Source organism: Acipenser ruthenus, chromosome 14 (genome assembly GCF_902713425.1).
Source record: "Acipenser ruthenus chromosome 14, fAciRut3.2 maternal haplotype, whole genome shotgun sequence".
Lineage (NCBI taxonomy): Eukaryota > Metazoa > Chordata > Actinopteri > Acipenseriformes > Acipenseridae > Acipenser > Acipenser ruthenus.
This window is the reverse complement of record NC_081202.1, coordinates 18,909,538-18,967,955: the sequence shown is the minus strand read 5'-3', so window position 1 is coordinate 18,967,955 and position 58,418 is coordinate 18,909,538. Positions and strand designations below refer to the sequence as shown.

The following is a 58,418-nucleotide window of genomic DNA, read 5'->3' as shown; positions in this document are numbered from 1 at the left end:
TGTCTGATAGTACTATCACAGTATTGATTCCTAGACCGATTATTCCTAGGTCTGATTTTCAGAAGGGGCATTTTAATAGAGAAAATAGAGGTCGCAATGCATTTTGACTTCGATTTTTATCATCAAATTATGATTTGTTTATTTAGCAGATTTACAGAGACTAGGGTGTGTGAACTATGCATCAGATGCAGAGTCACACAAATACGTCTCACTCGAAAGACGGAGCACAAGGAGGTTAAGTGACTTGCTCAGGGTCACACAATGAGTCAGTGGCTGAGGTGGGATTTGAACGGGGACCTCCTGGTTACAAGCCCTTATCTTTAACCACTGGACCACACAGCCTCCTATACGTTTCGATTTTAAACAGGCGCAGGTTAATTTCTTCTATTCGCAAAACCCTTAGCGACTCCTGTTTATGACCCATTTAATTGAAACGACGATTTTTTTTTCAGGTTAATTAACAAGCCAATTAATTTCAATAGCCCGAACCCTTAGCAAACACTGAGCCAGCGCACGTGTAGTCGCAACAATGGAAAAAAAGGAAAAAAGATATTCATAGCGCACTCAAGTTGAGCTTTTGCTTGGTGAAGTTTTGCAGCATAAAACTGTTCGTTTCAGCAAAAGGGCCGGGGCCATTGCTAAATTTAAAATATGGAAAGAAAAAAAGTAAATGCAACCTCTTCCTTCAAAAGTTCAGTTAAGGCAAAATGCATGCACTTATTACAAAATAGAACCAATTACACAAATCACTTAACAAGCTATAATGCGAATGTATTTTAGTTTGTTACTGCGCAACTGATAAGCCTTTGGAAAATATCTCTTGCCACCTACCTTGGGAAGAAAAATGTTTTACGACCTATTTTTCACTTTGTATGCAATGTGTATTTCTTTCCATCTGTAATTGTATGTTTTGTGTGATTCTTGTTTATACGTTGATGCCCTGATGAAGGAGTAAATGCACCGAAATGTCTGTTTTTGGCTTTTTAAAAATATTTAAAATACAGTTATAACAATTGAACTTTAATCCATATGGAGTTGCCGATGCTTCTGTACATGTGATACATACATTTGACTTATGTTCTTTGTTTTTAAGTGTTAAAAATAAAATAAAAAAAAATAATAAAAAATAACAACTTGGATATCATGTGTTTGTTTGTCCATGCTGCCCCAAATAGTCAATATTTCAATTCTGACTGCATAAATGAGCATAATGGGTTTGGGGAGCAATAAACTAATATTAATACTGAAAGAAAAAGTAGATTTTTTTTTTTTTTTTTACTTCTTGTCTGTATATTTCACTTTTTTGAAAATGTTTAATTAAACAAGCAGGGTGTGTGGTCCAGTGACTGTGTGGTCCAGTGGTTAAAGCAAAGGTTTTGTAACCAGGAGGTTCCCCGGTTCAAATCCCACCTCAGCCACTAACTCAGGGTGTGACCTTGAGCAAGTCACTTAACCACCTTCTGCTCCGTCTTTCGGGTGAGACGTAATTGTAAGTGACTCTGCAGCTTATGCATAGCTCACACACTCTAGTCTCTGTAAGTCGACGGTGTCACAAAAACCTTTAACCTATATACGTTAATACAGTAAGACAGTGTTTGGCGGTAGCAGTTGTATGAATTACAAAATTACCAAAAAATATACACTGCAATCCCATTGTAATGATGCGATATAACGATTCTGGGTATAACTAACAACCTCTTTTTGATACCTCATTTTTTAAACCGATTATTAAAGAACCTATAAGAATTAATTTTGGATTGTCTCGAGAGACACAGCAGTGCTATTCCAGCCTTCAAATATGGCTGGACTCTAGTTATTGCAAAATACCTGCAAAATGTATACCTTGCAACTCTATTCCCATATGCAATCTGAACAAGAATATGCTTTCTGGGCTCCAGGCGTTCGCCCCTGTTTTAGCTTTGCCATCTATGACATCGTAATTCTATCCTTTTTGCTATCCTTGCCGTTAAGAGGGAAGATCAAACGGACACTTGCTTTATAATAATAAAGCATTTTTTTTATTATAACAAATGATTTACCAGTACAGTTTCAGTGTTCAGTTGTGTTGATTCTAGAGACAGTGGCTTTGTTATCCCAAGGGTATAGTTGCTTATTAACTTATATTATTATGCAGTAATCAATGTGTGTAGAAAAAAGTGTAGTCCCTGTAGTGTCAATAGCTAATGACTAATCCCAGTCCAGTGTCTAGTAGTACAGTAATACATATGTTTTCAACTGTAGTAGATTAAAATAATGTTTTACTTTTTCACACTAACCTTTACGATTTTTAGAGTTTGTTCTGAGTTCTGTCACTCCAATACCGAATTTAAATCATTTTCTCTATCAGAATCCAAATGGTGATACTACTAGGAAGACCTTGGTCCCACCAGAGTTGCTGCATCATGTTTTATTTTTTTATTTTTATAATTGGGATGTATTTAAAAGGTGCTATCAGTTAGGATTCTACGGGCTCAGATAATGACAGATGGATTCATGTTATAGATGTTCTATATTGTAGCAACATAACTCAGAACCACTCAGCAACTGACTGATGGATTCAGAAGAATGAAAATCAATGAATGAAAAGCCAGTTACCTCTTAGGGTGACAGGCAAGAAGGGGTAATGTGATGAGGCTAACTGTCTGATTTTACCCCCAAAGCTGTGGTAGCACAAAATCTAATGCAGTGCTCCCTGACAGTAATCATGGAATGATCAACTATACCAACTGAATCACCTTGAAGAAACAAATCAATGCCATCCTTGGTGCCCATGGTGGTCCTTAACCCGACTGACAGTCATATAGATTTTGTATACACATATATAATTAGTTTTTCATGCAGGTGTTGGACATGAATCAAAGGTTACGGTGAGTATTGACTATTCTTTTTATTATTTACTAATAGTTTGAGCAACCACGTCCTGATCAATAGTTATTGTGAGACTAGGACTACTTATGAATGATGCAGTTAACTCTTAACATCATGTTGGGTTTTACCAAAGGTATGAAAGATTGACTTTATATTGCCAGTTTTATCTCACTCATACCTCTTACTAAATAGCTTGGGATCACTGAATAGATAATCATCAAAATATTTGAATGAGTAGGTCATCTCACAACTGCAGCCATTCCCATTTGTGAGATGGTCTTCTCATTAATATCTTTAGTAGCATTTTCAATAGGAGACAATTAGTATTTAGAAGATGTTATTTAGTCAATATCTTGGCATCCCTGAATAGGTAGTCCTATTCAGGAGGTTGTCCCCTCTTCAAAAATATGTATAAGATTTTATGAAGCAAGATATGGCAAAAGTGCAGTGACACCCTGAATGTTATCAATTTACTATGCAGAATAACTGGCTTGATGATGTGTCACAGTATGTTTAAGCAGGCTGTCAACTCAGTTAATGATAGCTTTTGACTGTTGTTCAGTTCATTTCTGCAATAGTTTTAAAGTTAAAGGACCAAAAGGCAAAGTTGTTTTCTCATTGTACAATTTAATATGATACACAGTAGTTACACACTTGGGAATTCTTTTTTTTATCACTCAATCAGAGTCAGAGGACCTCAGATTGTGTGCAGGGACATAGCGGGTCAGCAGGTTATAACATAACATTACTTAACAATGCAGTTTATTTTCAAGGAAATGCATTATTTTATTGTCAGTGACCTATGGATGACTACAACTGGTTAACCCTTCATCCTTGTTCAGCCAGATATAATAATTATAAAGCTTCACAGAAGCTTATCTCCAAAGTTGCATGCTCCTCACTCTTGGACTGCCTTTGACTTTTAGAAAGACATAAGACAGAGCAATGAGTTCTACTTTTGATATATAAAAAATGGTACAATAATAGAAAATGTTGTATAGGAGCACCCAGCAAACTCTCAATTATTATTTAACAGGTTTGCATGAACTTGACTACAAAGAAGTAGTGGCCATGTTAATTATTAAAGGGTATATAAGGACCTTTTATTTTATTGTGTTACACGTTCCAATGTGTTGCTACGACCGCTTAAGTAAGGTGTGTATATTGTTTTAATTTTTTTTTTTTTTTTTTACATTTTGACCACTTTTTTTTTTCTTATGTTTTTTTACCCCAGTTTTTCTCCCCAATTTGGAATGCCCAATTATTATTGATTATTGTTTGTCATCGCTGCAACCCCCTGCCGACTCGGGAAACAGAGTCTGGAACACTCGTCCTCCGAAACATGTTCCTGCCAATCCTGGCTCCACTGCAGAACCGCAGGCGGCCTATCGGCCACAGGGGTTGCTGGTGCACTGTGAAGCTAAGCCCTCCCTACCCAGGTAGCACTCGGCCAATTGTGTGCCGCCCCCTAGGAAACCCCGGCCACGGTCGACAGTGACATAGCCTGGATTCGAACCTGAGCTCTCCAGTCTATAGGGCGCATCCTGCACTCCACGTGGAGTGCCTTTACTGGATGTGCCACTTTTTTAAACTTTTAAATTGCATTCCACTGCCTCCAAGATGGCTTCACATGGACCTGTATGGACCACTCAAACTGCATTTTCCATCATCCTCCTGCTCACTGGTAAATCCACCTCAGTTACTTATGTGATCAGGAGGATGATAATAATCTTTATTTTTATATAGCGCCTTCATAGTGGACCACCATCAGAAAGTGCTTTACAAGATACGAGACTAGGGTGCGTGAACTATGTATCAGCTGCAGAGTCACTTACAACAATGTCTCACCCGAAAGACGGAGCACAAGGAGGTTAAGTGACTTGCTCAGGGTCACACAATGAGTCAGTGGCTGAGCTGGGATTTGAACCGGGGACCTCCTGGTTACAAGGACGTTTCTTTAACCACTGGACCACACAGCCTCCTATAAAAGGAGAAATGATTGGGAATGTAGTTTGAGTAGTCCATGCAGGTTCATCTGAAGCCATCTTGGAGGCAGTGGAATGCAATTTAAAAGTTTAAAAAAGTGGTCAAAATTTTTTTAAAAATAAAATAAAACAATACACACACCTTACTTAAGCAGTTGTAGCAACACATGGGAACATCTAACACAATAACATAGAAAGGTCCTTATATACCCTTTAATCATACCGTTTAACAGTATGTCTTATTCAAATAAAGCATTATATACACTTTTATATGCAGGACCTTCTATTCTATTCTATTAAAATACCTGAACAACCACAACAAAAAAAGGCTACTGTTTTAAAATACAGTTTGAGCCAATCTATCCATGCTGCATACACTCCAATCAGTGCAGCAAAACATCTGGGATCAGGAATTTGTTTGGAGAATCTAATACAAATATTAATGTGAAGCAATCAATAAACCTCTAGAAATATTTTCAGAATTTATGTTTCTCTCCTGTTTCTTAAAATATTCATATATGTACACATATATATATATATATATATATATATATATATATATATATATATGTGTGTGTGTGTGTGTGTGTGTGTGTGTGTGTATGCGTGTGTGTATGTCTGTGTGTGTGTGTGTGTGTGTACACAGCAAATTGGTCTGCACAACAGTGAACCCTCAACTGTAATGGTGTTCCATGACCATGTGAAGTTTGGAATCCTAAATCTACACAATAGATGTTAGTACAAAGTCTTTCAAAATCCTTTTACCAGAATACATAAATACTTTTAATAATTTAGCTACATTTTGATTGACATACAGTATAAAGTATTAAATAATCACATAGTAGTGCTTTGCCAATGTATGTATAATCAAGCCAGGATATTTGATGTTAAAGCAATATGATAACCTGGAATGTTTCCAGTCAAGAGAAATTGAGTTAAAAAAATGGTAAAAGCTTATCTTTTTGTTAATTCGTTGTTATCTTAAGAATTTAGATAAAGTCACCTGTAAGACTTGGCTGTGGTTATATTGTATAAACAATGTGACTTGAACAGCTGAAACCTTCTAGAGTAGACTTCCTGTACATTTTTCAATTCAATTAGTTGTCTTACTAGTTAGTACTGTGGAAAGCTAATTCAAATGTCAAATAGTTCCTCTGTGGTCTCTGAAACTGATAATTCTTCACTATCCTCCATTCTCACTCCCAGCTGAATGAACCTGCTTGCAGAGGGACAGTGAAACACGTTCTGCGAAAATGGCTTCATGAACAGGGTTTGTAGCAGTAGAAACTTTTTTTTTTTTACACAAAAGATCAGTGAAAGGTGGATCTGTCACAATATATTGTCTTGCAACACTTATAAATTATATTTTTGTAAATCTTGAGAAATTTCAACAGGAATAGAAAAAGTGCATTTTTATTTTAAATAAAAAATATAGTTTAAAAACATAATTATGTTCTCAGGCTGTCAGATGTGGCTGGCCCAGTTAGACTGGAGGTGCAGTGCTGATTACAGAGTCATCTACTTCAACAGGCCTGTCACTCACAATTCCGCTCTATGTGTACGTGCTTATCACACTGGCTGGGATTTTGACAAATTGCAACAGATTGCCAAGTTTTAGATTTCAAATGTCTTCTGTGACATCATTTAATTGACAGTAGTTGAGGCCTGTTTTAAACCAGAACCAGTCTTAACCACTTTCAATTGCCTTGAATGTCCATTATGTGTTTCATTATTGCAGAGAACAATCACATCACCACTATAAATTCATAGCCAAAGTTATTGTGGGGGATATTTAATTTCCATTATAACAGATACACCTGGTTTAATAGTAGAAAGTCGAGGATATCCAGTGAATAATGTATTCACTAATGAAAGATGTGATCTAGTGGATAGATTTAGTAGTGCATAAACGTTTTCTGGTTTAATTGGATATGGTTTGTTCCTGCCATCTGCTGTACATTTTATGGATACAACAAAACTTAAAATGGGTATATTCATTACAGTGTTTCTTTATTACAGTGTTTCTTTATTAGAAATTTGAATACAGATCCTAGAACACTGAAACCAACAGTGCCTTAAGACAAAAATATCATTTTTCTAAATTATTATGAATATGTTATTCCAACAGTATTATAAATTATAAATGCTGTGGCATTTTTAGTAGAAAATATCTTTCCGAAATCTCTACCCTAAACTCTCCTGTTTGGAGCTTTCTAGGATTGGAAAATAATAATCAGATGTGAATCATGAGAATATTAATTAGCTTGAGACAAAACTGTAATAACAATTACAAAAAAACTATAGTCTGTAAATAACAAAACATTAAACAGATTTTCTAAAGTTTTCCCAAGGTGAAATCTTAAAGAAATACCCAGTTGCAGTAAATATGACCTTATACCAAAAAAAAAATCGTTTGTTTGCTTTCCCCAAGGAGAAGGCTGCAAGGAAACAAGCATGATTCCTCCCACATCGACATTTGTTTCCACAACACCGCGACACACCTGTCAGTTGGCTGCTTCAACTGCTGCTGTAGTGCAGTAGGTGGGTGGCTGCAGTATTTCAGTGGTAACTGCAGGCAATTCTGCTTCGGAGCATGGTGTCGTCACATCTCAGAAACTAAGCAGGGTTGGGCATAGTTTATAAATGGATGGGGGGGTGGGGGGGGGCCTCCATGGAAAATCAAGTGTTACAGACGGTGATGTTGATGGGTAGATGGGGGCAGGGCATAGTGCTAGAGGGTGTGCCGGGTGTGCTGTCCTGAAAGATATAGGAAGTGAAATTTAACAGAGATCGGTCTCTGACTCTGTTTATTTTGAAGAGCAGGAGACTCTGAGGAGTGTTCATCCATAGATAAATCCAAACAATTCTGTCAAAGCTCAAAGCTAAGCCCCGCCCCAATTCACCTTCCACCTGAATTTAAGTAAAGCACCCATGGCTCCCTGAATAACTTAATAATTATATTATATTAATATACTAATAATATATTCTGTTTTTTTGTATAGACATTCTAAAACCACCTGCACAAAGCAAATACATTAAAACAAGCAACCAAAAAGTAGGGTACTTGTAGCGATTGGCTAACCTATGAATTTATTTTATTTTTGTATTCATGTTTTTGAATTGATTTTATGAATTGCTATTTAGAATGTGGAATTGCCACAAAAAATAATTACTAAGCCCTTTCTGCAGATCACATTTCTAAATTGCCCTATGAGATGCTTAGTGTCGGTAGTACTGTAAACGACCTGCATACAAATGTTTAACAAACGTGACACTGAAATTAACAGGTTAAAAAAAAAAAAAAAAAACAGACGGTAAACAGTTTCAATCTGATAGTTAATTTGCCTCTGCCCTCCTCCTCCCAAGCAGCAAGTGAGACGCTCGCTGGTTAGGTTAGTGACAGCACTTGATCGTTGTCACAATACAGCGCAGGTTTGGAAAGCTGTTTTTACTTCCTCCTCAGAAGTGCAAAATGAATTCTAACTTGTTGATCCTAACGTGTTGCTTAAGGATCATTACATGCCTTGCTATAGATTCCACAGGCTCCGTAGCAGACAGAAGTAGAACATTTGTCAGGAAAGAGGTAAAACAACAATTTAACCCCAGAGTGAAAAGAGATGTCGGCTCTACTAGTTCGTCAGCAGAGTTTTCCCCTTGCGTCTCACCCGTTTCAATACAAGACTTCAATAAACTGAAACAGAACACCAATCAGGTAAGCATCTTGTATCCATTGTTTTAAAAATATATTCTTAAGTTTCACATATGCAGAAAAACTGCTAGAGGAGCCATTTTTGCTTTGTTTTTTTTTTTTTATACAAAATCCCAACGGCATTAATTAGGAGGGTAATAATAGAAAAATGTCAGCTTTAGTACTGAAGTATTTCTGTTTTGTTTTTGCTAAAGATAAATATACATAAATAAGTTCCATTCTAAATTACATCCTCAAAATAATGACCTGTTTTTTAAACGTACTACTGTATTATAAATACTTGCCTGTGGTAAAAATGTCAGCTCCACAGGTGTTTTCTAATAATAAAGTTATGATTATGACAACAAAACCATTTGAAAATACAGTAGTAGGAGCTCCCCTAGTTCTGTTGTTTACAGCGTGTGCTCATACTGTTTACATACGGTATAGTGACTGAGTAACAAAAAGAAACTGTTAAAGTAGTGTGCACAGAAACTATTGTAAACGGTAAGCTATGGGGGAAAAGAGAACAAGGCAAACCCTAAAATAATTACGGTAAATGTATTTGGTGTTAAACAAACAGAGCGAGCTGGATTTACCTTTCATAATCTGCATTTCTTCTTTAATTTTCAGCATGCTTTTATTGATGATGATGGGTCCAGTGTTGTGCTGTCCTGGGTTGGTGATGGAACAGGAGTAAGTTCACTTTGTAATATTCCTAAGGGTAAATGCAGCCTACCATAAGCCCTATAGATGTTTTGACTGTTTTTTATTCTTTGATCAGGGATACGCAGGTATTTCAGATACATCAATTAGAAGTGACTACAGCTAATAGAAATCCAATCGCTTCCTGCACTGTAAGGAATAGATTAGGTACCTGGAAGACAGTTTTTAAATTATTTAGTTATATTAGAAAAGCCTAGAAGTATTTTCATCACAGTGAAATGGGGACCATTTATAAGGTTGCACACACTGATTAAAAAAGAATGCTGAGTTCCAGCTGTTTATATATTTTAATAATATTATTTTTCTTATCACCACACTCAAGTGAAATCATTTTTCTTTCATTGGAATCAGCACATTTTTATCATACTTGACTTTTTTTTATTTTTTTTACATATTTTATTGTAGAGAAATGACAGCCCCTTTTGTTGGCTTTTTAAGATGCAGGCTTGAAGATCAGCTTCAGTAAATGTGAGATGAACGGTGGTTGCTGCTCATCCTCAATTTTTTCTTTTTTTGTTTGTCAGCTTTCTTTGGTTTGACACTTCTTGTTGGAAGCTGGCAGCAGTTCTGTTTTTTTTATACCTCTTTATATTTTCACAGAGGCAGCAAGGGTGTTAGTTTACAAAATAAAACCTCATAAGATAGTACGTAAAGAAATAAATCTTAGGCTTAGTGTTTCAGAGAGGCAAAAAAATTCAATAAAATAAGGAGTGAAACGTATTAATTTGTAGTTTGTATATTTTTTATTTTTACTTAAGGAAAGAGGAACAGGTTTTGTTATCTGAGTAGGGGCCTGTGGAGAAGCATTGTGGCCAAACCGTTCTGTTCTTGTGTAAATTTCCTGTTTACTAAAACCCCACCGCCCTCCCCATAAAAAAATTGTAGAACTTGTTAATGGTATCAGTTATAGGCATACTTAGTTTCTCCTTCTAAGAGGCATTACTGATTATAGGGCAGTTTTGTTTTGGATGAACAAATTCTAGATAAAACAAGAAGCTGCATAACCACTCAGGCGATCCTGTTATACCCCACTTCAACAGAAAACATTTGAAAACAAACATGCAGTATATGGTATTGACAGCATATTAAAAAAAAAAAAAAAAGTGTAACTACGCATTAAACTTACACTGTCTGCTTGTTTTCAGATCATTCTGGTCTTGACTATCTTCAATGTACCAGTTACTTGGTTTTTTGACCAGGGTTCTTCACGACTATATAGAAGGTGAGAAAGTCAGCATTGTTTTTTTTTTTTTTTTTTGTTATTATACAAAATCAGGTGACTGAAATATGTAAAGCCAAACATTATTACTATAGTAGTCATCGTTTTTTGGTAGCGTACAAAAATACTACATATTTCTTTAAAGTGCATACCCAGGGTTAGGCAACCTTGGCTCGTCTAGTGCATTCCATTGAAGGACAAGCCATGCCCCATGCTGTATGGTTATAAAAGGATCCACAGATTCAGACCACTGATGAGTCTTTAGTGGGATTGGGGTGTGTGTGTTTTTTTTTTTTTTTTTAAGCTCAACACCACTCTCTTTGTTATGGGTATTTAACAGCTCTTAGGGATGATACAAAATGTCATTGCCGACAAGTACCAGTAGTTCATTGTCAATTTTCCACTGCAGTGAGGACTCTGGGAAAACCTTTGAAGATATCTCCAATGTCATCAAGAACACCTACATACGGAAAGAATTTGGAATCAATGTGGGGCCAAGTAATTCACAAAGGGTAATGAAGTCCTTATTGTTGTTGTTGTTGTTTTCTTCTTCTTCTTCTTCTTCTTCTTCTTCTTCTTCTTCTTCTTCTTCTTCCTCTAATACCTATGCACATCATTGGATGTCACACTTACATTTCTACATACAGTGTATCTAGAGAAGTGCATATTCAGTACTGATGAAACTTGGTCTGCACTTACTTTAGCCCAGATAGAATTGGATTAGTCACTACTGTGCTACGTGCACCTCCGATTGATCGAATACATACATGTAAGTATGCAGTGACAACAACAGAGGCAGCATACGGTAGACAACAGCAGTTGGTGCAGGATAGGTAATTGAGAAAAATAAAAGCTCTTCCGATACTGTGTTGGCCGTGGGGCCCAGCTCTCTCATAGCCTGATGACAGACACAGTTATGCTGAGGATACATGAGAAATCACCAGTGACACTGGTTAGCCAATCACAAAGGTACAACTCATTTTTATATTTAACTGAAATGCTTTTGGCAGAACTGTAGAGAATTGATCGCACACACACACACACACACACACACGCACGCACGCACGCACGCACGCACGCACACACACATACATGTCACAATTCTCTTTACAACCACAAAAAAACACTTCAACTCTTCTAGGGGGCTGTCTGAGTGTTTGTGGTGTGGACGTGGTGGTGGTGCGGGAGTGGTTGGAGGGCGTTATTTTTATTTTTTATTTTAGATCACATTTTCTGGGAATTTATCAGTGTTCATTTCAAATAAAGTCATGGATTCTCTTGTTATACATCTGTATTTTCACATGCTTGAGTGGACTACATTTTGGGTGAAAATCTGTAAATACTGACTAAAGCTTTTGTAATACCCAGATTTGTTTCGGTAAAAATCTGTAAAAACTGAGACTAAACGGCCTTGTACATATTGTACTGAGCCAAACAATGGGCAGTATTTAGCAACAAAAGGAACATTTTCTGAAAGGTATAAAATGAGTTGCAGCTAAAATACTTTTATTCTTTTTAAACAATATGCCAACAAGTTTTGTGTGATTTTAAGTCAAATGAACAATGTTCTAAGCTTTCACATCTTTAACAATATGGCAACCCTTAATCACTATGAATTCACCCTGACCAGTGCATGACCACAGAGTCCAGCTGAAATCTTTGAATCACCTGTTTTCATTGTATTGTTGGTGTTCACACACCCTTGGTGCTGTTCTGTAATCCTGCAGGTAATTCTCACCGCTGATGTAGCATTGACTCGTGAGCAAGGAGGCCGAATATTTACATCGCTTGATTCTGGGAAATCATTTAATTTTGTAGATCTTGCTTTCCATCCTGGCCAGCCAATTGTCTACCACTCTTCAAACCCAGACTACCTGCTTGTCTCCAGCATAGACGTGAGTGGGAAAACACAGTGAAACATTAGATTTTGCATTTAAGAGCAAGTTGATACGGGTAGGAATTATCAGTTATCTTAACTAATATATACTTCTCGTTGTATAGATTCACTTTGTGTATATATTTTTTCAGTCATCACATCCTGGTGTCTTGTCAAAACATAGTTTAAAACACCCAGTGGCCTCAGTATTTTGTACTTGCATCAATAGAGGCAGAGCGTTGCAGGGGGTAATGGGACAACCCTTTCATGCATGAAAAATGGTCACATAGTAAATATGTTTTTAATTAAATTTTTGTTTCAAATGTTTTTCCTTTATATGGGGAAAAAATGACATCCTCATATGAGGTCATCATGCATTTGCGTCTTTCATGCATCCCCATATAAAGACTAGAAGAGAGATTTTGTAACCGTCACCAGGCATGAAAGGGTTAATACGATGTACAAGATTGTAGTAGTTAAGTTAACTCTGATATTTCATACCCATGTCAGTTTGCTCTCTGACGTATATATCGGTAAAGATTAATCTTGGACAGATTAGTGTGTAGGAATTGGAGTATTGTACAGTTATATATATACCATACTTAATGGCTCATCACAATTTTGTGTTTTGTAGAATGTGCACCTTTCTTTACCTTAACTACAGAATGTCAGAAATCTGAGGAAGGTGACAATGTTGGCACATTTAGTAAATATTGCTACCTCAGTTACAGTAATTTCTACTTCACTTTGAACTGGGTGGTCCATTTATCCTGCCACAGCACTGTAGTTTCACTCCCTGTGCAGCTGACATCAGCCCGATGTGCAGCAAAGGGAGTTTAGTGTTTCAGGGGGTTTCCAAATACCTGTTGCACATGGATTGTATCTACAGTGTCTTAACAGATGGACTTCACCAGAGTGAAAATAAAGAAGTTGAGAAACTAAACGATCTGCAGAAGAAAGATAAGGGACTTGCAAGAGGGTTTTTATACTGTTGCTGCTGAGAAGTAAGAACATGTTTTTAAAAAATATGTTGTCCATTTGAGTGCAGCCAGGTGTTTCTAACTCATTTCATGGCTCAAACATTAACTTCGTGGCAAATTACTTTATAATGTACTACTTCTCCAAGACAAAATATGTATTCCAACTATCTAAATACTGTGTTTACATTTTAGAACATTTTGTGGCTATCTGTGGATTTTGGGAAACACTGGACTAAAATACATGAAAATGTGCAGGCTTTTTCTTGGTAAGAAAATATGTAAACAATATTGTTATTCTTCAGCTTAATACAGTAGTACCCTTTTCAATAAGCCACTGCAAAGGCGCTGTTTTTATTGAACTAACAAACCTGTGAAACAGAAAATCCAGCTAGAATATATTATTTTAATTGCAGAAATTATATTGGCTCATGGATGCATGTGTAGTTGAAGCCATAGTATTCAGACACCACCACAGGCTCTGAATGACTAAAGGTCACAGGAATCACCACAGACATTTAGGTGTTGTCCTATAACATTACCTTGTAACCGAAAGAGTCCTGTTTTAATGAACTAATGCATAAGATGATGCAGTGTTTGCTCACGTTCAGATCATTACAGTAAGATCAACAGAGTTTCTTTCTGTTTTTTCAATGTTGAGACCTGTTTTTTTACTGCTTCATACTGTAATATTATAAAGTACACCTGGCTTTATTCTTGTTTCTCACAATTTATTTTTCCTTGTACCTGCTTGTATTATAAGTGTTGTATTATCTGAGTCAAAGCTTGGTGTTAAGATCTTATAATTTTGTTTTTGCAGGGGGCCTGGCATCACAATTTTTTTCAGCACACATCCCAATGATACACGTAAGTGGTACATTTTCCACATGCTTCTTTCTTAAAGGGACATACCTTAATAAAGGATCCATGACACGGTTCATATGCATTTACTCTTTCCTCTGCAGTGGATGCTGATCAAAGGGGAGAGTTGCTCTTGAAAAGAACAGAAGACTTGGGCAGAACATTTAGTACTGTCTCCAACAACCTGTTCTCATTTGGATATATTGGGCGCTTTCTCTTTGCGTCGATTGTGAAAAAACAGGTAGGCAACACTAAGTAAAGCAGCAAAAGTATTAGATTATAAAACACAAAACAGAAAATGTTATACACTTTACAAATTCAGTAATATTGTCAGCTGAATAAGGAATTTATTAAACAAATTATATATGTGTTAAAAAGTCTGACGTATAAAAATACGCTGTTTTAATAATATTTTTTTTACATATGGTTTATCCTTTCAACATTGTATTTTCAGCTGTTATAGGTGTTTACATGTTTTACAAGTTAGTCTATTTAATACAGTGATACCAGCATCTTTGTTTCACACTAAATATGTTGTCCACACTAAATATGATGTCCACACCAAGAAGAGGCTCCCTGCAACAGTGCATGTAACTCACTATAAAGGTATCATTCAGTGTTCCTGTCAAAGAAGCTGTAAACAACAAGAACTATGATCCCTTCATCACCCAATCATTGAGTATTGTTATTGACTGATGAAGAGTTCCTTTAAAGCTTCATCTGGTACAGACAGGAACATTGTTGCGTACCATTAATGGACAAGCCTTTTCAGGCACAATGCCTGCAGGAGCTAGTGAGTAAAAATTATACAGACAGAATATATTTGGAGAAGTGAACCAAGGTGTCCAGAGGAGCAACTTATAGAACATGCAAACCCTGTTTTAATATGTGTATGATGCCATGTATTTAAAGTTATTATTTTTATTTTTATTTTTTTTTAAGGGTGAACCCAGAGCTTTATATGTTTCTTCAGACCAGGGAGACACCTTCAATCAAGCACAGTTACCCTTGGCTACAAAAGAACAGGTATTATTTTGTACACTCCCCAAAGTGGTTTCTTAGTGAAATCTTAAGTTCCTGCTTACATTTTAAAAAAGCAAACTTTTGTCTTTCTGTTTCTCCTTCTGTGCATCAACAAAAGCCAAGCTTAACAGCCAAGTGTTGTCGGTTTTACACACTGACCAAAACCATCACGTGTCAATGGAACTGTGAATAGTACTTAACAAGTAGGAGGGTCTTTTTGAACAGCAAAGAACTTGATTTTGTTCAGTGGCAATTCTTTGAAATCCCAATCCAGGCAGCAAATTAGTATCTCATTTGCACCGCTGTACCATGTAATTCTGTTTAAAATATAAAACACAGCAGCAGTTTTCTTTCTCAGGATGTTGTTTACTTTACATTAGTTTGCAATTGTTGGGTGTTAGCACATTTAAAAAATGATCCACTTTGGGATAAAGATTTGTCTTGAAATACCTAAATAATATTTCTATTTTCAGTATTTTATTTGTTCAAGCAAACCTTTCCTTTTCATAGCCCCATGAGTGAGTAATTATGGATGCAAAACAGTTGGTTAATTTGCATAAGCCCGACTACTAGGCAGGTTAACATAAGGTTACAGGTGTTTAATACTGCTGTACAAAAAAAGAAACAAACAATGTTGCTTTTATGGACTGATATTAAATTGGAATCCATGACTATTAGCTGCTTCCAGACATGTCTCGTTACTCTTAGTCGTTCAACAGTGCACACTTTCTGTTGGCCCTGTGACTTGTTTTCCACTGAACCAGTTTGTTTACCAAAACAGTTGTGCAAATTGGAATGCCTTGCATTGTGTTTATTTCCCACATGCAGTGGTGCCCAAATGTATCAACTCAATCACCAGCTGTTTAACCCTTTCAGGACCAAGCATTTTTCAGTGAGCCCCGTTTTTGGCTGTAGTTGACTCTCTTCCTATAAAAATTCACTAAAAATCTATTTTTTACAGTAGTTGTGTACAGTACAAAATTGTGTCTTTTTTTTCAGAACACTCTGGGGAACATTTTAAGTACTTCAGAAACCATATATCATTTTTGCTTTGTTTTTCAACACAATATTTTTGATTGAATTTTTTTAAAGTAATTTTTATTATGTATTCTGCTTAGAGATACATGTATATAAACATGTTATTCTATGACCCAACGGATCTTACAATACTTTCTGAAAGTTTTGTTGAAAAATATTGATGTTTGGGCAGATTACAAGACATTGTTTCACCTGAGTGAATGCAATGACATAATACACTTTTATTCTCAGGGTCTTTATCAGCAATAATGGACACTACTCTCGATTTATTTTCTCAAAATAAATATTTATAAATAAAATAAGTTACTCATTTCATTATTTTCATTAATATGGAAAAAAAAGAAAATGTACCTGATACATTTAGTTAATGAAATAGTATCTGCTTATATCCACTCATTTATTTATATTTATAAATGTTGTAAAACATATATATTAAAACATATGAGACTGAATAATTATAAGTCAAATACATCACATTTACAGTGTTTCCCTTTTTTTCTGTGATGTTTTGTTTCTGCTTTTGTCTCTTCCTGGCTGTAAACAGTCTCCGCCCTTTAGACACTAAATGCCCCTCTCAGTGACGTCACTACCAGGAAGTGAACGTCAGTCATGGTGTATAATAACTGGTGAGCAATTTTTTCAATGGGCTCATCCAGGTGATATTTCTCGTAATATACGACTGGTTGATACGGGAAACACGCGCTCATTAACTCCAGCAACAGAGCGCGACCCCAGCATGAGCTGTCAAACTGAAAGGAATTCCACCAGTACCTCACATAGTTGCTGTCTTCCCTCGCTTGCTTCTCAGCCAGGGGAAAAAATTGTTCACCAGAGATTATAAAACATAGTGTGTGATAAATGAGAATGTAATACCCACCCTCGGGGTGGGATATATACAGGGTGTTTTATTTCAAAGTTGACCCAATAATAAATTAGAAAAATGAAATTAGAAACTTAAGAAATTAAGAAAAATACACCTTTATATAAATATGTAAACACATCTACAGTAGGTGTTGAATGTTCACCATTGGCATTTAAACACTGCTGACATTGTTCAATCAAGTTCAAGTACACAGCTCGCAGTTGCTGCTGAGGTTTTGGACAGAACCAGTCTCCCTCCATTTCTGCACTAACTTATGAATGGCTAACTTTGATGGTGGCTCCCCATATTCCTCAATGGGATATTTTTATTTAAATAATTCTCTGCACATTTTGTATGATTTTGTTTCAGTATATGTTTCAACCAAAAAAAAAAAAAACACGTCGCATGATATTTAACACCATACTTATTCACATAGCAGTACAAAAACCGGTAAAACATGTACTCCCTCTTTTACAGCTCACACTAAACTGATATGATTCACCTTATTACAGCTCCCATATGGCAGTCAAGGTCAGAACTATCACATGACTATTGTTAGATTCCCCTCTTCATATATATCTGGAAAAGGAAGAGGAAATCTAATATTCTAATTTCATTATTCAAATTTATTATTGGGTAAACTTTTAAATAAAACACCCTGCATATATATATATATATATATATATATATATATATATATATATATATATATATATAATATACAGACGTGCTCAAATTTGTTGGTACCCCTCCACAAAAAACGAAGATTGCACAATTTTCTCTGAAATAACTTGAAACTGACAAAAGTAATTGGCATCCACCATTGTTTATTCCATATTTAATAGAAATCAGACTTTGCTTTTGATTTTTTATTCAACATAATATTGTAAATAATAAAACAAATGAAAATGGCATGGACAAAAATAATGGGATCACTAACCTAATATTTTGTTGCACAACCTTTAGAGGCAACCACTGCAATCAAACGTTTTCTGTAGCTCTCAATGAGACTTCTGCACCTGTTAACAGGTAGTTTGGCCCACTCTTCCTAAGCAAACTGCTCCAGCTGTCTCAGGTTTGATGGGTGCCTTCTCCAGACTGCAAGTTTCAGCTCTTTCCATAGATGTTCGATAGGATTCAGATCAGGACTCATAGAAGGCCACTTCAGAATAGTCCAATGTTTTGTTCTTATCCATTCTTGGGTGCTTTTAGCTGTGTGTTTTGGGTTATTATCCTGTTGGAGGACCCATGACCTGCAACTGAGACAGAGCTTTCTGACACTGGGCAGTACGTTTCGCTCCAGAATGCCTTGATAGTCTTGAGATTTCATTGTGCCCTGCACAGATTCAAGGCACCCTGTGCCAGGCGCAGCAAAGCAGCCCCAAAACATAACCGAGCCTCCTCCATGTTTCACTGTAGGTATGGTGTTCTTTTCTTTGAAAGCTTCATTTTTTTGTCTGTGAACATAGAGCTGATGTGACTTGCCAAAAAGCTCCAGTTTTGACTCATCTGTCCAAAGGACATTCTCCCAGAAGGATTGTGGCTTGTCAATATGCATTTTAGCAAATTCCAGTCTGGCTTTTTTATGTTTTTCTGTCAAAAGTGGAGTCCTCCTGGGTCTTCTTCCATGGAGCCCACTTTCGCTCAAAAAGCGACGGATGGTGCGATCAGAAACTGACGTACCTTCACCTTGGAGTTCAGCTTGTATCTCTTTGGCAGTTATCCTTGGTTCTTTTTCTACCATTTGCACTATCCTTCTGTTCAATCTGGGGTCGATTTTCCTCTTGCGGCCGCGCCCAGGGAGGTTGGCTACAGTTCCATGGACCTTAAACTTCTTAATAATATTTGTAACTGTTGTCACAGGAACATCTAGCTGCTTGGAGATGGTCTTGTAGCCTTTACCTTTACCATGCTTGTCTATTATTTTCTTTATGATCTCCTCAGATAACTCTTTCCTTTGCTTTCTCTGGTCCATGTTCAGTGTGGTGCACACAATGATACCAAACAGCACAGTGACTACTTTTCTCCATTTAAATAGGCTGAATGACTGATTACAAGTTTGGAGACATGTGTGATACTAATTAAAGAAACTAATTAGTTTGAAATATCACTATAATCCAATTATTTATTATCTTTTCTAAGGGGTACCAACAAATGTGTCCAGGCCATTTTAGAATATCTTTGTAGAATAAGCAATAATTCATCTCTTTTCACAGCTTCTTTGCTTTATTCTATGACATACCAAAGGCATGCAAGTATACATGATAAAATAGCTTTTAATTTCATCACTTTTCAGGAGGAGTGAAGCATTATTTCAATGAGCTGTAAGGGTACCAACAAATTTGAGCACGTCTGTATATGTACAAGCACACACGTCTTCCGTGATGAAGGAATTGTGCATTAGGTAGTGCTATATTTCTTCAGCATGGTTACCTTTAGCTTTCATTTCAGTAAGCCCAGGTAGAAAACCTGATAGACCTACTGTAGTTATATGTATCTGTAGTCATCTTTATATGTCTCTGGGGGTAGGTGGGGGGATTTTTTTATAAATCTGCTTGGCTTTTATATTTCAACTTAAACTAATGTTCTTTTTTTGCCCTGTTAAAGCTTTGTGAATAGGGCCCAGTATCTGTACAACATTTTCATACCCATTAGCATGGTTATGGGTTAGTTCCTGTGTTAACATCACATTTGCTAAACTACGTTTTAATTCTGTTGCATGTCAAGAGGAACAGATCATTTCAGTTTAAACAACCAGTTTACTGAATGCACAAATCTAAGCGACTTTTAGAAAAAGTTGCCATTTAAAAATATTAGTATATTTTAGAACATAGCATTAATAATGCATTGGAAAATATGGTTTGGAAAACAAGGTACAATATTCTGTATAACTGTTAAATTACCACAGTAAACTTATATATAAATTGCTATCATCAACAGTAAAACGTGTCTGAAATAATAACAACATAAATGGATGGTTTTCCTTTTTTTCTAGTTTTATTCAGTGCTTGAAGCAGATGATGATATGATTTTTATGCATGTGGATGAACCAGGAGGTAGGTTTTGCTTGCACTGATTTAAGTTTAAGGATTAATTGGTGCTATTGCTTCAGAGAATTGTTATTTTGAATACCAAGATGTAGATATAAGAGGTGCGTTACTGTGAAGAGAAAGTAGATTTTGAGACAGATTGTTCTATGGATTGTTTAAAAAAGTAAATATACTATAGCATCCCATAACGCATGAAGCTTTTTGTTTTTTTCTAAAAAATATTCCCTTATTAATTTGCAAACAAAAAGCTATTCTTCTCATAAACTGTCTTTATTTGTTTTTTAATTGTAGACACAGACTTTGGCATGGTTTACACATCTGATGACCGTGGTGTCCTTTACTCAAAATCACTGGAGCGTCACTTGTTTGCAGCCAGCGGAAAAAGTGACTTTACCAACGTAACCTCACTTCGTGGAGTTTATCTTACCAACGTCCTTGATGAAGGTATGGAACTCTGAGCTTTTCACAACATTCGGAATGTAATTCATATGATTTATTGATTTAAATATGCAATGTCAATTGTTTCCGTTCATATGCTGTGTGTCACATAATAATATTTTCAGATGATTTGTAAAATGTGTAAAATTTTTATGATCACATTTGACCAAAAAGATCAATTGTTGAGTATCTTTCTTTTTTACCTCTTGTTTTCAGTTAATAGTATGTGGTTTAACAACTACCATTTTCTATCTAGGTCTTGTGTGTAGTTTTGAAAGAAGCACATGTCACAGAGTTAAAACAAACCTTTTTGTGCATGCTTTGCCTTCAGGTAGTTTTATACTGTACATGTTTGCTTCTTTCAAAACTGTCCGTACTGTATTAAATCTACATAGCAAAAAAAGATTTGTACAACAATTATTGTATCAGCTATAAGCACTTGGTGATGTAAGATTTTCTGTTTGTTGTCACTTTAGAAACTCCATGGTCTGCATGCCTGTGCATTAATGTATAAACTGCTGACAAGCAGCAGCTCTCACCTGCAGGGCAGCACTCCCTGTTTTTCCAGTTGTTCTGCATAGTGTAAAATAAACCCAGCTAACTAGTTTCTCTGTGCTTTAGGCCAGATTGTAACTGGCACACACAATGCAACACAGACTGTCTCCAGTAGTTTGTTGATTTAAAATAAATCATTGAATGAAAAAAATTACTTCCTCTCTGCGATAGACTCTATGTATGACTTTAGAGGGATCATTTGACAGGCCACTCAACAAAAAAGAAAGTTACAGTAACTTGCAATAATCTATTTTTAAATATCTTAGCGTTTTCAACACAGTAATGACCTACAACAGAAAAAAACTACAACATAGCTACCTTTTGTGAACAACAATAAATCATTTTTGTATTTATATTTGTATGTGTACTGAATTAAGTACTACTTTTAGGTTCTACTTGTTTAGTATAGTATAAAGTTTGTGTTGTCAAATCACAAGCTAAGTGACTTGACTTTAAAAAAAAAAAGCATGAAATGCTAGATAAAACAAACATGTATTTGTCCTGTTGTTCCAGATGGCAGCATTCGGTCTGTTATAACCTACGACAGGGGAGCAGAGTGGAATCCCTTAAACAAGCCAGCTGATGTTAAATGTGCATCAGATAGCAAGAGGGTTAGTAGTATATTGGGATACTATGCAGTAACCATCAGTTCATATAATTAAAGTCCTCTGTGGCTACATCTAATCTTGTTCAAAGTGGTTTCTCACACTATCCTTGTGGTTGTTGACCTGCGAGCAAAGCCATCACTTTTGATGACCGAATTGTTTATTTTTCTGCCTTACACACTTACACCTTATAAATGAAATCCACTTAGTAGAAGCGAATGGTGTGCTAACAAGGGAAGAACCTGGATGGGCTGCATGACCTCTTCTGGTTCCCAAACTTTTCTTATGTGTTTATGTTCTAATACTGAAGAGGGAAAAAAAAAATCTTTAATAAGATAAAAACAATTACTTACAACTGCAACTGATAAATATGAATATTATTCATTTTTCACTTCAGTGCAGCCTTCACATACATGGGGAGTACAGCATATCTAATCAGTTGGCACCTATGCTTCCGCTTTCTGATCCAAGCGCTGTTGGTTTGATAATTGCACATGGTGAGTTATAGCGACAGTTAATAATTAATTTAAACAAGTTTAGAAGGACTTCATGTATGTCTTTGAAGCTCTTACATTTGTAAGGTTTTTGCTTGTGTAGGTAGTGTTGGAGACGCCATCACAGCAGTAAAACCCGATGTTTACATCTCTGATGATGGAGGGTATAGCTGGATGAAGACTCTGGAGGGCCCTCACCATTACACCCTTCTAGATTCTGGAGGACTCATTGTAGCAGTGGAATATTACACAGACATACCTATCAAAACAGTCAAGTAAGATGTTTTAGATTTGTTTTATTGCCTTTGAAATTCTCTAAATATACCTTACCTGGGTTTGCAACTTGGATAATATGTAACTTTTGCTTACAATGCTAGAAACAACTGTTGGGGTCTATTTAAATTATATGAACAGTGGTGGATATTAATAATGTTTAAACCTGTTCTTTGGTGGAACTCATTCCTTTGTATTTGTATTGCATTTAGTGATGTTAATAACTAGTACACACACTCCTGTCAGAATAAAATTAACCAGGAAAAAAGGTTTCAAGCTACAGTATCTGGGTATTTGACACAGCTACCACTTTTCCTTTTCCGTACTTATACATTGGCCGCACTAACCGACTATCTTTCAGAAAAGTCTTTTCTTAAAAATGTTTGCATTTGTATTGGGGTAAAACTCCATTAGTAGTAGACTTCAGTCACTGGATGCAGTTTTTTTTCTTCTTCTCATTGGTATATATTCAGGTTTTCAACTGACGAAGGGCAGTGTTGGCAGTTGTATAATTTCACAGATAAGCCAATTATCTTTGCTGGTCTGGCATCAGAACCAGGGACCAAGACAATGAACATCAGCATCTGGGGTTACATGCCAGAGGCTGGTTACAGAGCCACATGGGTTTCAGTCACTATCGACTTTGAGCAGCTCCTGACAAGAGACTGTAAGTGTGAGCTCAATAACAAAGCAAAACCTTTGGGGTAAAACTTCTAAATATATACTTACAAAGAATACAGCAATTCAATTATTACTGTTTTATTACTAGACTCCCAAGTTGTAAACAAGCCTGTTCTGTACAGACTCCATTTTGCAAGTTTAGCTCTCACATGACCATTGCTGCACTCATTAAGACAATGGGATGGCTGGTGAGGGCTGCTGTTTTATATGGCAATCTAATGTTGGTATACTATGAGATGGTAAAAGGAAGGCCCCATTTGTATGATTATTCCTAGATGTTATTTCATGCATTTTTACTATTTTGCTTTGCCCAGGTGAAGATGATGACTATGTAAATTGGTTAGCCCACTCCACAGATGAAGGGGATTTAGTGAATGATGGGTGTGTTCTTGGGTACAAAGAAACTTTCAGGAGGCTCAAGAAAAAATCTGTCTGCATAAATGGAAGGGATTACATTGTAGAGAAAGAGCAGAACCCCTGTCTGTGCACCAAACTAGATTACATGTGGTAAGTTCTAAACAAAGATATGCTAATAATGCATAATAACCATGTTTCTCTCATACTTACTGTCATTGGCCTACTGCTTTAAAGAAACAATTTATCAGCTCATAAACTAAACATGGATCTCTGTTTTTTAGGGCTGACAGATTTATAGTTTGCTATGGAGACATGGAATAAGCAACCAGGGTATCCATCTATTATAACAAGGCTTGTTTGTGAAAAGTAAATAGAATCACAGTAGTCCCAAATTTCTGTAATTGTGAAACCACTGTACTTATTCTGCTCGTGTGTAAGGATACTGTATCATAGTTACTTTTGTTAGAGGAAGTTTGTTATGTGGTACACTTTTGCCAGTATATCTGGAGAAATGTTTGTGATGCAGCATTGGCTTATCAAATAGGAAACCCTTATTTTCTGTAAATGTAAATAACATGTTGTATTTTTTTCCTCCCAGTGATTATGGATACTATCGTCAAGAGAACAGTTCAGAGTGTGTTGAACAACCAGATTTTAAGGACCGTCAACTTGAATTCTGTTTACTAGGAAACGAAGAGCTGCTTATGACAACAGGGTAATGTAATTAGGGGAAAAACTAAAAGTGAACAAACAACTGCAGCAGTGCCTTTATTATAACATGCTTTCAAACTGCTTTACACAAGAGCAATGCAAATCTTCAAACATTGTCATGCTTAGCCTGTCACATAACCCCCAAACTGCTATAGTCATTGCCACTAAAGAAAGAAAAAAGAAAGAAAACCGATAATTTTCTTGAGGACATTAAACAGTGGTGCAAAGATACAAGTTTTCCAGGGTGCAATAGATGTATTCTTAAAGCCCCACCTTTACTGTGGGGACAGTAGGCTAAATATCACCATACATATGTAAAAGAAGAACAAACCTGGCATTTTACTTATATTACTTACATTTAAGAGAAAATACAATAAAGAGACAGACAAATTATAATAATCTTATAATGATTTAAACAATGGCGGTATTTAGATGAATTAAATAGACCCCACTATAAGAACATAAGCACATATTAAAGTTTCCTTAATTTCCTTGACAAATACTATAAATATTCTAAGAATTTACAGTCGTCTTTAATTAAAATTGTTTAATTAATGTTAATGTTAGCTGCGAAATAAACAACCAAGACCTTGAATTATATTATTCAGTTGTTTGGTTCTAGTTTTGTAAAATTAACAGATACTGTTTTTTTGGTTTTTTTAATGCTTAAAAGAAATATATAATAATAATAATAATAATAATAATAATAATAATAATAATAATAATAATAATAATAATAATAATATGGCGCCAGGTTTCACAAAACATGTGAAAACACTCAAGCATGTTTCTATTCACTGCATTTTTGCATTTTAATGCTTGCAAATCCTGAATTAGATATAGGTGACTAGCATCAGTTTTCAAGAATTGTAATCTCTTAACTTTACTTTTGAATGAATAAATCTGGCAGTGATAACTTGACATGGTGTAGTAGGGTCAGTCACAGTATTTTAGAGTTAAGTCTTAACTTTACTTTTGAATGAATAAATCTGGTAGTGATAACTTGGCATGGTGTAGTAGGGTTAGTCACAGTATTTTAGAGTTAAGTCTTGTCTGGAATCCTGATGCTCAAGCTTCTGGTGACTCACAGCCCTTGGCTGACTGTGAGAAGAATAAAGTCAATTGTTCAGTTTACTTTAATAGTCTTGTTTACCCAATCTTGTAGCAGAAGGTTGTTTTGGGGTCCCATACATACAGAGGAGAAAGTGCAGACATTAACTTGAGTTAGAATGTAAAAAAAACAGTGTTATACTTTTATAATTGAGTGGGTGTGTAAATGTTCTCAAAATGTTTACAAAGTTTGATGCAACCTTATCATGTGCATCATACTGATTGTTTTTAGGTTTCACTTATACTGTGTAACTGAACAAAAACAGTGACACAGTAAAAAAAAAAAAAAAAAAAAAAAAATTATATATATATATATATATATATATATATATATATATATATATATATATATATGAGAGCGAGAGAGAGGGAGTAATATATGGGTCAGAATATATAATCACACAATAATATGTCCCAAGTTAGTTTTGAGCCGTATGCATAAGCAGTTTAGCCACGAGTGCATTGCTAGCTCAAAATTAACAAGAGCATATTTTTGCATGGTAATATATTCTCACCCACATTATTATTTTATATATTCAATGTTTCTTACCTTCTAGTTTTGTTTTGTGTGTGTAAACTGTGACGCACAAAATGCTGCATTCATAGTTATGCCTGCACAGGTTACGCTGCTATGCTTCGGCGAGAAATTGGTTCAAAGTCGTCCCCATTTTTTATTTTTTTTTATACTGACAAGATGAAATTCAAAAGGTGTATGTCCAGGTCTTTTTCAGGTAGCTGGTGAAATTATCTTGTTTTTCCCACTGAACGCCAAATATGACATTGTGCACTTTACAGTCTTGTTGTCAGTTATACATATGGTGGCTGTTGACATTAAGACGGGGGTGCAAATCATTTTGAAAATTGTTGCTAAGGTTTAGCACCAGAGAGCTAGTGCTAAATGATGAAACCCTGCCCTAATCAAGCCACCCTCACAACTTCCCACACAACACAAACCTTCTCTCCTGTGGATGTGGATGTGTGGGTGGGTCATGTGAGTAGTCCTGAACCAATGATAAACTCATTATCTTTGGAATATAAAATTCAAAACATTAAACATGTCTACTGGTGCCAGAATTTAATGTTGCTGGCAGTATATGTACCAAATTTGCAGCCCTGCAAGAGATATCCACCACATTTTATTTCTACATTATTACAGATTTCATCAAAATATTTAGAAATTGAGACATTTGATCAAAAATACAAGATACAGGAGAAAACGGAATTTGCAAACTCTGCCAAGGAAATATTTCATTCAAAGGAGGAAGCACACTTACTGAATGTGCTCCACATTTATATTTTATTTTTATTTATTTGCTTATTTATTTTTAAATAAAGGCTACTTATTTTATCTTTTTGGTAAGAAACTGTATCTGCGCAATAACTGTAGATAAAGCATTCCATATTGGAAGCCACACGGTTATTATTAATGGATCACAGAGTTATCACTGACATAAACCAACAGGATGTTGTTATGTTGTTTTCTTTCTGATTTAATTCCGGAGAAGAATAGTCGCTGCAGTTGTTATTATTGAGGTGTACTTGCCACTCGCTGTGTGTTATTGATTTCTGTAAAACATTGATATCCTGTCAGTTAAGAAAAGGCTTAATGCAAAGCTTGTTTTAACATTGTCTTTATTACGCTGGCCACACATACAACTGTATTGTCATTTTCTACATTTTCTTTAAATTCTCAGATTAATAAATCGATACCTGGGTAGTAAAAAGAGACCCGGGTAGCGTCGGGGAGTTTAAAACTCGACAGGTACCCATGCGACCTCTCTCTCTCTCTCTCTCTCTCTCTCTCTCTCTCTCTCTCTCTCTCTCTCAAATCACATTTTAGGGTTTTACCTAATTATAGAAAAATGTAATAGTCAAATTACATTTTTAAATAGCAGTTTTTACCCTCCTAAAAAATGCAGAAAAAGTATTAACTTAACAAATTCCTTCAGTATTATTTCTAAGCTATAATAATCAATAATATTTTACTTTAATCTATGATATTATGCAGAAAATATGTTTTTTGATTGGTTTATTCAACAATGCACATGTTTCTGCGGTGCAGAACAATAAAACACCTTTTTATTTAAAATTTCCATCATAAATTCTGATAACATACCACCACAAAACTGAGTTTATGTCCTGCATACTTTTTATGCAGGTATCGAAAGATTCCTGGTGATAAATGTGCCGGTGGGTTTTCACCTAAGAGGACCGAGGAGCAGATGAATAAAAGATGTGGAACAGCAGAACAAATTCTAACTTCAAAATCTGTGAGTAAACTCACGCAGTGATCAATCAAGTGACTTGTTTTTTTTTCTACTGTACTGGAAATGTAATAAAGTGACTCCTTTTTTTCTTTTCAGAAAGAGACAACCATTATGCTTGCTGTCAGTGCTGTGGTTATGATGATAGCATTAGTCACAGGGGTATTTCTAATCGTCAGAAAGTATGTGTGTGGGGGAAGGCAAGTAAATGATTTGAAATATCAAGTGCAAAGTATCGGTAATGTTTGTCCAAACCTTTAGATTCTTTTTTTTCTTTTTATTTTTTTTACGTGCTGTTCTTAATTCACATCTGCCTTATCACAATGATTGTATTTTTTGATTATGACATACAGTTTTTCTGATTAATTCTTACATTCCACACTATTCCACAGTGCACTTTTCTGCTCGTATTGTTCCCTCCGTAGCGTTATATAATATTGTCCTCTCTCGCTAGTGCTGATTACTTGTCCTGGGCAGTCTTCAAGGTCTTCCAGCTTATGCTCATGGACTGAGCCAAATATGTGCTCAATCCTGTCAGCTGCTTGAAGATTATGTTAAGATTATGTTAAGGACATATAGGTTCTCATGTTGCATTTTAATTTGCTTTTGTTTTATACACAACACGGGTGGTGTAATAAAACCTGTACAAGTAATACAAGCCTTTTTTAAATAAACAAGCACACTAGTGTAACATACATTAGAGTGAATTATACAAATATGATCCTGAAATTATTTCTCATCCTTTTTGTAGGATCCTATCATATCGCTATTCTTCTCTACGAGAAGATGACGATCGCTGTATTGATGGTGAACTGGTGGCTAATGAAACAAATGCTGGAAGAGGTTTTCGTGATGACTCGGATGAAGTGAGACCTTTGATCTATTTTATTATTAATTTCCTCAATTTCTAGGAGGGCAAATGAATTTTTTTTAACACATTGTTATAAGAGGTCTCTCTTTTGTCTGTATAAGAATACAGTAGGCCTAGCAGTCAGACATGTAGGTTTCTTCAGCCCCGTTAGCTTGGTTCTTAAAGCAAGTATCTTGTTAATTTAAGTAAACTAAGACTCTAGGCTTTTGTATTTCCTTTTAGGACCCACATTTCCAGTCAATCATATATATGTTATTCTGAAACATACCACATTGAGTGCCAGACTTAATACGTTTGTAACAAATCTTCTTTTTCTGTTTGTTTGTATGTAGGATCTCATTGAATGACTGTCTAAAACCACGGAGTAAAGGGTCTGAAGGAGTTCTCCAGAGACTTTAAGCTGAAGAAAAACTTAGAGATTTTCTTCCAAATCAGTGTGCCTTGAAGTTTTCTGTCTCAGGCTGTACATTTTAATGTGACTTATTTTATATGTGATTGTTGCTTTTATTTACAGCGTATTTGGGTTTTAAAAATATTAAACATTTTAATTTAATACAAAAACAGGTGAAGGGGTGAAATTATGTTTTAAAACTTTTTTTGCTGCTCAGATAAATAATGAAGACGACTTCATGTATAATTTTATATGAAAATGTGCTTAATGCAAAGCAGCAACTGAATTATATAAACCAAAACTGTTTAAAAGTCATCACTGGTAGCACAGTGAAGCTGGTTCCTCAAGTAAATTCTCATGGTATATTGCAGTGCATTTAGTAGCGTTTGTTTGTGTTGATTTTAATATGTACTTAAATGTAAAATGTGTAAAATGTGGTGAATAATGTGCATATAAGCATTGATTGACTTATGTACAGAATTGGAATTACGCATCATATATGGCAATTGACCTTTACTTTACTTTATTAAGCACTGATACTTACTGCACACAGCCTTACTTTTCACGATATTTGCACTTTTTTTGTAATGCTGTACAATGTTGATAAAACCATTGTTGGCAAATCAATCTTGAAATATCTTTGCAAAATATAGGGGCAAAGCTTCTTTTTTTAGTTTGAAATGAGTTGCATTTTGGATGTGTTTTGAATGTGTTGTAAAAATAGTATGTAACAGCTGTAAACCGCATGTTCTTTAATCCACAGGAAATGGTGTTAATTGATTCACAAATAAAACATCAACACAGCATTATAGTGTAGGTTTTTGGAATATTTTAACAAAGGCCCAATCAGTCACAATTTAAATTAAAAAATGGATCGGAGACTTCCTTTAATCTGATTGGTCAATACGAGGGCCTTAATCTCCAGTAAAGGACCTTGAATGTTATCTTTCAAATTGTGTTTAATCACTGTACCAAATCAATGCGCCGGAAAATATGTAAATACAGTATTTGTGTATTTTACCTTTTTTCTGCTTGATAAAGAAACTATTGGTTCTTGTACACGCCCTCTGAATGTTGTCTTTCAATGTAGACTGTCAGCTTCCTTGCTGTCCTATATGCTCAATTTATATGCTAATAAAGTAGAAAAGGAAAAAAACAGTGTCAGCAGCCATACATTAACCACAATAGCAACTAGTCTCCGGTTTGAATGACGAGTAGAAGAAATCAAACAACTGGATGCAGTCTAATTACTTTCAGCAGCTTTATTTCAGCATCTCACAATGATAACACAAGCACGGTGCTCTCTTCTCTACCAAAGCTAGGAAGAGGCTTTGAATAAACTTTATGAAAACACTCTGGATAAGTTACTGAACAAACAGCACGAACAGCATTAACACATACACTAGACATTTTAGACTTACTTTTTCTTACAAAGCTCTTTATGTCATTTTGATCCTACAATGTCCTTTTCCAGAGCCCTGGGTTCAAGTGGGCCCTTTTCTACTGTGCTGAACACATTGGATTTCTCCACTAGTATCGAAAAGCCTTTCCTTTGCTGCATGAGTCCTGGTCCGATTGCAGTTTAAACTAGCATGCAGACTATCATTAGTACTGTCCTTTGTACTAACCACAGGGTCATCCCCAGTTAGTATGCTACTTTTAGTTCATTGAAATGAACTGATTGTGTTTGCCTACGTAGTCACTTCACCTGGTTCTGTCTCACCCCTTAAGGGAGCTTATAGTGTATGCACTTTTCAATATCTCCAGAACCAATTGAGATGCTGCCTTTATATTTTCAGTGTCACAGAAACCCCTAAGATGGCTGTCATACTGTGGTCATATGACATTTTTAGTTTCTGGATGCTAAAGACTGCTTTGAGCTAGAGCCAGTGCCTCACCTCTCAAATAACATTTGAGGTAATGACTTCATATTGCTCGGTTATCTACACAATGAATGCTAAATGTGTTGGTGATAGACATAGACCTGAGATCTTATATGGCAGCCATATTGAGGTCAGGTGGCTTTTAAGTTTAGTCTTAAAAGGGGTAATTCATGTTCACAAACCATTAGATCAGATATGCCATTTCCTTTTTTTAGGGCCCTGGGATGCTTTGCTTTTGTTCATAAAAACGCCCATTTATAATTACAACAATGAGTTAACTTTACAAATTTACCGTAAAGGGACTTGAAATCTAGTGTGCCTGTTCAGTACTGCTGGGATTTCCAACATCACGATTGGTGTGGTGTGGTTTCTGACAATGCACTGAGTCCTCCAAGACAGGGGACAGCAGTGTTGGGAAAAGAGTCATAGTAGATTTTGCAGTTGAATCTAATCTGCTCTTGGGTTGGACTAAAGATCCTCTGTTTTCAAAAGAACATCTTGGATTGGACGTTTGATACATTTCCTGGTTTTCTAGAAAAAAACACTTCGTGAAACCTTAGATAACGTAATACCTTCGCCGGTGCACTGACCAGGTAAGATGAGCTGGATTTTGCATATTCGTTTTTGATGTTTTAAAACATTGCATTGTTTTGAATTTACAAAATGATTGTGTACGCTCAGCAGTAGCCTAGCTTATGTCATATGATAACAAGGCATTATTTATAATTTAAATGAAATTAAATCACCTGTGAATTTATTTATACGTACATTTGATATTTAATTTTGTATTCCCTAAAAGAAACAGACGATACTAGGTTTTTAAAAATATCGTCTTAAATTAAAAATGTACTGTACTTTCTTTATAACCCAGGACAGAGTGTGATGGATTTGTGATTTTCTCGATACAATACGGTAGTTTGGTAACTTGTTATTCTGCTTATGGAACACAGAACAACGTCTGTGCTAAATGTTCATTCCTATTCTAATACTGCTTCTCTCCTACCAGGCTGTATGTGCTGGTGGTGGTGCATTTTGTTGAATATGAACGCGATTTATGTATTTATATAATGATATATGCCCTGCTACTTGTTCTAAAGAGAACGTTACAGTTACAGTACAAATATCAGACACAAGGAAGGGTTATACAATCCGTTTAGCAGTCTATCAGGTATGACCTGTACGCTCTGGTCACCTGGTGTTGACTTTCTTAGGAATAATCGTTTTCATTAGTGTGGCTTGCTAAGCAAGAGTCCCCACTTTAAATCTTCGACATACTAATTCTTCTTCTTCTTCTTATTCTTTGGCACGCTACTCCTCTTACACCGTTAGCTAGAAACGCCGTTCAAACTTTAAAACGTGTAGACCGGTCTGGAATAGTGTGCTTGTATACACTTTTTTTTTTATATCTTTTTAAACTATTAAGCTTTTTGTCATTTTTTTTTGTCCATCTTCATTCACTTTAATGGGACTTTTTTCAACATTCTAAAGCTCCCCATTGTTTAAAAACTCCCAGATTTCCAACATTCTATTTACTGTAAACGATGTAACTTTTGACACAAATCAGCTACTTTGACCACTTTCCCAAAAAGTAAGACAATACTCTGCTATTCAAATCTGAAATAAAAACAGAAATAACTTTTACCAATCAAGAGGTACACCTGTTTTAGTAACCGCACCAACTACGTTTTCTCTAACTTTTTATAAAGAACTGAAATTTTGACCACTTTCCCAACAAGCTAGACAAAAAGTTAGAGGGTATGACATCTTCCTCTACTTCTCTGCTATTCAAATATGAAATCAAAACAGGAATGGCATCTACCAATCAAGAGGTACAGCTGTTTTAGTAACCGCATCAACTTCTTTCAGTAGGCTACTTCCCACTGTTGAATTAACTGCCCTAGAACATTGAGAAATTTCAAATTATAGCACATTCTAAGCATGAGACAATTAATAAACAATGTGACTTTTGATACAAATCAGCTACTTTGACCACTTTCCCAATAAAACAAGCCCCACAACTTTACTTGTAAAGTTACCATCTAGTAACTAATGCTTTGTCACAAATGGTCAGGCAGAAAAAAACAGGAAATCAGGTAGCCGTTGAAATAGTTATGCTCTTAAGCACTTTTATTTAACAGAAACAAAACAAATGTCTTAATTTAAAACAACCAATATCAATACACGGGCTCCCATTTTGCAGCGGGGGGGGGGGGGGGGGTTAGGGTGTGCGACCGCCCCCCGGTCCCAAAAATGAAGGTTGGTGGGCCGCTCTCGACTGCCCAAACTCACACTTAGAAAAATTACACACTTACACCTCCACCCACAGGCTTGAAAACATGCCGTCATATGCTTAACTTTATAATTGAGTGTTGCTTTTAGAATGTACGGGCCGATCAAATCGGCCCAACTGCGCACACTGTCTTTACCGCTGTTATTCTCCTATTAAAAACAATGGATAGCTTTGAAAACTACACTACCCAGAAGCCCAGCAATGACGCTTGTATGTGACGTTTTTGTATCTGTATTAGTCCATTTTGGATAACGAGAAATCGGGTGGGCGTTGCGCTGTTAGTCTGTCTGCTGCAGGCGGTATCGTGCAGAATTTTGCAGTGTGAGTATTTAGTTGAAGTTTTGGCCATGTGATTACTTCTGTTATTAATTTATTCATCGCCATGGTTTACCATGAACTTTCAGTATTACAAATTAAATGTTTCATTTTCGACAGCAAAACAGTATAAAAACATAAAACACAACATAGCTTGTGAGACATTTTTATTTCAATGTTTTACTCTAAAGGCCTGGACACAGCAGTGCTCAGCAATTTTTTTTTTTTTTTGATACCACCTGTATGCAACACCAGCGAGTCTATACCCAAGTGTCAATTCCCTTTCCCGGGTTAAAATAAAATAATAATAAAAAAAAATTAAGCATTCCCTTTAATTGTCATATTAAATTAATTGTGCAATGCGAATATCGTTTCCTGAATCAAATGTATATGCTAGGTTTCAGATCTACCTCTAAGCCAATGCATAAGACATTTTACAATGCCATAACATATACTCACTATATTTCGTACACTTGGAGTGAAAAAGACGATCCTACGTAAAAACAACAAATCAACACACATGAATCGGAGAGGGATGTCGATAATTCACAGTAGTGACTGATTTTATTGTTTGTCTGTTTTTTGTTTTTTTTTACTTATAGCAGCAATAACATGATAGCAATTTTTCAGTTTTACTGCACGTTTCAATGTCTCATTTCATAGGATTGCAGTACAGTGTTTACAGGCATTAGGGTTAGCAGTGTTTGTGGATTATAGAGGGCAGTTGACTGGACAAAACCCCATTCAATTTCCCCAAGTACAGTAATCCATGGCATTTCCGACTGCGGTGGGACCAGAGTAAGGGTGGATGTGTAAAAAGTCAAGGACAGTGTCCACCCGGAATATCCTGATTCTTTAGTGATTACCCTAGGCTGCAGCCACTTCCATGTAAGTGAGCATTCTGATAAGAAGTTGTATTCAAAAGCATGCCAAGGTAATGTATGTCGCAACATCCTACCTGTTCCAAGTTTCATCAGCATCCTGGTTCGGTAGTTACTACCCTGTGCAAACAACACGTGATTGCTGTACTATGTAAGAAGGTTTAGTTCATCATAGATACGGTACGGCATTGTTTAGGGAGTCTGTGTAAATGTGTCGTGCCCTGCTGATCATGCACACCACAGGCTGCTTATAATATTGAACCTTGTTAAGATTCAGTACATGAGCATTTGCATTTCAGATGCTGAGAACATAAATACGATTCACATTTATAATGCCTATGCCTAAAGTTATTAAATACAGTTTACACTTTATTGTCTTATATTCAAACTTAACAGTTCCTCAGTTTTTTTTTATTGCAGTAAAACCTTTATATAAACTAAACATTTCTCTGCTATTCAAATATGAAATCAAAACAGGAATAGCGTCTACCAATCAAGAGCTACAGCTGTTTTAGTAACCGCATCAACTTCTTTCAGTAGGCTACTTCCCACTGTTGAATTAACTGCCCTAGAACATTGTTTAATTTCAAATTATAGCACATTCTAAGCATGAGACAATTAGTAAACAATGTGACTTTTGACACAAATCAGCTACTTTGACCACTTTCCCAATAAAACAAGCCCCACAACTTTACTTGTAAAGTTACCATCTAGTAACTAATGCTTCGTCACAAATGGTCAGGTAAAAAAAACAGGAAATCAGGTAGCCGTTGAAATAGTCATGCTCTTAAGCACTTTTATTTAACAAAAACAAAACAAATGTCTTAATTTAAAACAACCAATATCAATACACGGGCTCGCTTTTTGCGGGAGGCGGGGTTAGGGTGTGCTACCGCCCCCCGGTCCCAAAAATGAAGGTTGGTGGGCCGCTCTCGACTGCCAAAACTCACACTTAGAAAAATTACACGCTTACACCTCCACACACAGGCTTGAAAACATGCCGTCATATGCTTAACTCTATAATTGAGTGTTGCTTTTAGAATGTACGGGCCGATCAAATCGGCCCAACTGCGCACACTGTCTTTACCGCTGTTATTCTCCTATTAAAAACAATGGATAGCTTTGAAAACTACACTACCCAGAAGCCCAGCAATGACGCTTGTAGGTGACGTTTTTGTATCTGTATTAGTCCATTTTGGATAACGAGAAATCGGGTGGGCGTTGCGCTGTTAGTCTGTCTGCTGCAGGCGGTATCGTGCAGAATTTTGCAGTGTGAGTATTTAGTTGAAGTTTTGGCCATGTGATTACTTCTGTTATTAATTTATTCATCGCCATGGTTTACCATGAACTTTCAGTATTACAAATTAAATGTTTCATTTTCGACAGCAAAACAGTATAAAAACATAAAACACAACATAGCTTGTGAGCCATTTTTATTTCAATGTTTTACTCTAAAGGCCTGGACACAGCAGTGCTCAGCAATTATTATTTTTTTTGATACCACCTGTATGCAGCACCAGCGAGTCTATACCCAAGTGTCAATTCCCTTTCCCGGGTCAAAATAAAAAAAAATTAAAAGAATTAAGCATTCCCTTTAATTGTCATATTAAATTAATTGTGCAATGCGAATATCGTTTCCTGAATCAAATGTATATGCTAGGTTTCAGATCTACCTCTAAGCCAATGCATAAGACATTTTACAATGCCATAACATATACTCACTATATTTCGTACACTTGGAGTGAAAAAGACGATCCTACGTAAAAACAACAAATCAACACACATGAATCGGAGAGGGATGTCGATAATTCACAGTAGTGACTGATTTTATTGTTTGTCTGTTTTTTGTTTTTTTTTACTTATAGCAGCAATAACATGATAGCAATTTTTCAGTTTTAATGCATGTTTCAATGTCTCATTTCATAGGATTGCAGTACAGTGTTTACAGGCATTAGGGTTAGCAGTGTTTGTGGATTATAGAGGGCAGTTGACTGGACAAAACCCCATTCAATTTCCCCAAGTACAGTAATCCATGGCATTTCCGACTGCGGTGGGACCAGAGTAAGGGTGGATATGTAAAAAGTCAAGGACAGTGTCCACCCGGAATATCCTGATTCTTTAGTGATTACCCTAGGCTGCAGCCACTTCCATGTAAGTGAGCATTCTGATAAGAAGTTGTATTCAAAAGCATGCCAAGGTAATGTATGTCGCAACATCCTACCTGTTCCAAGTTTCATCAGCATCCTGGTTCGGTAGTTACTACCCTGTGCAAACAACACGTGATTGCTGTACTATGTAAGAAGGTTTAGTTCATCATAGATACGGTACGGCATTGTTTAGGGAGTCTGTGTAAATGTGTCGTGCCCTGCTGATCATGCACACCACAGGCTGCTTATAATATTGAACCTTGTTAAGATTCAGTACATGAGCATTTGCATTTCAGATGCTGAGAACATAAATACGATTCACATTTATAATGCCTATGCCTAAAGTTATTAAATACAGTTTACACTTTATTGTCTTATATTCAAACTTAACAGTTCCTCAGCTTTTTTTATTGCAATAAAACCTTTATATAAACGAAACATTTCTCTGCTATTCAAATATGAAATCAAAACAGGAATAGCGTCTACCAATCAAGAGGTACAGCTGTTTTAGTAACCGCATCAACTTCTTTCAGTAGGCTACTTCCCACTGTTGAATTAACTGCCCTAGAACATTGTTTAATTTCAAATTATAGCACATTCTAAGCATGAGACAATTGGTAAACAATGTGACTTTTGACACAAATCAGCTACTTTGACCACTTTCCCAATAAAACAAGCCCCACAACTTTACTTGTAAAGTTACCATCTAGTAACTAATGCTTCGTCACAAATGGTCAGGCAGAAAAAAAACAGGAAATCAGGTAGCGGTTGAAATAGTCATGCTCTTAAGCACTTTTATTTAACAGAAACAAAACAAATGTCTCAGTTTAAAACAACCAATATCAATACACGGGCTCGCTTTTTGCAGTGGGGGGGGGGGGGGGGGGGGGGGGTGTTAGGGTGTGCGACCGACCCCCCCCGGTCCCAAAAATGAAGGTTGGTGGGCCGCTCTCGACTGCCCAAACTCGCACTTAGAAAAATTACAAACTTACACCTCCACACACAGGCTTGAAAACATGCCGTCATATGCTTAACTTTATAATTGAGTGTTGCTTTTAGAATGTACGGGCCAATCAAATCGGCCCAACTGCGCACACTGTTTTTACCGCTGTTATTCTCCTATTAAAAACAATGGATAGCTTTGAAAACTACACTACCCAGAAGCCCAGCAATGACGCTGGTATGTGACGTTTTTGTATCTGTATTAGTCCATTTTGGATAACGAGAAATCGGGTGGGCGTTGCGCTGTTGGTCTGTCTGCTGCAGGCGGTATCGTGCAGTATTTAGTTGAAGTTTTGGCCATGTGATTACTTCTGTTATTAATTTATTCATCGCCATGGTATACCATGAACTTTCAGTATTACAAATTAAATGTTTCATTTTCGACAGCAAAACAGTATAAAAACATAAAACACAACATAGCTTGTGAGCCATTTTTATTTCAATGTTTTACTCTAAAGGCCTGGACACAGCAGTGCTCAGCAATTATTATTTTTTTTGATACCACCTGTATGCAGCACCAGCGAGTCTATACCCAAGTGTCAATTCCCTTTCCCGGGTCAAAATAAAAAAAAATTAAAAAAATTAAGCATTCCCTTTAATTGTCATATTAAATTAATTGTGCAATGCGAATATCGTTTCCTGAATCAAATGTATATGCTAGGTTTCAGATCTACCTCTAAGCCAATGCATAAGACATTTTACAATGCCATAACATATACTCACTATATTTCGTACACTTGGAGTGAAAAAGACGATCCTACGTAAAAACAACAAATCAACACACATGAATGGGAGAGGGATGTCGATAATTCACAGTAGTGACTGATTTTATTGTTTGTCTGTTTTTTGTTTTTTTTTACTTATAGCAGCAATAACATGATAGCAATTTTTCAGTTTTAATGCATGTTTCAATGTCTCATTTCATAGGATTGCAGTACAGTGTTTACAGGCATTAGGGTTAGCAGTGTTTGTGGATTATAGAGGGCAGTTGACTGGACAAAACCCCATTCAATTTCCCCAAGTACAGTAATCCATGGCATTTCCGACTGCGGTGGGACCAGAGTAAGGGTGGATATGTAAAAAGTCAAGGACAGTGTCCACCCGGAATATCCTGATTCTTTAGTGATTACCCTAGGCTGCAGCCACTTCCATGTAAGTGAGCATTCTGATAAGAAGTTGTATTTAAAAGCATGCCAAGGTAATGTATGTCGCAACATCCTACCTGTTCCAAGTTTCGTCAGCATCCTGGTTCGGTAGTTACTACCCTGTGCAAACAACACGTGATTGCTGTACTATGTAAGAAGGTTTAGTTCATCATAGATACGGTACGGCATTGTTTAGGGAGTCTGTGTAAATGTGTCGTGCCCTGCTGATCATGCACACCACAGTCTGCTTATAATATTGAACCTTGTTAAGATTCAGTACATGAGCATTTGCATTTCAGATGCTGAGAACATAAATACGATTCACATTTATAATGCCTATGCCTAAAGTTATTAAATACAGTTTACACTTTATTGTGTGTGTGTGTGTGTATATGTATATATATGTGTGTGTATATATATATATAAATAATATTACACACACACCATATCAAAACGTTGGGCAGCTGGCTCTTTGAGCTAAAATATATATTATATATACACATCATATGTCAAGCAGATCAACTCTTCTGTCATAATAAACTTTTAATATGTTCTTTCAATTATTTTGCTTGGATAACAGTTTAGCTTTGAATGATTTTATAACATGTATTTCTAATTCAGATACTTCAATATAGCAATCTCTTATAAATTGTAATTTTTATTTTACTTCATTGATATACACAGAAGGCAAGAGGTTCATTTTTACACCTGCTAAAATAAACAAATAATAATTTTTAATTAGGCACCTGCTTGGCAGCAAATGCAACCTTGAATATTAAAACTTAGGACTGCTCATACATTTACTTAATGTTGTTATTATATTAGGTTTCTTATTTAAATACTTTAATTTTTTCTTACTATAATCAAACCTAGTTTAAGTGCTTCTGGCATATTAACTCTGTTCTATATAGTTTGCCATTCTGCTCGCTGGATCAGAATGTTTTAAAGACTCTGAGTCTAATTAAAAAAGATGCTATTAACAAGCCAAGTTAGCAGAAACAATTGGGGCAACCTTGACCCCCACCACTTTTACAGTTGTGCCTATTTGCTTGGTGCTGGATAAGGTTGCCCCAATGGTTTCTTGAAACTTAGCTTGCGTTTATGATATCTCCACTTTAAATGGCTGGGCACTTTTGGTAACTTGCTGTTTTTTCACATTTTTTTTGTTTCAGATTTTAAACACAAAAAAAAGTTTTCCTAAAATTGAAGTATCAAAAAGGGGGGAGTGACTTTTATGCCAGTGCGACCTACAAAACGTTTTTTTATGGTAATACAGAGCTGGGGATGATCTGCAGACAGTACTGTACTAGCTACTGTAGTACTCAACTTAGTACAGAATAAGGACTACATTCTCAAGTTTGTTGCAGTTGGCTGTGTGTCCTTGGTAGGTTACGCTAATAAAATAATTGTCAACAGTATTAATAAAAATAAAAGCTAGTTTATCCCAGGTTTTCATTGCTTTTTATTCAGGGCTTGAATTTCAGTGCGGGATCGTGGGAATCGCGCATTTTCCAAGTTACTCCCGCATATCTGCAACTTTCAGTGTGGGAAAATATTTTAAGACACCAAGCTAATGTATTTTTCACCCAATTTAGAATGCCTGAAATGCAACAACAATCTATAGGGAAGTGGGTGTCAGTGACAAAAGCACTATGAGCCACATTTTTTTTGTGATTTAATAATTTATTTTATTTAGAAGAAAACTGAACATCACAATAACAGAATATACAGTAACCCAGATCTGAGCAGCCTGCCCCAACCTATTTCCCCCCAGCTCCCCCAACCCCCCCAACCCCTCCCAAGGATCCAAATAAGGTAAGAAAAAAAAAAAAAAAACACTATTCCATGATCAGCTCGGACACATTAGCATAGGCCTCCTTCCATATTCCAATTGCAAAGGCAGAGGCGCGGTTGACTCTGGAAGTAGAAAGTTCTAACAGAATGACATCAGAGAAGGTGAGCATCCAGTATCGCAAAGATAATGAGTGTGGAGGAAGCCAACGCTGAACTAGGAGTTTTTTTGCAGATATTTCAAACTAATTAGTTTCTTTAATTAGTATCACACATGTCTCCAATCTTGTAATCAGTCATTCAGCCTATTTAAATGGAGAAAAGTAGTCACTGTGCTGTTTGGTACCATTGTGTGCACCACACTGAACATGGACCAGAGAAAGCAAAGGAGAGAGTTGTCTGAGGAGATCAGAAAGAAAATAATAGACGAGCATGGTAAAGGTAAAGGCTACAAGACCATCTCCAAGCAGCTTGATGTTCCTGTGACAACAGTTGCAAATATTATTAAGAAGTTTAAGGTCCATGGAACTGTAGCCAACCTCCCTGGGCGCGGCCGCAAGAGGAAAATCGACCCCAGATTGAACAGAAGGATAGTGCGAATGGTAGAAAAAGAACCAAGGATAACTGCCAAAGAGATACAAGCTGAACTCCAAGGTGAAGGTACGTCAGTTTCTGATTGCACCATCCGTCGCTTTTTGAGTGAAAGTGGGCTCCATGGAAGAAGACCCAGGAGGACTCCACTTTTGACAGAAAAATATAAAGAAGCCAGACTGGAATTTGCTAAAATGCATATTGACAGGCCACAATCCTTCTGGGAGAATGTCCTTTGGACAGATGAGTCACAACTGGAGCTTTTTGGCAAGTCACATTAGCTGTATGTTCACAGACGAAAAAATGAAGCTTTCAAAGAAAAGAACACCATACCTACAGTGAAACATGGAGAAGGCTAGGTTATGTTTTGGGGCTGCTTTGCTGCGCCTGGCACAGGGTGCCTTGAATCTGTGCAGGGCACAATGAAATCTCAAGACTATCAAGGCATTCTGGAGCGAAACGTACTGCCCAGTGTCAGAAAGCTCTATCTCAGTCGCAGGTCATGGGTCCTCCAACAGGATAATAACCCAAAACACACAGCTAAAAGCACCCAAGAATGGATAAGAACAAAACATTGGACTATTCTGAAGTGGCCTTCTAGCAGTCTGGAGAAGGCACCCATCAAACCTGAGACAGCTGGAGCAGTTTGCTCAGGAAGAGTGGGCCAAACTACCTGTTAACAGGTGCAGAAGTCTTATTGAGAGCTACAGAAAACGTTTGATTGCAGTGATTGCCTCTAAAGGTTGTGCAATAAAATATTAGGTTAGCGGTCCCATCATTTTTGTCCATGCCATTTTCATTTGTTTTCTTATTTACAATATTATGTTGAATAAAAAATCAAAAGCAAAGTCTGATTTCTATTATATATGGAATAAGCAATGGTGGATGCCAATTACTTTTGTCAGTTTCAAGTTATTTTTATATATATATATATATATATATATATATATATATATATATATATATATATATTATGTATGTGTGTGTGTGTGTGTGTGTGTGTATATATATATATATATATATATATATATATATATATATATATACACACATACACACAGTGTCTTGCAAAAGTATTCAGACCCCTGACCAATTCTCTCATATTACTGAATTACAAATGTTACATTGAAATTTCCTGGAGCAAATCTGCCAAGAAGAATGGGCCAAAATCACTCCGACACTGTATGCAAAGCTGCTACATACTTATCCCAAAAGACTTAAAGCTGTTATTGCAGCGAAAGGTGGCTCTACCAAATATTAATGTGTGGGGGTTGAATACATATGCAAGCAAGATATTTCAGTTTTTTATTTTTCTTAAAAATATTTCCCAACATAAAACCAATGTCACCTTACAATAATTGATTTTGAGTTTCAGTGTTTTAAAATAAAATATCAAACAACGAAATTTCAATGTACCATTTGTAATTCAGTAATATGAGAGAATTGGTCAGGGGTCTGAATACTTTTGCAAGGCACTGTATATATAATATAATATAATATAATATATAATTAGTTTTTTATATGCAAAAGTGCCTTTTCTTTTTCCATTCCCTCCTAAAAGTATAGAATCCCCCCCCCCCACCTCCCTCCAATTGGCTGTAGCATAGGGGGGAAATCCCCCCCCAGCACACAAAAATGAAATTCAAGCTCTGAAGCTGCATAACTGTACAACTGTACTGAGGTGGTGTACTGTAGATTTGCTTTACTTAATGATGATTAAAGAACCCTTGCCAAGTTTTAAAATACCTGTGCAACCATCTTGTTAGTAAAGCTATATCATCGGATTATGCCAACGGAATAAAAAAAAATAGTAGTCAAAAATAATAAATAATACTGAGTGATTAGTTACATTGGTGGGACCACTTAAGTATTGTAATACAGTAATAAAATCTACATTTGAATGTTACAAACTTGCAAATGTTTTTTTTTAAACCTACGATTTTGTGTTTAGGAATCAATGACGTTCAGTTCCCTTGTTTAGTACATGAATGGATCAGTTTGTGGTCAGTGACAAAAGCAGTTATGCAGGTGCATTGTAGTCTAAAACACAAAAGGTTCAGAAATATGAAGAAAGTTACTTGGAAATTGGATTTAGCTTTGTTGGTACTGCAGATGAACCTCGTCCTCAGTGTGTTGGTGGTTAAGTACTGGCTAATGACAGACTATTCAAAACAAAAATGTAGCCGGACAAAAAGCAATTTAAGGTGGAGCATGATTTAAAAAGGTTGAGAATTTTGTGTATGTGGATGTTGTTTATTTTGTATGGTCTGTTTTATGTATGTACGTATTTGTGCACAGGGTATAGCCTGGGTTGTGTAGCATGGGTGATTTATTTGTATTTGGGTACAGGGATTGCACAATCACTTCACGTGCAGATTAAAGTGGGTATTTGTATGCGGGCACAGGGATTCCACAAATTAGTTCACGTGCAGACTGTGCCGGGATTCAAGTGAATGATTGATTAAGCAAGCGAGTCCTGGCACAGCTGCATAAAGAGTCAGTTTTCAAGCACACAGGGTTAGTGTGTTCACAGGTAGAGAACGTCGATACTTGTTTTGGGTTGTCCACTGTTTACTGTTGTTTGTCTGTTTATTTTGGCCAGTGTGCAGTTTTGTTTGTTCTGTGTTTTTGTTTTGTTAAATCTTTTTATTTATAATTTAAACTAGTGCACCAGTGCATTCAGCACCAGTACTATTGTCTGTCTAACTTCCTGCTATCCTGGTCACAGAGGGTAGTGGACGTTTTTTGATAAAAAAATGAAATTCTTATATAGCTTGAAATATTCACATGCCTATAGCCCCCAGAGATGTCAGTTTTGTCAAAGTTCATGATACTTGGTTGAGAAAAATATGGTTTGTGGATTGTCATTGAATTTACAAAGTTTCATTTAGTATTTCTAAAGTAACCATTTGAGTGTTTTTTTATAGCTTTGTTTGCAACTGAAACTGAACAAATGGTATAATATCAAAGGTTATAATTAATTTAAATGAACAATTCTAAATGTACTGTACATGTACTGTAAGCTTGATAATGATGTAACCTATAAAAAAGGCAATACATGTAGGCTACACGTTAGTTTCACAAAGATACAGCATGTATTCTGTAGAACTGTATATCTATGAGCTGCTTGCATTTCTTGCTGAGTTGAATTAAATACTTTCCCATTTGAAAACCTGATCTATTAATTACCTATTTTTGAATGTCCAGTTTCTTGATTATGATCTAATATTGAACACAAATCAATACTTTAATAGCTGCATACAGTATAGATACTGGGTTTAAGAGGTTTTTCATCAGTGTTTCTTTGTCATCCAAAGGTATCCAGAATCCCTCCACTGCAGCAGCAAAGAAACAAGCTGAAAGAATGAGAGTAGCCGGTAAGCAAGACGTCAACAGTACAACAGTATTGTTCTTCTTGGATTCAGCAAATGCAATTATGTATGTCTTGGTTATTAATCCAGCATTACTGAAAGGGAGATTTTTTTAATTCACCTTACATTATCCCCATGGGAAGGTTTGTTTTTGTGAAGTTTTTATTATTATTATTATTATTATTATTATTTCCATACATAATTGCACATACAAAAAAAATCCATACATATTGGCAGGTTTTAACATTACAGTAGAGTAAATTATTCAATCTTTGATCAACCGTACTGTCTAATCAACCGAACGCACCTGTAATCGCGTGATGAAACTGGTGTATTACACACAAAAGGACCAGCAGACTGAGGCAAATGAAAGTTACATAATTATTCAGACCACCAAAACCTCAGATGGAGCTTTAAATTGTTGCAGTTAAGCAAATTGTCACCTCGTTCTTGATTTATCTTATATTTCGTCAGTAAGGGCTTGTGGCAGGACGGCTTTGTGGTGATGTACCCAGCCCAAGAAGATTATACAACACATATGCACATATTTATTAAACAAAAAATAAATCAAAGGCAGTTCTCTCTCCTTCAACACCCACCACGAACAGGCACGTTTATATACACATGGCCTCCGAATTTGTGACAAATTAATCAATTCGGAGACGGACCCATTCTGCACGAGATTAGAAGGATGGGGCTTTAACCCCATCCACGCTGCCAAACCATAGCAAACAAAAACATTGAGTTTTAAATAAACACAGAGTACATTTAAATACAACACCAGTAACATCACCCCTTTAAATACAACAACACTTTTATGGTATTCATTTCAATTGCACATCATTACAATGCCTTAACAGCAAGTATCAAAGTATAGAAACATTTTACTGATTTTTTTTGAAGTTTAATGATTCCTAAAGTTCTGTAATGTGTCAAAGTTGTACTGAATTGTATTCTTTGATTTTCAAAGTTTGGCATATGGTACGTTTTAATGACAGTATTTCATTACCTTAACTGTAGGTGTTAAAGTTTTAATGAATTGCAGTAATTTTATGATTTGTAAAGCTTTGCAATTTTTTCTGCTTAATGTGATAGAATAGGTTACTAGATGTATATCATCAGTTGGTACTTGTGTGTGTGTTGACTTTATTCTATACATTATTAAAGGTACAATAATTGTTGTTAATACCTGTTCGATTATCCATACAAATCGATAATTGACTCTGCTGTATATGTATTTACAGTATTCAGTGAGGATGCTTGCTTACCAGTTATTGGTTGCAATGGAATTTGTTCCATAGGAACTGATCCTTGTTTCTTTTACAGGGTTTGTAAAGCTTTCTGTGGTGGTTGTAGGATTTGTATTGGCGTTTTATGTTGCTTCTCAAGTTTTTGAATTCAAAATGGATGCCAGTTTAGGAAATATGTTTGGTAAGTTTTCAAAGCTCCCAAAACTTCAAAGTTTCAAGCATGTAAGTGTGTGTGTTATTTCATCATAAAATCGGTTTTACTGAAACCTAAGCTGTTTCAGTAGTTTTTATTCAGCATGAACATAAAGCAAATTATATAATTGGTATGTGTTTTAGTGAATCATAAAATGCTAATTAAGAGCAAGATTTCCGTGACATTAGTCTATACAGTATATTTATATCTTACTGTAGACCAACAAAAGGCAGACTTATTAATATGCAGGAGAGTGCTTCCACTTGTTTCTTCCAGCCCCATACCAGTTGTAATCGAAGGTATGCTCATTCACTATTGAAGTCTGATTAGCTGGCAGTGTTAGCCATGCATAGTTTGTGGATGTTATAAAACCACAAATGGAGCACTATGCCTTCCTGACATGGAGTCTCGAGAGAACCTTGACATGTACAACAAATGACTTTGCCCAAAGCGCATGTATTTTTAAAGATATAGTACATATACAAATAACATGTTAAGCCAGGTGGTTCGTCCTTGCCAACAATAAGACCTATGCGCTTCATCAACAAATCTAAAGGATTTGCATAGAGCAAGTTTTCTCATTTGCATAAAATCAGTTTCTTAGGTTTTCCCTGCCCTTTTAAAAAAAAATGTTTTCCCAATGTTGCTTTGTGTTCACACTTGTACTGGTATAACTAGGTCTTCAACAACAGGGACACTTTGCATTAACAGAACTAACTGCTGTATCCTAGCACTCTAAGAAAAGCGAACATTTATTTCTGAAGAGAGTCTCAGACCATTTAAAAGCATTACTTAACTTTTCTGAATGTTTTTTTTTTACAGCAAGGTCAGCTGTGACTCATTCACCTTGTAAGTTATTTTATTTAATGTATTTTGCTTTGCACTATGGGGTAGATGTACAGTACAGCAGTAAAATCAAATGAATACCTAGCACACTTCTTTGTACTTTAGCCTACTGGTAACACTAAATAAATCATGCTGCTGCATTTACACATTGGTGTACAATGTGAATAAAAGATTATTTTAAATTGAAACTAAATGATTTTAGGGTTTTTTTTTTTATTTTATTTTAATTGTATTATTATTTTTAAATTGGTCTACTTAGTAGCCTAGACAATTAACACACAATAGATCATGGTCCTGTACAGATGCACAGAATGAGGTGCAGTCTATTGCTCCCAACAAGAAAAACCAGAAATGTCATACATTTGTTTCCAAGGCTTATAAGTACACCCTGACTTCAGTGAAAATTAGGTACTTGGATGTTGCGTTTGTTTAGTACATTTCACACTACACGTCTGACTGGTTTGCAACGATTGCAACAGACGCAACACTATTATTATCATTATTATTATTATTATTATTATTATTATTATTCTTTAATTCTTAGCAGACGCCCTTATCCAGGGCGACTTACAATTGTTACAAGATATCACATTATTTTTACATACAATTACATTAGTTTTTACACATTATTTTTACATACAATTACCCATTTATACAGTTGGGTTTTTACTGGCGCAATCTAGGTAAAGTACCTTGCTCAAGGGTACAGCAGCAGTGTCCCCCACCTGGGATCGAACCCACGACCATCCAGTCAGGAGTCCAGAGCCCTAACCACAAAATGACCAAGCATGACATACAGTATGCATAATGTTCCTGGAAAATTGCACAGTTTTACTAAGAATCTGCTTTAATCAAATATAAAACCAAACATTTTGACTAAATTTGACTGGAGAAAAAGCTTAAAAATGAAATATGGAGGTGACTTGAGTTGCATTTCTCTTTAACCTGAAGTAAGTCTTTGCTGTGGATAAAATTTTGTATTTAAATGACATTTGAATTCAGTTGCCTTTTTCATACAGCTACAAAACCTCCGAGGTATAAATGTGGACTTTCAAAACCCTGTCCGGAGAAGCATTTTGCATTCAAAATAACAAGTGGAGCAGCAAGTGTTGTTGGGCCAAAGATGTGCTTGGAAGATAATATGTAAGTATATATTTTTCAGCTTTCCAGTTATACAGAAATACAGGGGTAACCATAGAATGGATACTGTTGTCTTGTGTATACAGTGCCTTGCGAAAGTATTTGGCCCCCTTGAACTTTGCGAACTTTTGCCACATTTCAGGCTTCAAACATAAAGATATGAAACTGTAATTTTTTGTGAAGAATCAACAAGAAGTGGGACACAATCATGAAGTGGAATGAAATTTATTGGATATTTCAAACTTTTTTAACAAATAAAAAACTGAAAAATTGGGCGTGCAAAATTATTCAGCCCCCTTAAGTTAATACTTTGTAGCGCCACCTTTTGCTGCGATTACAGCTGTAAGTCGCTTGGGGTATGTCTCTATCAGTTTTGCACATCGAGAGACTGAAATTTTTGCCCATTCCTCCTTGCAAAACAGCTCGAGCTCAGTGAGGTTGGATGGAGAGCATTTGTGAACAGCAGTTTTCAGTTCTTTCCACAGATTCTCGATTGGATTCAGGTCTGGACTTTGACTTGGCCATTCTAACACCTGGATATGTTTATTTGTGAACCATTCCATTGTAGATTTTGCTTTATGTTTTGGATCATTGTCTTGTTGGAAGACAAATCTCCGTCCCAGTCTCAGGTCTTTTGCAGACTCCATCAGGTTTTCTTCCAGAATGGTCCTGTATTTGGCTCCATCCATCTTCCCATCAATTTTAACCATCTTCCCTGTCCCTGCTGAAGAAAAGCAGGCCCAAACCATGATGCTGCCACCACCATGTTTGACAGTGGGGATGGTGTGTTCAGGGTGATGAGCTGTGTTGCTTTTACGCCAAACATAACATTTTGCATTGTTGCCAAAAAGTTCGATTTTGGTTTCATCTGACCAGAGCACCTTCTTCCACATGTTTGGTGTGTCTCCCAGGTGGCTTGTGGCAAACTGTAAACGACACTTTTTATGGATATCTTTAAGAAATGGCTTTCTTCTTGCCACTCTTCCATAAAGGCCAGATTTGTGCAGTATACGACTGATTGTTGTCCTATGGACAGAGTCTCCCACCTCAGCTGTAGATCTCTGCAGTTCATCCAGAGTGATCATGGGCCTCTTGGCTGCATCTCTGATCAGTCTTCTCCTTGCATGAGCTGAAAGTTTAGAGGGACGGCCAGGTCTTGGTAGATTTGCAGTGGTCTGATACTCCTTCCATTTCAATATTATCGCTTGCACAGTGCTCCTTGAGATGTTTAAAGCTTGGGAAATCTTTTTGTATCCAAATCCGGCTTTAAACTTCTCCACAACAGTATCTTGGACCTGCCTGGTGTGTTCCTTGTTCTTCATGATGCTCTCTGCGCTTTAAACGGACCTCTGAGACTATCACAGTGCAGGTGCATTTATACGGAGACTTGATTACACACAGGTGGATTCTATTTATCATCATTAGTCATTTAGGTCAACATTGGATCATTCAGAGATCCTCACTGAACTTCTGGAGAGAGTTTGCTGCACTGAAAGTAAAGGGGCTGAATAATTTTGCACGCCCAATTTTTCAGTTTTTTATTTGTTAAAAAAGTTTGAAATAGCCAATAAATTTCGTTCCACTTCATGATTGTGTCCCACTTGTTGTTGATTCTTCACAAAAAATTACAGTTTCATATCTTTATGTTTGAAGCCTGAAGGTCGCAAAGTTCAAGGGGGCCGAATACTTTCGCAAGGCACTGTATGTTAAATTGTTAATGTAGATTGGGTCTTTTTCGTTTAGTCAGCACAGTAGATGTTCTTGCTCAACATGAAATGAAATTGCATCAAAGGGGATATAATGAAGACACCCTTAGAGACATACACACTTATATTTCTGTCTATGTCTTGGTATCTGTTATCCAGATGCCTTCATTTATCATATTGATGAACAAAAAGATTATAATTCAGCCAACACGTGCAACAAACCACATTTCTATCCACAATTGTAAGCTGGTTTAGTGATTTTTAAAATAAATAACAATTCGATACAGCATGTAATAAATGATTTTTGTTGTAGACTAGCGGAAGTGTATCTTGGGTTTTGTTTCAAATGATTCCTTATTTATAAAGACTCAGTGTTGACAGTGTAATAATTATACTAGTGTATCTTGTGAAAATGTTAAAGGTTCAAACAAATGCGAAATCATTTGTAATTTCTATCATGAAATGTAATGGCCTTTTGTAAGTCGCAGTGTGTAACGATTCTTTTCTTTTACAGGTTGATGAGTGGTGTTAAGAACAATGTTGGAAGAGGGTTGAATTTAGCTTTAGTAAATGGTAAATTAGTTTCTGTGATTGGGGACCTCATTTTAACATAGCTGCACACTTTTGTGGATCATTACTGTCCTTAACATTTTGATGTTTGCAACCATTCTTTACTAAAATATTGAATTTGTTTTACCAAATGTAATGCAGACTGGATCATCCAAAGTGTATATACAGCAGAATTGTAAGAACCAGCACCATCTAGTGAACAACTATTGTATTTTTTTTTTCTTTTTAAACTGGCAAGACACAGTGAACTCAAGTCAAAGCACCATAACGAAATGGTCTGAGTTACTGTATAAAGTATCATTGCAAACTTCATATAAGTGTAAAGTTCTCATTCTGGGAATATTAATGTGTCTGTATGGAGGCTGTGTGGTCCAGTGGTTAAAGAAAAGGGCTTGTAACCAGGAGGTTCCCTGTTCAAATCCCACCTCAGCCACTGACTCATTGTGTGACCCTGAGCAAGTCGCTTAACCTCCTTGTGCTCCGTCTTTCGGGTGAGACGTAATTGTAAGTGACTCTGCAGTTGATGCATAGTTCACACACCCTAGTCTCTGTAAGTCGCCTTGGATAAAGGCGTCTGCTAAATAAACAAATAATAATAATACATACATAAAAAATGTAATTTATTCTGTGTGATAATGCAAGAGTAGTTTTAGGTGAAATGAAAGACAGAGTGCTGTACTGATCCTATTTTTAAACTAGACTTACAAATTACAGTGCAAAGATAGACTTGTTTTGGACAATACATTTTCATTAAGCAATGTTTTATTTACATACAGGTAAAACTGGAGAATTAATGGATACAAAGTTTTATGACATGTGGGGGGGAGGTAAGTTCTTGATTGGTTGCCTTTTTTCCAAATAAAGCTTGCCGTTTTGTTTTGAGTGTGTCCTGTTTAATGTTGATTGCTGTGCTTTCCAGACGTGAAGCCTTTAATTGAGTTTCTCAAGACCATCCAGGATGGGACAGTTGTATTAATTGCCTCCTTTGATGATAGTGCATCTAAGTAAGTTGATATTGTGTGTTCCTTCGTTTTGTGACTTACCATATTTACTGTTTTATGGAAACTCTTGTGGCACCCTCAAGTTAGATCTGTTACCTAAGACGTCTGCTATATTGGGTCATATGACTTTTTCAGTTTGTGTTGTATCAGTTCCAACATACACAAGGTGCTTCGTCCCAGGAAAAAAATTGAAAGAAAAAATACTTTGTATGATGTTTCCACCACTGAAGAATGAAGACGGCAACTCTCGCTTAATTTACAACTTATATCCCAAAGTGTCTCTCAATTATTCATGTTTTATTAAGAACAAATAAAACATGAATAATTGAGACACTTTGGTATATAAGTTTTTCATTAAGCGAGAGTTGCCACCTTCATTCTTCAGTGGTGGAAACATCATATATAATATATATGTAATGAGAAACTTGGACTGCTGCATTGTTTTAATTTCTAACCGTGTCAATGATGCAGACCATGCACTTTTACACAGTGTTTCTTTATGATTCAGTCGGTGTCCAGTAGAATTAAGGGTTACACTGCCACATTGTTCTAACCTCTAGAAATATCTGACACATTTTTTGCATTCCTTTTAAAGGTTTATAAACCATTGCATCTGGAATGACCTTCACCTTTTGATTTATTAAATCAGTAGTGCTCTCATTTCTAGTTTTGCTATTGTTATAAATATAATGCTGTTCTATGCGCATGTTGATAAGGAATATGGTTGTGTATTACCTTGTTTTAATCTTTGACCACATGAACTTTTATAAAGTGATTGTGCTACTTTAATATTTTGGGTTTTTTGTTTGGCAGACTTAATGATGAAGCACGGAAACTATTCGGTGAATTGGGAAGTACAAGTGCTGCAACCCTAGGCTTTCGGGATAACTGGATTTTTGTTGGAGGAAAAGGAATTAAAACAAAGAGCCCATTTGAACAGGTACAATATGTTTAAATGCCTTGCTTGGATGCCTTGCATTTAGAATATTTACCTGCCTTGATCCACAATAGAACATGTAGTCAATATTGTGCCCCTTAAGTTTTAGTTGAAAGCAGAATCACATATGGCTATAAAATCTGGACGTACATCTGCAGTGTTACATTACACCCTATACCTAGGGCTTGAGGTTTTGGGGTTTTAGTTTTGATCATGTGACGTGCCTTTAAGCTTATTTTTAGCAGATTCTGTTTCCTAATTAAATCAGAAAAAACTGTTAATTGCTAAACAGTGTAACTTGTCAATCATTGTATTTGCATTTCTATTTGCATGCTGCATTAAAGCATTATTGGCCGTCCGTTTTGCATTGTTTTGAGAGGTGCACATTCATTGAATTTTGTCTGTGTGATTTATTTATGCTATTTGTTTTTTTTAATCTGAACTTTCGATGTTATAAATGAGATGTACCTTTATAAAACACCAAAACACACCCTCAAAATAATGCAAAATTCGGCATGACACCGTACTTAATACTTTTAGAGGTGACGTGAGTCAGCATTTATACGTAGAGCAGCTGAAGATTCAATTAATAGAAGTGTGCAGTGAAGTGTAGAAAATATTTTGAGGTGGCGAATGATGGAGAAGTAACAATATAACAAGACCTTGTTTTCTCCATGGATATTGTGAAATAAAGCACCACTAAGTTGAAGTAAGTTATTGCTTTTCATATATAAATATCTGTTATTGTGTTATATTTTTCAGTATTTTGGAAGACTTCGATATTGTCTATCGAAATACGTGCACAATATCGATATACAATTTTCATATCCTTGCCCACCTCTACTATATACTGTAGAGATAACTATACAGTCAGCACTCACATATCTGACCCTTTTAAAATTTGTGTGACGCATATCTGATTATTTCATCTGATTTGACATGTATGTAGATGAGCACGTTAAAACCTGCCCCCTACCACCCAAACAACCCCCTGTCCTGCACACCCACACATTTCGTACAGAAAAAAAAAATATATATATGACTTGGTGTGACAGGGTGCTCGTGTCACGTGTGTGGGTAACCGCTGCTTAGGCAATACAGAGAGACATGGGAGGTGGAGTTGAAATGACAGCACAGTCGTGCAGGATTTATTAATACAAAAGTAAATAAACAAAGGGGTCATGTGACGTTACCAGCGATGTTAACGCACAGAGGACACATACATGAAGCTGTACAAAAGGCAAAATAAAACACAGTACAAAAACTACAAATAAAAGGTGCCACACAGGGCGAGTGCTAGCCTTATAAACAAGGCGTCCCGCTCCAGGAACCTGCTACGCTATGTAACCCTCGCTATACATTACTTGGGATCACTATCCCCTAAACTAACCTACTTTTGAGCCGGTATTCTTACGACAACTCCAGCTGCTTCATACTGCCTTGGCTGGGCATTGCCTTCACAAGTACCGTGTTGCAGTTTCAGGGTTGCGTAGCTGTAGTTCCTGCAGAGTGGACTCTCTCCTCCTGAGTATACGCAGTTCCCCTCTGTAGCATGGCGTTACAGTCGCCCAGAGCATTCCCCACCGGATGTTTTTATGCTGACGGACACTCAGTCGAGACTCGCCCACCTGCTGATTGAGGACTGGCACAGCCAATCACTCGCTGCCCTTCCTCTCAACAAAACCTAGCAGGCAGCATGTCTCAACTGAGCACCCGTCTGTAAACAATAATTTAATCACACACAACTCCAAAAAGCACACAAAATAAACCCATTTCCCCATACAAGTTACACCAACACTAATTTTCCATTGTGCAGGGCAATCGCCCTGCGACACTTCAGTTTGAGGAACTGTACAGGGAGATGTATATTGTAGCGCATATTTTTCTTTTCTTTGGCACTGTTGCTGTTTTTATTCTTATTTTTTTCTTATCTGACATATCACAAGAGATGGATCATGATGTGGGTAGATCGTTCATGGAAGATGTGATTCATAAGAACATAAGAAAGTTTACAAACAAGAGGAGGCCATTCGGCCCATCTTGCTCATTTGGTTGTCAGTAACTTATTGAACCCAGAATCTCATCAAGCAGCTTCTTGAAAGATCCCAGGGTGTCGGCTTCAACAACATTACTGGGGAGTTGGTTCCAGACCCTCACAATTCTCTGTGTAAAAAAGTGCCTCCTATTTTCTGTTCTGAATGCTCTTTATCTAATCTTCATTTGTGACCCCTGGTCCTTGTTTCTTCTTTTTGCAGGTCGAAAAAGTCCCTTGGGTCAACATTGTCAATACTTTTTTGAATTTTGAATGCTTGAATCAGATTGCTACATAGTCTTCTTTGTTCAAGACTGAATAGATTCAATTATTTTGGCCTGTATGCATATGACATGCCTTTTAAACCTGGAATAATTCTGGTCACTCTTCTTTGCACTCTTTCTAGAGCAGCAATATCCTTTTTGTAGCGAGGTGACCAGAACTGAATACAGTATTCTAGATGAGGTCTTACTAATGCATTGTAAAGTTTTAACATTACTTCCCTTGATTTAAATTAACACTTTTCACTATATATCCGAGCATTTTGTTGGCCTTTATTATAGCTTCCCCACATTGTCTAGATGAAGATATTTCTGAGTCAACATAAACTCCTAGGTCTTTTTCATCGATTCCTTCTTCAATTTCAGTATCTCCTGTATGGTATTTATAATGGACATTTTTATTGCCTGCGTGCAGTACCTTACACTTTTCTATATTAAATGTAATTTGCCATGTGTCTGCCCAGTTCTGAATGCTGTCTAGATAATTTTGAATGACCTTGGCTGCTGCAACAGTGTTTGCCACTCCTCCTATTTTTGTGTCGTCTGCAAATTTAACAAGTTTGCTTACTATACCAGAAACTAAGTCATTAATGTAGATTAGGAAGAGCAGAGGACCTAATACTGATCCCTGTGGTACACCACTGGTTACCTCACTCCATTTTTGAGGTTTCTCCTCTAATCAGTACTTTCTGTTTTCTACATGTTAACCACTCCCTAATCCATGTGCATGCATTTCCTTGAATCCCTACTACTGCATTCAGTTTGAGAATTAATATTTTATGCAGGACTTTGTCAAAAGCTTTTTGGAAATCTAAATAAACCATGTCATATGTAATTATCCATTGTCGATGTTGCATCCTCAAAAAAATCAAGCATGTTAGACACAAACAAAAAAAAAAAAAACTTGCTGTGACGGTTAAACAAGTCATTTGTAACATTGAAGAGATGGGCTTTGTATCAGAAAACTGGTGACAGATAAGTGCATTCTTTTGTTACATATATATAATGGGAATTGATTTTATTCTTAATGCGAGGACAGTAAAAAGTGACTGTATCTGAGTGTCATATCTGAGTGCTGACTGTATATCAAAGTTATTTAATGTAGTATCTTTCAACATTTTTAGTATGATCTGTATAGATATAGATAATGTACTTAATCTTGAAGCATTGTTATTATTCAATTGTCATTACCTATACCTAATGTAGAGGCACCTCCTGGTTTTTCCTGCTAATGGTATGTGGATGATTCTTGTCATTTGCAGCACATCAAGAACAACAAGGATACCAATAAATATGAAGGCTGGCCTGAGGTCTTGGAAATGGAAGGATGCATTCCCCAGAAATCTGATTAAAGTCTCTTTTTTTGTTGTATATTTATATAGACTGGGTATTGGTTTAGGTATTCTTAATTCTAGCAGCAATCTTTACTGCAAGGGTTTTAACCAAACGCATGAACGTTGCTGTGACAATTCTGAGCGTTTTCTATGTAGGACCAGAAATAATCAAGACCTTAATCCAATCCGACTGCATGTCTTTGTATCTAACTTTTTATTTGTGTTTTTGTTTTTATTTTAATTCTCTTTTTATATCTCCTCTTTTAATCTGTGACCAAAAATGATAAACTTTGTGAAAGTGTGTAGCAATCTTACTTTAGCTAATTTTTTTGTTTTAAATAAAATATACAACTTTAAAGCAATGTATCAATGTAACAACTATAGATATAAGGGGGCTGTAACACATACAGGTAAAGCACCAAGCTAGGAATTGGCCAGACAGTGTGATTAATTAGCTGCTACTGTACCTGTGTTCCTCTGGCAAAACCGGTGAAGACTTATCTGCTATATAGCAATTCAGCAGCAATAAAAAAAGAGTAGGGGGCCCAAATGATTAAAGCTTGTGTGCATTGGGGTGGGGGTTCTGATGTAAACATTTCACAATGTTTATCAGATATGTTAAAGATGGAGCAAAATTAACACCCTTAATATGTTCCCTCTTCCATCTTCTATTTGTTATACTGTGCGTGTGTGTTTGTATTGTTTAACAGCTTAGGACAATCATGGTAGCCCAATCTCTGTTAAATACTTTAAATTGTTTGTTGTATTTCCCTCAGTGACATCCACTGATACTCCACTGGGAAAGGAATAAGTCTCTTCTTGCACGGCACTTGCATTAGACACCTGCAAGTTGATTGTCTGATTTAGGCTTGTATTGGGGAAAACATGCAAGGGATTAAACTGCATTTCTTGAGGTGCTGCAAGGGAAGGAAGACCCCTAAAAGCACATTATTGCGACATGTTTTTGGCAGCACTATTCATGAAACTTACTTTATATGTTTTCCAAATATTTAAACTTCTCATAATTGTATTGTTTATTAAAACAGACAGGGTGTGAATTAGAGTTTACTGGAATAAAACCATGTTAATATGCCATTTTTAATTTATTTTGACTTGATGTTTTTGTTTTCTTTACAACTCCCTTTATACTTATGAAATAGGGAAAAATGTAATCACTTAACATTTGCTGAATATAGTCCTTTTTAATTTAAAGTTACAGGTGAAGTTCCGCCAAAATATGAATGTTATGTACATGTATTGTAATATTACCAGGTTTCAGGTTAGCCTGTAGGGAGGCGGCTGCTGCTTCAGTTCCCCTCCGTCTGCTCAGCAGCGATGTTGGGGCAAAGGAGGGAGGCGTCACCATTGTAAATGATATATGTGGCTCTCTCTTTTCAGTTCCCTTCATGCATCAGTTGCCATGAAACCTCTTGAATTCACTAAAAACGAGTCCAATCCTTGGTAACTGATACCAGAAGCTCAAATCAGTATCGCTCTACAATATAAGTAGGCATTTCCCCTATAGTATTTGCAATTCAACAAAAAAGAATGAATGATTCCCATTGCCGTGTTTGCTATATTTATTTGTGGCACATTGTATTGCCTAAATAAAGAACGCTACCAAATATATCGCTGAACCTTCAACACAACAGTATTTTATGTTGGCAACATCAAAATGATCACACACACTGCAGGGCCTACAGGGCCCTATTCACCAAATATGTTTTTATGAATAAAATGCAGTGATATTCCATTTGAAGGTTCCAGACTACTTCTAGGTTTAACTGCAGCCTGGAGCAGTTTTGTCAATATAAAACTGATATTAATAAATCAGGTTTTGAGAATTAGGAGAACACGGATTAAAGATATTTTATTGTGTGTGTGTATATGTATGTGTGTATATGTGTGTGTATATATATATAAAAATAATTTTATATATATATATATATATATATATATGAGAGAGAGAGAGAGAGGCTTCCTTGCACTTGGTACACAAGACAATCATTTAAATAATTAATGATACATATATTTAATGCCTGGCAACCCCTTTACCCTGTAATTACTGCTCAACTATAACCATTGCTTTATGCTGTGAATTACATTTTATTTGGGGGTTGTTGGGATCAATTTATAGTGGTGACCAGTAGAATGCTAATTAAGTTCACGTTGAAGTATACATTTTGTGGATTTTTTTTTTCCATTTATACTTTTTTTTTTTTTTTTAAGAGACATATGGTAAAGGGAATCTGCATCTACTGATTAAGACTAACACAAGTTAGTCTTTTGTATTATACCAGATGGTGAAGTCTTGGCAAGCTAGATGACATTAAAAATACATTCATATCAAAGTCTTTGGTATAAAGAAAAATAAAGCTTAATTGCATCAAGTCTTCTCCTTTTGTCCCCACTTTTCATTTACAGTAAAATACCAAACTATCACCGTGTAGTACAGTATGTTACTGCCTATTTGTGGGAATATGGTGTGTGTTTTATATGGTGTAGTGCTTCTTGTGGATTTTCTGTTTTATATGGCATTATGAACTTGTTTATTATCTAGTGAATATTGGTCTATATATATATATAGATAGATATATAGATAGATATCCATCTATATATATATAATATATATATATATATATATATATCTATTTCAGAAATTGTGTCAAACATGTAATTGACATTCAATCATTACTATATCCATCTTCAGCATTCAGTGGAATATTTTAATAATTCATACTCACTTCTTATTAAATATGCCACGACTGAAGATACATTTTCTGTATATA

The 58,418-nt window shown here is 36.1% G+C and overlaps 2 protein-coding genes across 2 annotated transcripts; both read left to right on the top strand.

Annotated features, from left to right (window-relative positions):
- The first annotated feature begins 8,226 nt into the window (after positions 1-8,226).
- On the top strand, positions 8,227-29,987 carry LOC117419984 (sortilin). Its single transcript, XM_034033450.3, has 21 exons — positions 8,227-8,565; positions 9,175-9,237; positions 10,413-10,489; positions 10,896-10,998; positions 12,214-12,381; positions 13,535-13,608; positions 14,160-14,206; positions 14,305-14,441; positions 15,143-15,226; positions 20,119-20,179; positions 20,465-20,617; positions 21,680-21,777; positions 22,169-22,268; positions 22,369-22,540; positions 23,012-23,205; positions 23,534-23,726; positions 24,175-24,291; positions 27,556-27,667; positions 27,761-27,861; positions 28,413-28,527; positions 28,865-29,987. The coding sequence occupies exons 1-21, from the start codon at positions 8,326-8,328 to the stop codon at positions 28,877-28,879; spliced, it is 2,424 nt and encodes an 807-aa protein (XP_033889341.3). The 5' UTR covers positions 8,227-8,325; the 3' UTR covers positions 28,880-29,987.
- A 1,257-nt stretch (positions 29,988-31,244) lies between these two features.
- Positions 31,245-56,735, top strand: LOC117419953 (protein FAM3C-like). Its single transcript, XM_034033373.3, has 10 exons — positions 31,245-31,399; positions 44,286-44,345; positions 45,666-45,770; positions 46,605-46,631; positions 47,648-47,771; positions 49,989-50,047; positions 50,821-50,871; positions 50,964-51,048; positions 51,859-51,985; positions 55,558-56,735. Exons 2-10 carry the CDS (start codon positions 44,333-44,335, stop codon positions 55,645-55,647), a joined length of 681 nt encoding a protein of 226 aa, XP_033889264.3. The 5' UTR covers positions 31,245-31,399; positions 44,286-44,332; the 3' UTR covers positions 55,648-56,735.
- The last annotated feature ends 1,683 nt before the right edge of the window (positions 56,736-58,418 follow it).

What these genes read in the sequence shown, in the direction of transcription:
- LOC117419953 (XM_034033373.3), top strand. An exon ending in ATGTGCTTGGAAGATAATAT is followed by an intron (nt 47,772 to 49,988) that starts GTAAGTATATAT and finishes TTTCTTTTACAG; the next exon opens with GTTGATGAGTGGTGTTAAGA. An exon ending in TTATGACATGTGGGGGGGAG is followed by an intron (nt 50,872 to 50,963) that starts GTAAGTTCTTGA and finishes TGTGCTTTCCAG; the next exon opens with ACGTGAAGCCTTTAATTGAG.
- LOC117419984 (XM_034033450.3), top strand. Translation starts at nt 8,326, where the DNA reads ATGAATTCTAACTTGTTGATCCTAACGTGTTGCTTAAGGATCATTACA. An exon ending in GGGTTGGTGATGGAACAGGA is followed by an intron (nt 9,238 to 10,412) that starts GTAAGTTCACTT and finishes GCTTGTTTTCAG; the next exon opens with ATCATTCTGGTCTTGACTAT. An exon ending in CGTCGATTGTGAAAAAACAG is followed by an intron (nt 14,442 to 15,142) that starts GTAGGCAACACT and finishes TTTTTTTTTAAG; the next exon opens with GGTGAACCCAGAGCTTTATA.